Here is a 72,089-nt window from a genome sequence, read left to right as displayed (position 1 = left end):
TGTTTCTTCAGCATCACTAACTTAGCTCCTTACGCAAAAATATTTGCAATGCTGAACATTTCTTATGGCACTATCTTCTCAAGTGAATTAAACCCTTCCACTCAGTATATCAAAATTCGACAAAGCATCTGGGAAGCTTGTCATAAATTAAAAGCTGTCTGCAGTGTGAAGGCAGTTGCATGAGTGACAAGGATACCTTTTTGAGATCTTCGCACATTTGATGATGTGAGAATGATCTAAGTCTGAACAAAACCTCGTTGTCAGGAGAGGAGAGGAGCACCGTGTGCTAACATGGAGATATCAATACTTATTTTTATGAAAAGAAGCATCAAGTAATCTGGTCACGGTACTTTCAGTCAACGCTGTTTGTAATGGCATCTAAAAAAAAATCTCAAGAGCTAAGCTCCCCAATGCTGCCTTTAATGCACTAAAGCTGATGGAACTAAACATTGAGAACAAAGTTTATAAAAGGCAGATGATACAACATTGCCTGTTCTATGCTGCCATCCAGGACAATTTCTATCCCCAAGAATGATGTTTTATACAATTCACGCTTGAAAAAGCATTCAACAGAGTCACTTTTCAAGAAGCAAATACTGCAGATGCTGGAAATCCAAAATAAAAACAGGAAATGATGGAAACGGGAAATGGCCTCTTAGTCTCTCTATTCTTACAAGAGGTCAAACAGTTACAAATCAAACAAACACTCTACACTGTAACTTACGACTCAACATGATTTTACTAACTAAACTACAATCAAAATGCACAATGCATGCAAACCTTATGCTTCACCAATAATCACAATTGTCTCAACACTTACAGCTTTCAACAGAAGTGGATATTATTCCATTAGAGCTGGCTAGGTTCTGTCGTCTTCTTTAGAGTTCTTTCTGTTCACTAAGCTTCCACCCAGGGTGTTCCATGCGCGAAGTTGATCCTCAAGGTTACGCCAAAGAAGTGACCTCGGAGTTCTAATATTTATACACATCTATACGTATATTCCGTGGAAGAGGTGTTCTGCTCCGAGAGAGCAAAAATGATCTACTTCTTCTGATCGCATTGCAGACATTGCTTCAATACACGCTGTATGCTTAGACCTTGTGGTTTTCAGACCTCGGTCAACACAAACCTCAATGAGGTCTTGTGGTTAAGGTGTTGCATTCTGTCTCGTTGCAGATGAGCCTTGATGGACTCTTGTTGTTAAGGTGTCTACTTGTGCAGTTGAGAGATTCTGGGCTGGATTCTCCCAAAGTGGGGCTAGGTCCCTACGTCGGCGTAAAAACGCTGGTGTTTCCTCAAACAAATATAAGCTACTTCACTCACCTTCAGCGGGTTAGTAGGGACCCGGACTGATTCACGCAGCTTTGGCTGCGGATCCGGGCCCCCGCATTTCCAGTCTGGAGTCCGCGCATACGCCTCTCGCGGCCGGTCCGAGGCTGCTGGAAAATGTAGGCACCCCTCCGATCGGCCGCACGCAGGAAGATCCGTCCAGCCTGATCTGTCCCCTGGATGCCCTTAAGGCCTCTCTCCCCGGTGCCCGATACCCCCCCCCCCCCCCCCCAACCAGGCCGGCCGTGGAGTGAATCCACAGCCACCACGCGAGGTTCCCAAATGGCAATAGGTGGTCAGTTCCACGCTGTCAGGAACCCGGCCGGTCGGGAGCGGAGGATCGCTGGGCGGGCCTCTGGTAATGGGCCCCCAGCTGCGCGGAGTAAGCGGCGGAATCGCCAATTCTCGGGTCCTGGGGAATCGCCGGACTGGCGCCGGGCCCGACTTCGGCGCGAAAGTTCATTTTCCGCCCCTCGCCAAATGCAGGGCTGCGGAGAATCCAGCCCTCTGTTTTTGCAATTTGCACATCTTCTCTAAATAGGTAATTGCAAAGGTGACGAAATCTCCCAGTAAATAAGTCATTTAGCATGAGTTTGACCTTATTGCTCAACAGCCTTCATGGTGAGAAAAATAGAGCTGTCAATGTTTTAGATCTGTGACCTTTCATCAGAAGTGGGAAAGGTCAAAAATGTATCTCACTCACCAACAGGGGGGAAAATTCAGGGGAATCTTTTACTTTCAGTGTCATGAAAGGCAAAGAGAGACTAGGTGGAAAGTGGTGGTAATGAGACAGACGTTACCTGCCAGATGTTGAGCATTTTAAAAAGAAATTTCATCAAGAAGCACAATGGAGGTAATGGAAGTCTTTTCCCAGAGATGGGAGCAGTATTGTAACTCTGGAATGGACTCGTGTTTAACGACGCGAATAGGGTGATTCTCAGTAAAAGTGGCCTTTGGCACAGCTTCCAGCTGCAGAGTTTCATCCGAGGTCAGAAGAGATTGTGAAATCAAAATCAGGCAGAAGAAAGGCAAGCCGACGTTAGTAATTTTTAGACTTCTGACAGATATGGGGAAACCATTGCCATGCACTTCTTTCAGTCTCCGCCTGCTCTGCTGATGTAACTTTGGCAGACATGTGACAGCATTCATGATTATTCTGATGTCCCAGTGATGCAAGACGACAGCCCAGCTCTTCAAGGGAAACTAAATCCTGGAGAACATCACTAAAACGTTAATTGGGCATTTATTCCATGACTGTTTCAGGAGCTTGCTGAGTCATTCTAGCACAGAAGGAGGTCCTTCGGCCTATCATGTCTGCGCAGGCCATCAAGCACCTTCTTATCCCATTTTCCAGCACTTGGCGCACAGCCTTGTATGCTATGGTGTTTCAAGTGCTGACCTGAATGCTTCTTAAATATTGTGAGGGTTCCCGCCTCTCCCAGTCTGTGAGCTTTTACCACCCTCTGGGTCAAAACAGGTTTGCCTCAAATCCCCTCTAAATTTCCTGCCCATTATCTTAAATCTAACCCCTCTGGTTATTGATCCAGCAACTAAGGCGAAAGGTGTCTTCCTATCTATCCTGTCCTTTATCATTTTGTACACCTCAATCAGGTTCCCCCTCAGCTTCCTTTGCTCTCGGGAGAACAACTCCAACTTAACCAGCGATTCTTCATAGCTAAAACACTCCAGCCCAGACAACATCCTGGTGAATCAGCTCTACGTCCTTTCTCGTGCAATCATATCCTTCCTATAATGTGGTGACCAGAACTGCGCGCAGCACTCTAGTTCTGCCGAACAAGCATTGATACAGCTCCAGCATAACCTCCTTGGTTTTACTTTCAATCTGCGGACGGGCCTATGCCATGGGGGCACTCTTTCCCTCTGCGTCGGCCTGTGTAAACCTCTGCCATGGCCGGTGCGGAGAAGAAAACACACCTGCGCATGCGCAGGAATCATGCCAGCGGTTCTGGGAACACGCTGACACACCTGAGCATGTGCCAACTCACGCCGGCCGGCCGAGGCTCTTCGGCGCCCGTTGGCGCGGCGCCAATCACTCCAGCGCCGGCCTAGCACCCGAAGGTGCAGATGATTCCGCACCTTCCGGGCGGCCTGACGCCGGAGTGGTTGACGCCACTCTTTGGCGCCGGTACAGCCCACCCGCCGGATACCGGAGAATCCTGTGCAATGTGGCGTATTGGACAAATGTGAATTTGAAGATGTCAAATGACAACACTGGGGGCTGGATTTTCCAATCCAGAGGCTGTGTCCCCATGCCGGCGTAAAACGGCCACCGATCCTCTGTTTGGTTCTGGGATAGCAGCAAAGCTGCGTAGAGCACTCTAGCTGCCGTTACGGCCCCGGGAATTTCCGGGTCTGTGGCCGCACATGCGCATGGCGGCTGCCTGCAGCGGCCACGTCGTGCAAAATGGCGGTGGCTGCTCGCAGACCCAGCGTGCAAAATAGTGTCCCCGCTTTAGTCTGCTCGCGCCCTGGACCATCCCCCAACAGAGCCCCTAGCCCATGACAAAGTCCCCCCTGCCCGCGAATCGGCCCTTCCCCGATTGTGACGTCACTGGACTGAGTCCACAGCCGACATGTCGAGTTCCCGACAGACGATAGCACATGCGACAGATGCATTTGGGAACTCTACTCCATGCAGGCAACGTCCTGAGGTCGGCAGTACGGTCTGCAATGTAGTTTACGAGTACGCCGCTTTGGAGGGGGTGGAGGATCGTGAAAACAGCGGCGCCCCCAATTTGATCGGAAACGGGTATTCTCTGGCCAATTGGCAAACGCGATTTCTGCGTCAGCGACCAGACAATCCCGCCCGGGTGTGTAATCAATGCACCACCCCTTTTTTGGAAACAGCATTTTCAAATTGTATAAGTCTCACGTGGTTAGGAAGCCATTTTATTGCCTGCTTTAAAAAAAAAGCAAGAAGTTGTTCAGCAGACAGGGATTCATCAGAAAGCCATTGAGCCACCTCCACGTCATCTAAGCAACCAAGGTAACAAACTGCAATACCTTGGAAGTGGGAGAAGAACTGCCCCCCAACTTGTCCCACCTTTGAGTTCACCTGAGAACCAACCTCCTGAACACGTAAATACAAATCGCCTCACGGCTACTTTATGGAGAATCCTCTGCTCGACAAGACCTTTAAACCATCAACTTATCTCTGAAACTACAGGTCTGCAACAAAAGCGACTGAGACAGTCATAATCATAAATGCATTGGTTTACCTTAACTAATTTTGTATGTTTGATAGTGTGTGTAAGCTGAGTGCTTGAGACTTTTAATCAAATTTTGAGGCAGGCATGTTCTAATAAATAATCTCCTTTATTTTTCAAATTTACAGAAAGTTTGCTGCTGGAAATAATTTAACTGGGATTCACACTGAGGGTAAAAAAATACATTATCTTACATACAAACATATTAATCATAGGTAGCAAAACGAAAATGCATAAACTACATGCCCGTGACGCTACAACCAAAGCTTATGGGCTTGCAGTGTATTTCCATCATTGTCTCCTTTTATTTCAAATCTCCTGATTTTTTAACCTATATTTTAATGTATGATTAGAATTCTGAGTTTTCCATGAAAATCCGAGTTCACAAAACTGCTATCTCTCAATATAAGTGACCCATCGATCGTGCAGTTGTATAAAGTCAGATTAAGGGCAGGTTGGTAGGATATCTGGTGCTTTATACTCCCTGAAGAATGAGTAACACCACTGATCAGGAACGCTGCCCTGTTGAAAAGTGCATTAGCCCGATGCCGAGTTTTATTAACCGCTCTCGTCTCTTTTTGTTTTATTTGCCGACCATTTCACAGTTGATGCTGCAACAAGAAATGTTGAACCCCACAGGACAGCAGCTGGGAAGGTTAATGGAGCACAAACCTCCTTCAAGGTTGCGATGGCTGGCAGGGGAATTGATGTATGGATAAATTATTCCGCCAGCAATCGCTTTTACCGTGGGGTTCAGTTTGCTACTCACGATCGTGACCATCCCTCTCGTAGTGCCATCCCACAGTGCAACCTGTCTACAATTCTGGGGAGCCTCGAGCTATTTTTCAGCACAAAGATACCTTGTTAGGCAGCAAAGCATTTTAATGACAAGCTCATCCCATTTATTGCTTCAGTGATACTGGTGGGAGTGCGCAGCACGCGGAATAATTAGTGCAGAATGAAGCTATCACAACAACGACCAAAGAGAAAAGGCCATGTTTACACTCTGCAATGGTCCACCATTTCTTGAATATTCACAATAGGAGCTCCCTATTGAGAATCTCACCCCAATGGCCTATTTCCATTCAGATGTGCATCTATAAAATTGACGAGTATTTTGTTGACTGCTGAAAGTGGGATGTGCCTGAATAATTTTCTCTCTGAACTGAATCTTTTAAACAACAGTGAAAAAGTGACATTGAATTTGGACGCTTTCTTTTTTTTAACCTTCTACTAAAAGCCTGCCCACTATTGTCAATTTTGAAAGAGATTATTAGAGAGAGAGACACCTTGATCAATTCTTTGTCCTAAATTGCACTCGCTGGTAAAGGTTTCTATGAAAAGTTACTGTTTCCTTTCTGATGCAATCTACCATGTTGTGTGGCAAATTAAATTCGTTAAAGCTGGGAAATAGTTCCCGCGTCTGTCAGCATTCGATAGATCAAAGGTTCATCTTTGAGGTTGAAACCTTTGAGCAGAATTAAGTGAAAGCCCTTGAACGGTAGCACAGTGTTTAGTAGTGCTGCCTCACAGTGGCAGGGTCCTGGGTTCAATTCCAGCCTTGGGTGACTGTCTGTGCAGAGTCTGTACATTCTCTTCTGTGTCTGTGTGAGTTTCCCCCGGGTGCTCCGATTTCCTCCCACAGCCCAAAGATGTGCATGTGCGGTGGATTGGCCATGCTTAATTGCCCCTTCATGTCCAAAGGTTAGGTGAGGTAATGGGGATAGGACAAGTGAGTGGACCTGGATAGGCTGCTCTTTCGGGGGTGAGGTGCAGACTTCATGGGCCCAATCGTCTTCTGCTGCACAGGAGGGATTTGAAGGAACTGAGCAAAAGAGAGGGCAGGAGAGATGAGAACCATAGGTTTTGAGTAAAGAGCATGAACTATTATTGGGGAGAGGTTTAATTTGTCAAAAGAACTGAAATTCCCTGCATGATGTGCAATGATCATAATGTTTACGTTGGACAGTGAAGAGACAAAAAAGCGAGTAAATAAGAATATAACAAACCTGAGACACTTTGGCCCTCAAACCTGCTCTGCCATTTAGTAAGAACCTACTGATCTCAGTCCTGAATATTTTCAATGCTGGAGTAGAAAATCCCAAGGATTCACCACCTGTTGAGTCAAGAAACATTTTCTTACTTCAGGCCCAAAATAACCAGCCCTTATCGTGACTCATGCTCCCCACTTCTAGACTCTCCAAACAGAGGAAGAAAAGTCTCAGGAAAATGTGGCTCCAAATGGAATGGAATTTGATACAATGTCAATGGGAGACTGATGTACTATCAATTCGACTCAAGACACATTTAGGATCTGGACTGTGGCTTTAATCAGCTAGTTGTTAGCCCGGTGGTCGACTACAGAGAATGGACGACCGCCAGGGACTCTGGGTACTTATACCCCACCTCGGAGGTGGGGCCTACTTGTCTCTCGACCAATTGGAGAGCAGTCACATGACTAGTCCCAACCAATCAGGCGAGAGGCACATGACCAGCCAGAGCCAATGGGAAGCCAGTGCTCTGCACCAATGGCAGTGCTCATATCCATACCACCACAGAGACTTCAACATCAAAAGCAGGGACACCACGACTGTCTGGTGATGTTGAGACCGCTTGTGGATTGTCCAAGGAAGAAACATGATCTGGCACAAAAGTTAAATCGATTGCTTTTTAAATTGCTTTTTGAGCTTCCCACCCCCCTCTGGCAAAAAGGTTGATTGTGGCCTACACCCACCCCCCAACACTATTCCCAACTCATGTAAGCTGCACGGCAGCCATTTAATACTCTGAGGAGCATTAAGTAACTCAGGGAGGAGGTTCCATCTCTGAGAACTGTGGGACAATCAAATGGTTGGCAGCTCTCATGTTCCAACATCACTGGTCACTGCAGTAGACCCCAGTTACAATCACTGATTGGAGAACTAAGTTGGTGGGATGGCATGTCTAAGAAGCTCCATCAGAGGGGGAGATGTGGGTCGGTGCTGGTGTGTGCAAGTCAGACGGGTGGAGAAATTGAGGGGTTGCAGGAGTGCTACCTTGGGGATGAGGAACAACCCCCCCCCCTCCCTACCAGTCACCAAGGAGTTGGATCTAGTGGGCTTCAAACTGGGTTCCCTACTCTGTCCGCTCTGGGCAAGATTGTGGCAAGGCAGGAAGATGCCCTTAAGTGACTATTAATTGGTCACTTAAGGTCCTCAATTTGCCCAATAGCAGGTGGGCCATTTGACACCTCCATCGACAAATTTAAAATGGCAGTGGGGTCGGCCATGGGTGGGTATGTGCCAGGAAAGGTGCCCGTGGCATCATGCCCAAACTGACAGCACCAACCTGCCTGCCAACCATGTAGATTATGAGTATTAAAGAAGAGAGTTGATTTATATACCACTTTTCTTGAGCTTACTATGAACCAAAGCACTGTACAAACAGTGAATTACTATGAAGTGGGGCTAATCTTCTGATGCAGGAAATGTAGCAGCCAGTTAGCATATAGCAAACTCTGACAAAAGCAAGGTCATAAATGTTTTACTTAGCCAAGTAATATACATTGCCCAGGGCAGAGAGAAGAACTCTCTCTGCTGTACTTCGAAGTAATGCTGCAGGATTATTCATGCCCAGTTGAGAGGGCGGAGTCCTTGGGAAAACTGGACCAATACCCCTTCATGGCTCGCAAATTGCAAACCAACACATGTAATAGTAATAATATTTCTTATTGTCACAAGTAGGCTTACATTAACACTGCAATGAAGTTACTGTGAAAATCCCCGAGTCGCCACACTCCGGCACCTGTTCGGGTACACCGAGGGAAAATTCAGAATATCCAGTTCACCGAGGAAACCTGAGCACCCGGAGAAAATCCACGCAGACACGGGGAGGACGTGTAGACTTTGCACAGACAGTGACCCAAGCCGTAGTTCATGTGTAATTTTTGTCTTTTTACACCATGTTTGGTTTTGTAATGTAGTTTGCAAGCAGGATGGATTCGTGATGAGTGTGGAAGTTGAGCTGGGCTGTTTGAATGCCCTCCTGTCTTCTCCAACATGGGATCTCAACTTCTAAAGGCCTCCTAAATCCAACCCTCACCTCCTTTAACTCCCACTGGCCCACCATGCAAGTAGATGCTCCTTAGACCATCAATGCCACACCACATATGACATCTACCCATTGTATCCTCCATAACCAGTCACCCAGCATGCACTCTGCACATTTCTCATTTCCAATGCAATGTCAATGCACTATTTCACATGCGCAACTGGCCGAGTTCCCAATGGCATGGTTCTAAGCACCGATTGGCTGTTGTGAATGTTGGGTGGCAGCAGCGGACTCAGTCCACAGCCGCCCTGGTGGGGGAGATCGGTACCGGGGGTGGGGGGGGGGCCTCATGGATGGCCAGGCAAGCAATCGGGCTGCACTGACCCACGAACGCGCGTGATCTCTGGGGGGGGGGGGGGGAGGATGGGGGGGGGGGGTGTTGGGGGGGGGGGGGGACCTACTTTTTCCATCATGGTTAGCGGTGTGAGTCTGCCATGTCGCACATGGCGGCCGCCACAGACCACCGTGTGCATGTGCAGACTCCTGAATGGAAGTGTGGGGCCAGAGCTCCAAGAAGCACTCCAGGGTCCTGCCAGCCCCTTGCAGATGGGAGAATCAGTCAAGACTTTCTTAAGGAAAGTTCAGAGTGAAACACCAGCGTTTGTACGCTGGCAATGGGATATAGCCCCATTATTAGAGAATTCAGCCCCATATCTTTGATCCTAAGAAGAAAATGCTTTCTGTCATGAGGAAATCATGTTAGCTTACATTAACAAATCAGAAACCACATGAAAGGAATAATCTGATATGACAACTTCTTAAAACTATCCGTCATGCTCAGAGAGAAATAGCACAGTTACTATTCTGAAACCCTTTAGCACTTCAAACTTAGCCAAGCACTCATAATGGCCACAGCTGCCTAAACAATAGAATTCTCTCTGGAAAGGGAAGAGCAGATGGTTCTTCATTTACATTTCAAAGCAGAGTGCCATTCACTCAATGTAAGGGATCAGGTGGTAAGATATTTTTTCAAGCATAGATTTGTTTTTCAACTGTTAAAGTCAGGTCTTAGCCAGATCCATTTCAATCACAGTAGAAAAGATGACACCACAGGCTGACTGGGCATTTTGTAGTATTGTTCACTGTATTATGGCGCTCCTTCTATTGGAAAAGCATGATAATGCATGTGAACAAATTCACAAGGCCGGTTAACTTAAGTTCTTTGTAAGAGCCAACATATCATTGAAGGGCAGATCCCTATGATGAATCACACCTGTTTTATGACACAGCGTCTAATAATGACTTCTAAAGAGATGAAAACACATTCTGGTTGTAATGGAATGTCCATGACTTCTCAGTAGACTTTCCATTTTCTTCCAAACACCGCAAACTAGGAATACTTTCAAGACACTTCCAAAACTCAACCCCAGCAGATGAAAATGGTGTGTGTAAGAAAAAAAATCCAATTTCCTGTCCCCCGCTCACCCCTTTAAAACGGGGTTCCCGATTGCAGTGGGGGCGGGTGTGAATTTTGCATGCTACACATTCCTACCAGTAAAAGGGCCAGGAGAAAATGCTGTGGGGCTGCAGGGAAAAATTACATTTCCTCCAAGAGAAAACAAGATTTGGCCATGTGTGCATTGAAGTGGCCAAGTGTAAAATACGGCGTGATTTGATGCTGGCACCACAACATCATCATGCCAGTCTCCCAAGTTCTGGAAGGCATGCAGGCATGAAAACCGAAGCTCATCCACCATTTTGAAATTGCTAAATAACAAGCTATTCAGCTTGTTAATGACCTAATCTTCTACAATTTTTCATTGCCTGCTGCATTTGTCAAGCACCAGGCATGAAAAAGTTTTGGGGTGATTCACAATGTGGTAAAAGGGTCGAAGAAAAGGTGTGCCAACAAGAACATGGCTGAATGAAGTAGCTGAAGCCATTTGAGTTGAAGTGACATTTGCAGAGAATTCTAAAGCAAGATCTTTGAAGGTGAAAATTGGAGATCCTCATGAGGAAGACGGAGTTTCAGTGAGATTGGTTGACTCTCAATGTGAAGAATGTCTTGGAGGATTGTGGCAGTGTCAAGGTGTTTTTTTATTTATTATTTTTTTAGCTTTTTGGAACTTGCCTCAAGAAATAAAGAAAGATTGAGATAGAGTAGGGTGCCATTAGATCTATAGCTAATTGGCCACCTTCCTGCCTGATGGCCACTAATTGGACATCCAACACTTCGACGGGCTGAGACAGCAGGGGCTGGAGTGAGCAGACCACTCAGTTTACTTTCTGTCTTCTTTCCCCCACCAAGAAATGGTGACCAAAATGAATTCCATGGACTTCTCAACAACTCCCCATTGGTCAAATTGAGAGTCAACCAATCTCACTGAAACTCCATCTTCCTCATGAGGATTTCCAATTTTCACCTTCAAAGATCTGGCTTTAGAAATCTCTCCAAATGTCACTCCAACGTGAGGGCTTCAACAATGGCTAACATTGAATATTCTCAATCTCTCCTTCCGAGATTCTATCTCCCTATCTTCCAGAGTACACTCAAGCATCAACCGACAAGTACAATTCCAGATCTTTGGCCAAGCCAAGCCGAGGACCATTGCTCCAAAGGGTCACCTTTCCCCAATTTACTTAAATGTTACCTAAAGTCTGCTCCCCGCTGTCCCTTCTCTAATTTAGAGCCCTTTCCTCTGCTCCTTTATTTTTTTCTTAACTTAACTGGGACCTGTTTCTTCACCATTTCTTTGGACTTCTTCTTGGGATCTTTCCCTGTCCCCCACCCTTATTCCTCGCTCTCTGAAACTCTTCTCTTTGAATTAAAAGCGACTAACTGACTGACTCAAGCTGACTGTTCACTGATACTTGGACTGACCTATCAACACACTGCAAAGGGGTTCTAACTTTGTTACAAGCATTGAAACATCCTGGATGGTATTCTCCATCCCGCCAGTCCCGTTCTCCAGTGTGCCATTCCCCCACCGGCAGTGGGAACCTACATTCCGGCAGCAGGCCAATGCCGTCAGGAAAACCCTGGGTGTGGGTGCGCTATTGGCGATGTGGAGGATCCCTCCGACAGAGAATCCTGCAGCCTGCACTTTAAATATCACCATCTCCACAGACTGCAAGCTTACTGAACACAAAATGACACAGAAAGAATGAATTTCATAAACGACGGTTCTAATCAGCTCACTGGGAAGTTTAGTGTTCCTGATCCTCTTTCTTGCCTCCCCTAACAATAACTTGCATTTAAATAGCACCTTTTTATACAACATCTCAAAGGGTTGAGAACCTTTGGAATTTTCCCAACATCGAGGGTCTTCACTGAATATATTTAAGGTTGAGATGTAGAGGTTTTCGTTCTCTCCGGGAACAAGGGAAATGTGGAGTGAGCGGGTAACTGAAGTTGAAGCCCAGGACCAGCCATGATCATACAGAATGGCAGAGCAAGCTCCATGAGATTTAGCGTCAACTTGTGCCCCCGTTTCTTATGTTCTTGCTTTCTTCGCAAAAAATCCAATAAGCTGTGCAAGAGCGTTATCAGACAAAATTTGATTCCAGGATATTATTATATGTTAGTGTGAATCAGCAATTGAAAGTGTCATTCGTTAAGAGCGCTATAATGGTAGAAGTAAGTTTGTTCCTGAACATACAGCATGGGGTTGTCTTGGAGGGTAATATTCTATTTAATTTTCAGATTTACAGCATAATCCCCGACAGGGATGGAATCGGAAACTAAACCACAAAGGTCTTGTCCAGAATAGGTGCAAAACAATACAAACCCACAGGTCATACACAAAGGGTGGGCGTTTCTGACCGTTCCTGTTGGCGGAATCTTCTGGTCCCGTCAACAGTGACCGCCCGCCATGGGCTCCCTGGCAGCGGACAATGGGGAATCCCAAACGGTGACCAGAAGATCGTACCTCCAGCCAATGGCGGGCTGCCTCCACCGCCGCAGAACACTCCCTGGTGGCGGGGAAGGGGAGATGGCTGAGGGGGGGGGGGGGAAATCCCACCCCTAAGGTCTGAAGGTTTGATCTACTGTGAGGTGGGTAAGGCCTAAGTCGAGCATTTAGAATTTACAGAACAGGAACAGGACATTCGGCCTACTTGGTCCACGCTGGTCCTTTGCATCATATTCTTCCTACCCTGCTTCATCTCATCTTATCTACATATTCTTCTGTTCCTTTCTCCCTCATGTACTTTTCTAGCATCCTCTCAAATTCTTCCATGTTATTCATCACAACAATTCCATGTGGTCACACGTTCCACACATTCCAACCACTCTCTGGTTAAAGAGGCTCCTTCCAAATCCTTTGGCAGACTTATTGGTGAACGTCTTATACTTACAACCTCCATTGCATCTTAAAAGGGGTTAACCAGGCCCAGGGCGAGTCTTCATCTGACCCAGTGACACGGTTGACCAAAAACAAGTGTTCTTCACTCAGAAACAGAATCGAGATGGTCTTGGTTATTTTGAAAATATTTACAAGAAGACACATGAGGTTGTTGGAGTAAAGTGAGATTTGCGACCACTGGCACTTTGTCGGAGAACTTGCTGATTGTAAAATAATGCACCTAAAAGATTATTAGTGCCTGGCCTCTGTTGACTTCTATATTTTGATGTGAACCACAAGTTGTTTCTTTTCTTGACCGAATGACCACACAACTGGTGTATTAGTTCAAAGACAGTTTATTAATAACACAAGACTTATTTCAATATGCAATAATACACGCGGCCATGCACTAAACTAGACCTAATAGCTAAGATGACCTTTACTTAACTTCGGGGTGACTGGCTCTGTGCGAGAGATAAGGCCTTTATCTGTGTCCACGTGGGTCGGTTGGAAGTCTTCAGGTTCATCTCGGCTGGGCTCGTCCTTCAGGTAGCGATCGCGGGTCCTTGAACTTGGCTAGTTGATATGCTGCAATCGGTCGCACGCAGGCTGATCCAAAAGAGACCGACCCCTAGTGCGCAGGGCTTCTTATCCTTCTTCTCTTTTGCGCCCTTGTGGGCGGTCCTAACTCTAGATCCAATAGATTGACAGGGTTTCGATCACCCTCATTTATCCTGGCCAATTAGGGGGCGGATACCTCGGTGGCTGGGCGGGTCCTAGCTATCATTGTCCTAGGCATGTAGGCCTTTCCAAATAAGGGGAAGTGGCACCGGTTAGTCTGCTGCTGTTGTAATTCCTTGATTCAAACTCTATTGTCCTGGGGGAAATGGTAATTGACTCTTAATGGATACAAGTTTCAGTCAGGCTTCTTTGTACAATACAGAGAGGCTGTGTCCAAGCTGACCACAATTCCCTTGGTCCTTTGCAGGTGGCCATTTTAGATGCCTCATCTCATGGAACTGTTCATCAGTCCACCCAGTAGAAGATTGGGGTAGTACACATCATAAAATCATAGAATTTACATTGCAAAATGAGGCCATTCGACCCATCGTGTCTGCACCAGCTTGGAAAGAGCACCCTACTTAGGACCACACCTCCACCCTATCCCCGTAACCCCATCTATCCTTTTTGGACACAAAGGGACATTTAGCATTTAGGAAATTTAGGTGAACCAATTCACCTAACCTGCACATCCTTGGACTGTGGGAGGAAACCCAAACCAACACGGGGAGAACGTGCAGACTCCACACAGACAGTGACCCAACCTGGACCCTGGAGCTGTGAAGCAATAGTGCTAACCACCATGCCACCCCTAAAGGGGGGTTTCCAAAGTCCCAGATGACCATAGGCTACTTTCCCCTTCGACAGGAGAGCTGACTGGTGGTGATTTAACCTGAGAATCATCACCTCTCAGGCGAGGGGCAAGGTTGAAGAGGCAGAGCCTTCATGAATATCCTCAGCAGGTGCAGGAATTGAATCTGCATTGCTGGCCTTGTTCTGCAACACAAACCAGCTGTCCAGCCAACTGAGCTAAACTTACCCACACATGCAAATACCTGCAGAGCATTCTGATATTCAGCTCATAGAGCAAAGAGACAATCCCCTGAAAGAATCAGTTGGCAAAGGGATTTTTAGTGTATCTTAATATGAATACTGTCACAAATGCACAGCACATGCAGAGTATGCAAAAAACCCTTGGGCAAGTTATATTCAGTGAGCAATAACAATGTGGAAGACATCATGTCCATTCCTAATCCTATTAGTTGTGGTTTCACTCTGAGTGACTGGATAACTAAAAAGAATTGGAAGCCAGGCTGGGTTTCCCCACTTACTATCTGGAGTGCGACCTATAACCGATCATTAAATTCGATATCATTTAACTCAAATCAGGGGACATCTGTTTTGTACTGTATTGTAGTGGGTGCGTTTCTTTATCTATCTGTCAGGCCAGCACTGGAGCTGCAGAATCCATTGCTGAATCTTTTAGGTAATATCAAGAAGAAAATAACGGCTTCCTGGATCTGAGAATAAATAAACGACATCGACCAACAAGTAAATTCAAGGTCACAGGAATCACGGACCTTCAATCATTGCCATGTGTAAGATAACCTGCAACATTTGCTGTCCACAGTTCACCATCAATTACTCTGCATGCAGAGGATCCTTACTTTTCCCTCCTAATTAACTCTGCGATTGATCAATGCCTGGCTTAGCACAGAGTGCATGTTTTCGTACAGCAACAAAAAATATGTTGATAAGATCACGGCAGACTGGGTTCACAATACTGCGTAAAGAGATAGATTTCAGCCAGTCGGCACTTTTGCTGAAATTGTTGGAAGTGTTGGGAAGAGAGGCAGCTAAAAATAAACATATTTCATTCGGATCACTCTAACCTTTAATTTAGATATCTAATTACAATGAGCCGGATTTTCAGTGAGGCAGGATAACTTGGGAGCTCTATAAAAATGGCCACCAGGTCGCAATTCCAGGATTCCTGACCCTGTTCCTAGGGTTTCTCATTTTCAGGAGCACCTTTCAATGGTGCAGATTGGTTCTGGTCACAAGCTCGCACCCTGTCCTGTCGCACTGGCCGGATCCATTGCAGGGATCGGCATGTCCCTGTCCTCTGCAATTTTCATGGAGTCGAGCCACCTTTTGAAAGACGTCACGGCACTTCAGAGGGGTTAGGGACCCGAGTCTGCATAAGGGAAGGCTTTGGAAGGTAAGTTCACAGGCTCCCCTCATGTCACCCCCAGGCAAAGGTATGCTCCCCTTTCACCCTCATAGCCACCTCTGAGGTGAGGTTAGTTGAGAAAACTGGGCCTATACCATCTAGGCGTTTGAAGAATGAGGGGTGATCTAATTGAAGCTTAAGGCAGGGCAGGAAAGATCTAAATGGGACATTTCCCCTGGCTGGTGGGTCTAGAACCAAAGGGTGCTGTCTCAGAATAGGGGACAGGCCATTTAAGACTGAGGTGAGGAGGAATTTCTTCAGAGTATTGTGAATCTTTGGAATTCTCTACTCTAGAGGATTGTGGAAACTCAATCATTGAGTATGTCCATGACAGATATCGACAGATTTCTGGATACTAAAGACATCAAGGAATTTGGGGTCAGTGCTGGAAAGAGACATTCAGGTCAATGATCAGCCATGATATAAATGAATGGTGGAGTAGGCCCAATGGGACAACTGGCCAACTCCTGCTCCTAAGTTTCTATGTTCCTTTCTGCTTTCCATGCCATGGTATAATCCCTACCCACCCCCCCCCCCCCCCCCCCCCCCCCCCCCCCCCCCCAACACACTCACTTTGGTCCCTTGTGCACTCTATGGCAAGCTGTGCCCCCACTCAGCCCCTATGGTCCTCATGCCCCCCCCCCCCCCTATTCAAAGGGATGGCACTTTCATTACCATTCAACCACTATACAATGTATAGAATCAATGAATTAACATCTTGGGTTATCATTGATCAGAAACTGAATTGGACTAGCCATATTAATACTGTGGCTACCAGGGCATCAAAGGTTAGGAATTCGATGGAGAGTAACTCACCTCCTGACTCTCCCCCAAAGCCTGTCCACTATCTACAGTCCATAAGTCAGGAGTGTAATGGAATACCCTCCACTTCTCTGGATGAGTGCAGCTTCAACAACACTCAAGAAGCTCTACACTATCCAGGACAAAGCAGCCGGTTTGATTGCTCCCCCTTCCACAAACATTCAATCCCTCCACCACCAACCTACAGTGGCAGCTGTGTGTACCATCTACAAGATGCACTGCAGTAACTCACCACTGTTCCTTAGACAACACCTTCCAAATCCACGGCCACTACCATCGAGAGCAGCAGATACCTGGGAATCCCATCACCTGGAGATTCCCCTCCAAGTCACCCACCACCCGGGCATGGAAATATATTGGCGTTCCTTCACTGTCACTGGGGTAACGTCCTGAAACTCCTTCCCTAACAGCACAGTGGGTGTATCTACACCTCAAGGACTGCAGCAGTTCAAGAAGGCAACTCACCCCTACCTTCTGAAGGGTATTGGGGATGGGCAATCAATGCTGGCCTAACCAGCAACGCTCACACTCCGGAAATGAATTTTTAAAAATCCTACAGTGGCAGTAAAGTGTGCAAACAAAATGTGAAAAACACATTCATTCATTGATAACTTCCTTCAAAATATTCCTCTTTCCTTCAGCCCAATAAATGTGTCAATCATCCAAACCCTTTGAAGTATCAATGACAGAAAATGCAAACATTGGAAGCCTCTTTATCTTACTAAAAGAACATTCTAAAATTCACAGCACAGGTCAGAAAGCCAGAGATATCAATCAAGCAGTGTTTTCCCAGGGGTTCAGGTTCGGCTCTCAGCCAAGCCCATTAACTATTCTTGATTCTCTCCAGGCAGTCTGCTCGAGGGCGGGACCAAACCATGAAATTTAAACCCAAACATGCTGCGTGATTTGTTGACTCACATTTCCAATTCATTGAATTTCGGGGAGAGTTATTTAAAAAAGCTAAACCCTGGTAATTGTGGGCCGATTCTTATTACCCTGGACTTTGTACATCATGAAGTTTGATTTGGATCCTTTAAATGAAGCCCCACCTAGGTCTTTATTTAATTAAACAAGGTAGCTCCCACAGCGCAAGGAAACTTTGTGGTTTGTGAGAAAACTGATTAAAATAGCAAGTTTCGTATCAAATTGAGAACTTCTTGGGTTCAACTATATGGGTTCCCTGTTTTCAGCGGGAAGTGGGGCTGGATACATAACACATGTTGGACATCTAATCCAGCTCTTTCCTGCCCACCTGCAACCTGTTCCCGTAGTATTACACATGGGCAGCCCACCCTCATCTACCAAGGTGCTTAACTGCCCAGAGAAGCATTAATGAAGGTCCTCAATCCACCTTCACTGCCGTAAACACTGGGCTTTTGAAAGAGCTGCTTTGAAATTGCACAAAGGTAGTGGGGCGCAGTAATTGTGGGGTGTTCTGTGCTCAATGGAAGCACATGTCTAAGATGTTCCCCTACCCGTTCATTTCGCATCACCGGTCCTCCAAAATCTGCCCATACCCCACCCTGCCATGCACCCCACCCCCAACCCATCCCTCCCACCACCCAATGCTCTCCGGTCACCATCGCTCTTCTTCCTGTACCTCTTTGTCATCCCATCAGTGGCTACTACTGAGTTTCGGCGCTGGAGGATCACTAATTCTGCCAGGCAATTAGATTGGCCGGTAGCTCTGATGGCAGGGCTTCTTCCCACTCAGGGGAAGGTGGCTGACCGGTGTTATCACCACTGGGCAGACTTTTTAAAAGTCCAGCCCCTCAGGATCGATTCTCTTCCCAATGCGGTGGGGGGAGGAGGGGGGCATAGCAGCCAGTACGGGGAAGGATGTGGCACAGCAGTATTGTCACTGGACTAGTAATCCAGACACCAGGGCTATGCCCTGAGTTCAAATCCCACCATGGCAGGTGGTGAAACCTGACTTCAATTTTTACATTTGATAAGGTTCCCCATTGTAGGCTCATTCAGAAAGTCAGGGGGCATGGGATACAGGGAAATTTGGCTGTCTGGATACAGAATTGGTTGGCCAAAAGAAGACAGCGAGTGGTAGTGGATGGAAAGTATTCCACCTGGAGGTCAGTGACCAGTGGTGTCCCGCAGGGATCTGGTCTGGGACATCTGCTCGTTGTGGTTTTTATAAATGACTTGGATGAGGAAGTGGAAGGGTGGGTTAGTAAGTTTGCAGATGATACGAAGGTTGGTGGAGTTGTAGATAGTGTTGAGGGTTGTTGCAGGTTACAACAGGACATTGACAGGATGCAGAGCTGGGCTGAGAAGTGGCAGATGGAGTTCAACCGAGATAAATGTGAAGTGATTCATTTTGGAAGGTTGAATTCGAATGCTCATTAAAGGTTAAAGACAAGATTCTTGGAAGTGTAGAGGAACAGAAGGACCTTGGGGTCCACGTACATAAATCCCTCAAAGTTGCCACCCAGGTTGATAGGGTCGTTAAGAAGGCGTATGGTGTGTTGGCTTTCATTAACAGGGGGATTGAGTTTAAGAGCAGTGAGGTTTTGCTGCAGCTTTATAAAACCATGGTTAGACTACACTTGGAATATTGTGTCCAGTTCTGGCCGTCTCATTATCGGAAAGTTGTGGATGCTTTGGAGAGGGTGCAGAGGAGATTTACCAGGATGCTGCCTGGACTAGAGGGCATGTCTTATGACGAAAGGTTGAGGCAGCTAGGGATTTTCTCACTAGAGCGAAGAAGGAAGAGAGGTGACTTGATAGAGGTGTAAAAGATGATGAAAGGCATGGATAGAGTGGATAGCTAGAGACTTTTCCTCAGGGTGGAAATGGCTGCCATGAGGTGGCATATTTAAAGGTGATTGGAGGAAGGTATAGAACAAACAAAGAACAAAGAAAAGTACAGCACAGGAACAGGCCCTCCAAGCCCGTGCCGACCATGCTGCCCGTCTAAACTAAAATCTTCTACACTTCCTGGGTTCATATCCCTCTATTCCCATCCTATTCATTTATTTATCAAGATGCCCCTTAAATGTCATTATCATGGGGGGGGGGGGGGAAGGAAAAAAAAATGTCACTATCATCCCTGCTTCCACCACCTCCTCCGGCAGCGAGTTCCAGGCACCCAGTAGCCCCTATGTAAAAATCTTGACTCATACATCTCCTCTAAACCTTGCCCCTCATACCTTAAACGTATGCCCCCTAGTAATTGACCCCTCTTCCCTGGGGAAAAGCCTCTGACTCTCAACTCTGTCTATGCCCCTCATAATTTTGTAGACCACTATCAGGTCGCCCCTCAACCTCCGTCATTCCAGTGTGAACAAACCAAGTTTATTCAACCACTCCTCATAGCTAATGCCCTCCATACCAGGCAACATCCTGGTAAATCTCTTCTGCACCCTCTCTAAAGCCTCCACATCCTTCAGGTTGTGTGGCGACCAGAATTGAACACTATACTCCAAGTGTGGTCTAAATAAGGTTCTATACAGCTGCAACATGCCTTGCCAATTCTTATACTCAATGCCCTGACCAATGAAGGCAAGCATGTCATATGCCTTCTTGACTACCTTCTCCACCTGTGTTGCCCCTTTCAGTGACCTGTGGACCTGTCCACTTAGATCTCTCTGACTTTCAATACTCTTGAGGGTTCTACCATTCACTATATATTCCCGACCTGTATTAGACCTTCCAAAATGCATTACCTCACATTTGTCCGGATTATACCCCATCTGCCATCTCGCCGCCCAAGTCTCCAAACAACCTAAATCCTGCTGTATCCTCTGACAGTCCTCATCGCTCTCCGCAATTCCACCAACCTTTGCGTCGTCCGCAAACTTACTAATCAGACCAGTTACATTTTCCTCCAACTCATTTATATGTACTACGAACAGCAAAGGTCCCAGCACTGATCCCTGCGGAACACCACTGGTCACAGCCCTCCAATTAGAAAAGCACCCTTCCATTGCTACTCTCTGCCTTCTATGACCTAGCCAGTTCTGTATCCACCTTGCCAGCTCATCCCTGATCCCGTGTGACTTCACCTTTTGTACCAGTCTACCATGACGGACCTTGTCAAAGGCCTTACTGAAGTCCCTATAGACAACATCCACTGCCCTACCTGCATCAATCATTTTTGTGACCTCTTTGTAAAACTCTATCAAGTTAGTGAGACACGATCTCCCCTTCACAAAACCATGATGCCTCTCACTATTACATCCATTTGCTTCCAAATGGGAGTAGATCCTGTCTCGAAGAATTCTCTCCAGTAATTTCCCTACCACTGACGTAAAGCTCAACGGCCTGTAGTTCCCTGGATTATCCTTGCTACCCTTCTTAAACAAAGGAACAACATTGGCTATTCTCCAGTCCTCCGGGACATCACCTGAAGACAGTGAGGATCCAAAGATTTCTGTCAAGGCCTCAGCAATTTCCTCTCTCGCCTCCTTCAGAATTCTGGTGCAGATCCCATCCGGCCCTGGGGACTTATCTACCTTAATATTTTTCAAGACTTCCAACACTTCGTCTTTTTGGATCTCAATGTGACCCAGGCTATCTGCACACCCTTCTCCAGACTCAACATCAACCAATTCCTTCTCTTTGCTGAATACTGATGCAAAGTATTCATTTCGCACCTCACCCATTTCCTCTGGCTCCACACATAGATTCCCTTGCCTTTCCTTCAGTGGGCCAACCCTTTCCCTGGCTACCCTCTTGCTTTTTATGTATATGTAAAAAGCCTTGGGATTTTCCTTAACCCTCTTTGCCAATGACTTTTCGTGACCTCTTCTAGCCCCCCTGACTCCTTGCTTCAGTTCCTTCCTACTTTCCTTATATTCCACACAGGCTTCATCTGTTACCAGCCTTCTAACCCTGACAAATGCCTCCTTTTTCTTTTTGACGACACCTACAATATCTCTTGTTATCCATGATTCTCAAAATTTGCCCTATTTATCCTTCTTCCGCACAGGAACATGCCAGTCCTGAATTCGTTTCAACTGACATTTGAAAGCTTCCCACATGTCAGATGTTGATTTACCCTCAAACATCCTCCCCCAATCTAGGTTCTTCAGTTACCGCCTAATATTGTTATAATTAGCCTTCCCCCAATTTAGCGCATTCACCCTAGGACCACTCTTATCCTTGTCCACCAACACTTTAAAACTTACTGAATTATGGTCACTGTTCCCGAAATGCTCCCCTACTGAAACTTCTACCACCTGGCCTGGCTCATTCCCCAATACCAGGTCCAGTACAGACCCTTCCCTAGTTGGACTGTCTACATATTGTTTTAAGAAGCCCTCCTGGATGCTCCTTACAAACTTTGCCCCGTCCAAGCCCCTAGCACTAAGTGAGTCCCAGTCAATATTGGGGAATTTGAAGTCTCCCATCACAACAACCCTGTTGTTTTTACTCATTTCCGAAATCTGTCTACCTATCTGCTCCTCTATCTCCTGCTGGCTGTTGGGAGGCCTGTAGTAAACCCCCAACATTGTGACTCACCCTTCTTATTCCTAATCTCTATCCATGTAGCCTCGCTGCCCTCTGAGTTGTTCTCCCGCAGTACAGCTGTGATATTCTCCCTAACCAGTAGCGCAACTCCACCACCCCTTTTATATCCCCCTCTATCCTGCCTGAAACATCTAAATCCTGGAACGTTTAGCTGCCAATCCTGGCCTTCCCTCAACCAGGTCTCTGTAATGGCAACAACATCATAGTTCCAAGTACTAATCCAAGCTCTGAGTCATCTGCCTTACCCGTAATACTTCTTGCATTAAAACATATGCACTTCAGGCCACCAGAACTGCTGTTTTCAGGAACATCTCCCTGTCCGCTCTTCTTCAGAGCCATACTGGCCCTATTTCGTAGTTCTCCCTCAATGCTTTCACCTTCTGACCTATTGCTCCGGTACCCACCCCTCTGCCATACTAGTTTGAACCCTCCCATGTGACACTAGCAAACCTCACAGCCAGGATAAACACACAGGCACTCGCAGCTGCTCTCACAAACTGAAACTAAAAACTTCAAAATGGCCGAGCTGAAGCCTAGCTCCACCCACACTGACATCACTGCATTTCTTAAAGGTACATTGCTTAAACATCCATTTCTTAAAAGTACACTCACATGACAGACTTCATGCCCCTTCCTGCCTGTGTCGTTGGTACCAATATGTACAACGATCTCTGCCTTTTTGCCCTTCCCCTTCAGGATGCCCTCTACCTGTTCAGAGACATAGAACATAGAACAATACAGCACAGAACAGGCCCTTCGGCCCTCGATGTTGTGCCGAGCAATGATCACCCTACTCAAACCCACATATCCACCCTATACCCGTAACCCAACAACCCCCCCCCCCCCCCCTTAACCTTTAGGACACTATGGGCAATTTAGCATGGCCAATCCACCTAACCCACACATCTTTGGACTGTGGGAGGAAACCGGAGCACCCGGAGGAAACCCATGCACACACGGGGAGGACGTGCAGACTCCGCACAGACAGTGACCCAGCCGGGAATCGAACCTGGGACCCTGGAGCTGTGAAGCATTTATGCTAACCACCATGATACCGTGCTGCCCGTAAACACCCTGGACCCTGGCACCAGGGAGGCAATATACCATCCTGGAGTCTCTTTCACGTCCACAGAAGCTCCTATCTGTGCCCCTGACTATAGAGTCCCCTATGACTATTGCTCTTCTGCGCTTTGACCCTCCCTGCTGAACATCAGAGCCAGACGTGGTCCCACTGCTCTAGCTGCTGCTGTTTTTCCCTAATAGGCTATCCCCCCCAACAGTATCCAAAGGGGTATACCTGTTCGAGAGAGGGACAGGTAATTCCTGCACTGACTGCCTGCCCCTTCTGGTGGTCACCCATTTCTCTGCCTGCACCTTAGTTGTGACCACATTTATATAACTGCTATCTATGACGCTTTCCACCACCTGCATGCTCCTAAGTGCATCCAACTGCTGCTCCAACCGAACCATGCGGTCTGTGAGGAGCTCCAGTTGGGTGCACTTTCTGCAGATGAAGCCTTCCGGGATGCTGGAAGCCTCCCGGACCTGCCACATCTCACAGTCAGAGCACTGCACCCCTCTAATTGACATTGCATCAATTAATTAGTAAATTCAGTTTTTTTTTAAATGTTTTAAAAAGTTACTGTTAACTATGTGTTTTCTAGCACTAGAATTCTACTATAAATGTGAAAGCAAAATACAGTACTCTCCGATCTCTGGCTTAGATACCCCTTTAAATTATAATTAAGTAATTATGTTTAATTTGTTTAACAATGCTTATTTTTTAAATTTAGTGTAGATTCCCAACCAGCCAATCAGGTCACAGATTTACTGTGATGTCACTTCAGTTCCCTCCCTCCCCCCCACACAATTTGAAAAGGTAATAAAAATAAAAATGAATAAAAATCACTTACCTTCCCAGGTTCTCAGATGCTCTCTGGTTCTCTCCCTGCTGATTAAAAGTTACAGGGCAGAAGAAAGAGAGAGAACAAAAGAGTAGGGAAAAAGCACCTTCTTCCACTCTGCATCGAATGACCTCACTGCACCAAATTACCAAGTTCCAATTCCCACTCTGGATATGTATCACCCCAGCTGTGTCTCCTTCACTTGCGCAAAGCGAAAGAGTGCGAAAGAGGGAAAGAGATGCCAGGGGTAGGTTTTTTACACAGAGACTGGTGGGTGCGTGGAATGCACTGCAGCGTCATGAGGGACATTTAAGCGACTCTTGGACAAGCACATGGACAGCATAAAATTGAAAGGGTGTAGGTTAGGTTGATCTCAGATTAGGATGAGTGATCGGCACAACATTGTGGGCCGAAGGGCCTGTACTGTGCTGTACTGTTCTATGTTCTCTATGTTCTATGAAATGTAGGACAAAGGAGAAAGTCAATGTGAACTGTTAGTTGGGTCCAGGAGAGAAAGGCTGGCAGCGTGATTGAACAGATGGAGAATTGCGTGTTTCTACATCACTGTGGCAACCAGATAAACCATTTGAAAACAATGTGACAGGCATATATTAGTGGCAGACCATGACAATAACAAGCATCTTCAAAATCCCCCAAATCTTTGCTGCAATTTTATGCCACAGGAATATTGAGAGTGCCTATAATTTAAATTGTGACAAAAAATTTCCCAGCAAGACCCCAATGTGCCAAAGGTCTGTCAGGTCATTATGTGTGAAGATTATTGCTGCAGGGAGGCAGAATATTTTTCAGGTTAACATATAAAAAAGTCTCTGTAACCCTTCGCTTGGAAAACGAATCAGAGAGAGATTAACATCCAGGCATGAAATAATTTACATGTCTGCTGCTTCTTCTGCGATCTTCTTCAAAATGTACCAAAGTCCTTTATAAGGATGATGTAGTTGTGAAACGTATTTGTGTCGCAATGTAGGGCAATGGATGTGAAGTGAGATCCCACAACGGGGCAATGTGATAACTAACCCGATAATCTATTTCTAGATATAGATAATAATTTTAATTAGTGTCACAAGTAGGCTGACATGAATACTGCAATGAGGTTACTATGAAAACCCCTAGTCGCCACACTCTGGCGCCGGTTTAGGAGAATTCAGGATGTCCAATTCACCAAAGAAGCACGTCTTTCGGGACTTGTGGGAGGAAACTGGAGTTCCCGGAGGAAACCCACACAGACACGGGGTGAAAGTGCAGACTTCGCACAGGCAGAGATCCAGTCGGGAATCAAACTTTGGGTCCCTGGTGCTGTGAAGCAATAGTGCTAACCACTGTAATACTGTGCCACCCTGTATAGATAGATAGATAGATATATTTCTGATTTTAAAACGGGTTAAAGGGATATGGGATCAGGTAAGGAGGTGGGTTTGAGACGAGGAGGAGACTAGTCATGATCTGATAGAATGGTGGATCAGGCCCGAAGGGCTGAATTGTCTACTCCTCCTAATTCGTATCTTCCGATGTAATGTCGTGTTGAAGACCAAATATTGGCACAGACACTGAAAGAGGTCCACTGCTCCTCTTCAAATAGTGTTTTAAGTTCTTTTCTGACTTGAGGGAGGTAGGCGATGGCACAATTTAATATTTCACCTGAAAGACAGTAATAGCTTTGAAGTGCCAGCTGAGGTTGCATGTTCAAACCTCTGGAGTTGGATTTGGACCCATGACCTTCTGATTCAGAGGCAAGTCTTATCGCTGCTCTGAGTTTGACACTTAACCACTTGTGGAAAACCTTGCTTTGTGGAGGTAATGGTGGCTGTGGAAGTTGGGGTCCTGGGTCAGATAGTTGCTTCTTATATTGTTAACATATGGGCTTTATTAGATGAGGACTGCAATAACAAATGAAGTATCTCAAAGTTTTCTACATTTTGGTAAAAGGACAGTTGCAATAGAAACTTCTGCATTCTTCCTGCATTCATAGAAATCCTCCCAAATTACTTTCTGCAACATTTTGATCAGTATCATATGTACATACAAATCAGGATTTGGCCCCTCGAGTCTGCTCCGCCATACAATAAGATCATGGCTGATCTATCCATGGTCCACACTCTTGTGTTGCCCCTGACTGTAAAAGGGGAAGTCTTTCAGGAGCCGGTCAAAGGCTTTTGCTGTGTCAACCATGGGAATCAACCAATTATAATGCAGGCCAATAATCTTTACTTTAACGGTCACCTTCAGTGGTCACTGAACCAAATGTGACTGTTGAATCTTCAAACAAGTGATAAAAGCGGTGTCAGCCGCTAAATCCATCTATATTATCAACTTCAAACACCGTCCATGACAGTGATTAAACGAGCCTGCCAATTGCAAGTGTAAGCTCCATTTACTTAGTCTGGTAATCTGTCATTATAACTGGTGCCCAAAGCTTCTTGAGCAGCCGGCTGCTTAAAGAGCCATTTAGAACAAAGCAGGCGAGTTCAGGCATCCTTAACATTTTCTGGACCGATATTTCTCACAGGTTTTTAAAAAAAAATCCTCCGTCAAAACTTTGAAACCGATCAAAGGCAGCTTTGTTGTCTTTGGTTCTCCTTTTATAGTTCCAGGGCTGATGAATTTCAAATGACAGAGGAACACAGAATGATCTGGTGAAGGTGACCCGAGTATGAAACTAGAACAGCAACTCGGTTGATCTGAATTTGGCATTTTGGGTTTAGCTGTGAACATTCAGCTCCGGTGCATTTCCAGATACTTGTGGGTAGGGCCTCACTATCCCTACTCTAATCATCAAAGCACTGCTTGTGAATTGCTGAAACAAATTAACGTTAAATTGTTTCAATTGTTCTCATGTGGGAATACGTTGGGGAACAAGGATTTGATGTCTGATAAAGGAAAAGAAAATAGTGAGAGCAACAGATCAAGATTGATCTGATCATGGCTCGGTGGTAACAGTCTTACCTCTAAGTCAGTGAATGCAGGTTCAAGCCCCTCTCCAGGAACCTGAGTACCAACTCAATGGTTGCACTCCAACACAATGCAAAGGGAGTGCTGTACTGTTGGAGGTACCATCATTTGGGTGAGACATTAAACTGAAGTCCGACTGCCCCATCAATTAGACAGCATGGATTCTCCTATGAAGTTGAGATTAAAAATTAAAATCAGAGTTAATCTGCTGGGTGAAGATTCAGAAGTTTATAAACATGCCTGGGCACAATTTTGTGCTCAAAGAAATTAAAATCCTGTGGCATAGGGTATGATATTTCCTCTAACACAAGGCAGTTCCAGAAAAAAGCAGGAGCTGGCCTCAACACTATCCCAGCAAGACATTGATGAATTGTAAGGGACAACAATCTACCAACTGATAACATCCAGGGCGCCCCTAAATCAACTGAATCCTGAAAATGGAGAAAAGGATCTGTGCCTTTCAGTGTCCTATTTACTTGAAGGATATTGACTAAAATGAAGGATGCTGCCTAAAACAAAAGATGTTGCCCAGCATGTGTGCTCAACCTGCTTCCTGCAAATGCTACCTCAAATATTGATGGAGAGCTCAAATGGCTCTCTGTAATATTGTTTAAACTTGGATTCTCTAATAGATGATACTTTCTTTGTCTGGGACTATAAGTGCTACGATTATCTTCAAAGGTGAATTGCATGTTTAGTTCTTTAATACATTTTTATAAATGTCTGTGAGGCCCGTCTTTCTTAATCTTTAGTTAGAGCGTTCATTCAAGGGGTATATCTGATATACAATAGTCCCAAAAAGGGAATAGCATTATAATAGCACAGATGATACCATGATGCAGGGTTTAAAGAACTCCAAAGTGTATCATGGAGTTCACCTGACCCACAATTTTTAATAGATTATGGTATGGGGAACACACGGCCCACTCTACAGGTGTGGTACAGCAGAAATGGAAAAATATTTTTTAAAGCAAAATAATGTTTATTCTATGGACTCAAGTTAACCTTTTTAAAACATACAGTGAACATCGTAGCAACCACTAATTCAAATACAACCCCCAAAGACTACAACACAAAGTAATCCTTTAAGCTTTCCTTTTAACATCCATAAGACTTAAAAACATAACCTTTAACAGAAGCACATCAGGTTAAAGTCACTACTGAGAGCAGTTATCAGTTTTAAATCCCCAAAGGATCGATTTACTGTTTTTAGATTACAGAGAGAGAGACTAATACCCCTTCTGGCTGTGACTGCAGCTATCCAGCTTTCTAAACAAAACTAAAACACCCCCTGCAGCAAACGAAAGTAAAAGGGCTGACAGACATCCCAGCTCCACCACTCTCTGACATCACTGCAGTAATAAACACCTATTTCTTAAAGGTACTCTCACTACAGATATTTATATACACACAAATTTATTAACACCCATTTCTTAAAGGTACTCTCACATAACAAGAGGAACCTAGAAACGACAGGGCAGTCAGTTTAACTTTGGTGGTGGGAAAGCTTTTGGAAATGACAACATTTGACAAAATTAATCGGCTCTTGGACTGGCGTGGATTAACTAAGGAAAGCCAGATATAATTTTTTTAAAGGCAAAATATATTTAACTAATTCCTCAATTTTTTTGATGATGTAATCGAGAAAGGTAATGAAGACAATATGGGTGATATGGTGTACATGGACTTTTAAAAGACATTCGATAAAGTTCCACATAAAAGACTTGTTATTAAAGCTAAAGCTATTGGAATAAAAGGGCTAGTGGCATTATGGTTCACAGGGAACAGCGAGTAATGGTGGATGGTTGCTTATCTCTAATTTTTAGTTTTGGATCTGTGCTCATTTCCATATGCAGTCCAGTCCCAGTCAAATTAGAACAAATATTATGAGAAGGCCCAGGCTATGTGATCACTGGTGAAGTGGTAATTCTCTCTGAAGTTGACCCACAAAGATCTAGTTATCTCTTTCTGATGTTATTTTCATTTACTCATCAACAATTGGTGATTTCTGATGCCCAGAAACAACGGTGTTGTTGCTCAGGCTATGCAGCCAATTAGATTGAAGAGTTTTCACAGACAGAAAACCTGAAAGTACGAAGCAGTTATGATTGGTCAATTTTAATAATCTTACAGAAAGTGAGATCAAGATTTGGATATTCACAAGGGATGAATCCAGAAACTGAAATATCAAAAATAAATTTAAATGAAATGTTTTTGATTCTTGTAAAAATTTGTGAGGTTGTTATATCAGAGATATTTGACATCTTGCAAATATAAAAATAATTGCTCAGGGCGAGAGAAGCAATTATCAATTCATACGTTGTTAGAAACTCAGTAACGTTTTCCAGTGGAGAATCACTGACAGAAATTTCAGAATCCTCATGTTTAATTGTGCATGTGTGAGCTCCAGATGATGCTGTCAGTTTCACAGGACAATGATGACGAAGTTGACAGTTTCACTGTCAGTACAAGCATAAAATTCAGTCTATGAATTAATTGGCTTGCATAGTATAATGAAAGTTATAGAAAGAATTAGAAGTCCAAAGATATAGGAGCAGAATTAGGCCATTTGGCCCGTTGAGTCTGCTCCACCATTTGATCATGGCTGATTTCACCCTGGCCTTAACTCCACCACCCTGCCCTTTCTCCTTAACCCTTCAACCTTGCCAAATAGAAATCTATCTAACTCCTCCTTAAGTTTACTCACTGCTGAGCATCCACTGCACTCTGGGGCAGCGAACTCCACAGATTTACAACACTTTGAGTTAAAGTAGTTTCTCCTCAACTCTGTTTTAAATTTGCTACCTCTTATCCTCTCATTCTAGAATTCCCCACGAGAGGAAGCATCCGCTCCACGTCTACTTTATCCATACATTTTTTCATCTTGTACACCTCAATTTGATCTCCCCTCATTCATCTAAACTCTCGAGAGTACAGGCCTAAACTGTTCAATCTCTCTTCATGCGACAAACCCCTCATGTCTGGAATCAACCTAGTGAACCTCCTCTGAACTGCCTCAAATGCCACCACATCTTTCTTCAAATAAGGGGACCAAAACTGTGCACAATACTCCAATGCCTTGTATAATTGCAACAACACTTCCTTATTTATACTCCATTCCTTTAGCTACAAATGCCAACATTCTATTCACTTCCTATATTATCTGCTGTAATTGTATGTTAGTCTTTTGTGACTAATGAATGAGGATCCCCATATTTCTCTGCAACGGAGCACCTCAAAGTCTCCCCCATTTACATAATAAATTGCCTTCCTATTTTCCGCCGAAAATGCATGACTTCACACTTATCCACGTTAAACTCCATCTGCCATATTATGGCCCACTCTCCTAACCTATCTGTATCCATTTGTAGAATCATAGAATCGCTACAGTGCAGAAGGAGGTCATTCGGCCCAACGAGTCTTCACCAACCCTCCAAAAGAGCACCCTACCTATGCCCTGTCCACGTAACCCCATCTAACCTCTTTATCCTTGAACACCAAGGCGTAATTTAGCATGGCCAATCCACCTAACCTGCACATCTTTGGACTGTGGGAGGAAACTGAAGCACCCGGAGGAAACCCACGCAGACACGGGCATAAAGTGCAAACTCCACACAGACATTGACCCAAGGCCCAAATTGAACACAGGTGCCTGGCGCTGTAAGGCAGCAGTTCAAACCACTGTGCCACCATGCCGCCCAGAGGTAAGGCTCTTATTTACCCATTGCAACTTACAGCCTGACCTATTTTTATGTCATCTGCAAATTTGGTTCTAGAACCTTCTATTTCAATTGAGGAGGCCGGGTGCACATCAGCTTTTCACAAATCACCCATTCTTCTGCGAACCTGGCATTGAATTTTCTTGCTAAGGCAAACCCCAAATCCAAATCCAGAAGCTGCCAGAATCAAGTGCACTCGGGGGATTGTTTTCCACTGGAGAGTTCTGCGAGCCTTTCTATTTTGTGAGCTGTTCAATTTGAATTCCATTCATGATGCTTCAGTTTAGTGCTGCTTTAACATCATTAAATGAGGCAATCTAACATTGCAGCATTATTAGAAAGTAACAGCAGGTAGTTGATAAAAGGTGCAATGAGGTTGTTTTCCTCATTAGGTTCTTAAAGAGGCTGATACCCTCGTTAACTATATAGGAATGTAACAGGTTTGAAAACTGACCAAGTTAATGCTGTGTCTTTCTCCTTTCTGTTACACTTTTTGATTTTTCTTCCTCTCTCACTCTGGGGTATTTTCCCCGTGTCTACGTGGGTTTCTTCCAGGTGCTGCTGTTTCCTCCCACAGTACAAAGATGTGCAGATTAGGCAGATTGGCCATGATAAATTACTCTTAGTGTCCAAAAAAGGTTAGGTGGGGTTACTGGGTTACGGGGATAGGGTGGGGGTGTGGGCTTAAGTGGGATGCTCTTTGCAAGAGCCAGTGTAAACTCGATGGGCCAAATGGCCTCCTTATGCACTGTAAATTCTGTGATAAGACTTTATCCAGTTGCTCACGCGCAAAACAATAGTAACAACTTTCATTTATATACCATTTTTTAAACTTAATTCTTAGGGAGAACAACACATCAGTGCTCTGAAGGTCTTCATAATATCCTTTGAAGTTGAAGTAACAGTTAGTATATAATATGTCCCAAGTTGATGTAGGAAAGGCTGGGTACAGTCTCTTCTTGTCTGTTAACTCTTCTGAACTCCTACAAATTTCCCCTTACGCACAGACTATTCTTTGAACTTTAATCAGTGGTAACAGTTCATAAAATAGAAGAGAGCCACGGTTTTGGTGCAGCTGCTGAGCTAGTTAACAGAAGAGCTGGTAGTGGTCAAGTGTGAATTAGACAAAACAAAGAATATTGATGGAACTTTTTTGATGGAAGATTCATGATTGATTGCACATGAGAAGAAACACATTGATCCTTTTTTTTCCCAAACAGACAAATTTTCTCCCCTATCTTCAAGTATAACTAAATACTTTTGACACTTACTGTGAAAAGCCCCTAGTCGCCACATTCCGGCACCTGTCCGGGGAGGCTGGTATGGGAATCGAACTGTGCTGCTGGCCTGCTTGGTCTGCTTTAAAAGCCAGCGATTAAGCCGAGTGAGCTAAACCAGCCCCTCACCTCTTGACATCACCAGGACTCATTAGTATATTGTCCAACAGGTTGGCATAATGCATAGAAATGGAGGGTAGCAGGCAGGATTGAGGGATTCCCTTCAAAGCTGCACAACCTTCTGAGCAGGCTTGCACTTCTCAAAGGGGAAGTCAGGAAGAGTCAGTCACCACACACTGGAAACTTGACATTGTGAGATAATGTGAAATCAAAGTGATTCAGCAGCCTCTTTTACACCTCCCATGATGTTGAGTTTCCATTGTCTCGCTCATACTGAGGGTCTGCCTCAGAAGAAGAAGATTATCAGTATCATACTTTGACCCCCTATGGGCAGGACAGTAGCACAGTGGGTAGCACTGTTGCTTCACAGCTCCAGGGTCCCAGGTTCGATTCCCGACTTGGGTCACTGTCTGTGCGGAGTCTGCAAGTTCTCTCCATGTCTGTGTGGGTTTCCTCTGGGCACTCCGGTTTCCTCCCACAAGTCCTGAAAGACGTGCTGTTAGGTAATTTGGATATTCTGAATTCTCCCTCTGTGTAGCCGAACAGGCATCGGAATGTGGCGACGAGGGGCTTTTCACAGTAACTTCATTGCAGTGTTAATGTAAGCCTACTTGTGACAATAAAGATTACTTTGCTTTAACTCTCTTATAAGGAAAGGTATCCCAAGTCTCTCTCATTGGCTCCAATTTCTCATCCTTGGTATCACTCTGATAATTATACATTCTTCAGTCTGTAGCCGGGAGTTTCTGGCCCCATTGTGGCGGGTATTTTGGCGACCCGCTATTGGCCAGTGTGTTCCCCAGCGAGGTAGCTGGCAAGCCATGGAAAACACCATTCTTCGGCAGGCCCAGAAGATGCCAGCACAAGCTAATCAAGGGCCGCCTCAGCTCACATAAAATACACTTTGAGTGGTCTGGAAAACCCTGGTTATATGGGTTTAATATTCTTTCTGTAATCACACACCCAAACTTTTGTCTGACCATCACTTTGCATCAATATATGTCGCTCTTGCACTCTCAGCCTTTTTCAGGAATGCCAAATGCTAACTCATATTTTATATGATTTTGGTTTCAGGACCAGAATGTTAAGTTTGTATTCCATTCAATTCTAGTTCCCCTCCCGCACCTATTTTTGCACTAAGGAAGACTTTTTGTCCGTTTCCAAAGCTAATAATTCCAGTCGCTAGTCTGTTGCCAGGGGCTTATGGCTTGAGGGGCGCCATTCTTCATCAAGCGTGGAATTTCTCCCACACTTAACGCCTGCGTGTTTGGAAGGATTTGCAGGTTGACACACGCAACCTGTTTGTCCGCATTATGAACTCACCTTCCTTGGCCATCTGGCTCAGAGGTAGGGATGCTATAGCTGCAGCACAAGACATCCCTAAGTTCAATATTGCAGTGATAACAAACCATTTATTGTGATCATTTTAGAAACAATAAATAGGAGCTAAGCATTACTGAACTCAGGAAGATTTATTAAATTCAAACTGGCACCGATACAATGTGGCCCAACAATATCAATGCTTGCAGGCATTTTCCAAATCCAAATAGGCCCCATTATTTGTACAAAACATACTTTTCACAGAATGATTTTGTCCCCAATTGCCATTTTTCAGGTTTTACAGGTTAAAAGATTGCATTTTTCAAATGATTTATATGATAACTGATGCTTTGCAAAAAGCCAAAGCGGTTTACTTCCCAGAAGAACTTGCGTATCCCATGAGCTCAACCAAGAGATCAAAATAAGTTTGATGGGACTTGTTAAAAACATCTTTGTATAGCAGTATGTACAGAATACTGAGCAGTGTGCTGAGCATCAATGAACGATTGTATTTAGTTCATTGAATCATAGAATGGTTCCAACACAGGAGGAGGCCATTTGCCCCATTATATGTGTGCATGCCCTCTGAAAGAGCAACTCATCGAAGGCTAATCCTCTGCCTTTCCCCTGTCCCCCTGCATTTTATTTCCTTTTCAGGCAATGATCCAATTTCCTTTTGAAAGCTTCGATGAACCTGTCTCCACCATACCTTCAGGCAACACATTGCAGATCTAAATCACTCACTGCGTGGAGAACATTTTCCTTGTGTCATTGTTGCTTCTGCTGCCAATTATCATAAATTTGTGTCCTCTGGTTCTCAATTCTATCAGCAATAGGAACAGTTTCTGCCCACTAATTCTGGCCGGATCCCTCAGTATTTTTAATACCTCTATCAGATCTCACCCTGGGCTAGTGCGTGATCGATTCCTGCCCTATTTGACCCAGAGTTACAACACAGGTGAAATTAGATTTTATTTAAAATTCCCAAGGTCCTTGGTTGAGCCCAATAAACTACAGTCACCAGGTTTGTAACTTTAAAACACAGAAAATGTAACTGATTATTTCCTACCCATTTTCTGCACCCTCTCTAATGCCTTCACATCCTTCCTGAAGTGTGGTGCCTAAAACTGGATGCAATATGTCAATTAAGGTTGAATCAGTATTTATTCATGGTCAGCATTACTTTATTGCTTGTTGTACTTTATAGCCCTATTGATAAAAAGCAGGAAGCCGGTGGGACTGGATTCACTGGTGTACGGGTGGGACCTTAACAAGACTGGGACTAATATCCTTGCAAGAAGATTTGCTAATGCTGTTGAGAAGGGTTTAAACTAGCTTGGCACAGGGATGACAACCTTATGGGTAGCTCAAATTTGAAGGAACTATAGCTGGTAACAGGAAATAGAAAAATAATTGGTTAAATTAGAAGGCAAGCAAAACAAGGTCAAACATCAACTAACCTTAGAACCCTGCACAGGCCGACACAGGGACGCTGGGTGGCATTTTATCGGCAGAAGCCAACTATGTGGAGTTTGCACGTTCTCCCTGTGTCTGTGTGGATTCCCTCCAGGTGCTCCGGTTTCCTCCTACAGTCAAAAGGTGTGCAGGTGAGGTCGCTGAGAACGCAGTCCAATTGACAATGGTGGCTTGCCTCCCAGAGCTGCTGGCCCAATCAGAGATGGCCAGCAGTTTGGTAGCCTCAGCAGCGCGACTGTTAGTGGTTGCCAATGCTGACGCTACCGCAAGAAGGAGAAGATGCTTCAATGGTGAGGCACCCTTGAAGATAAGATCAACCTTCTTATTTACCACATCAGCACTGCAGTCAGGAGGGCAACCGTTGCCTCTGTACCCCACTGTAGGCCATGGATTGGTCACAAAGAAAGGGCCTCCCACTCCCCCCAGGTTTTGCCTGCTGGTCTCCTCACACAGCGGTGGCCCCTTCCAACCCTGGTGAAATGCCAGTGGTTTAGTTGTCCATCTCCGGTTGATGGGCAACTGCGATTTCCATTCCTGACAATATCGCATGGTGATTGTTCTAATGGTATTGGTTATAGAACATATCTGGTGAAGAAGCCTTCGTAGTCTTATGTATGTTAACAGCAAGTCATTCTTAACCACTTGTAACTACATACATAAACACAGTAAAGGCTACAGGCAAGGAACTATCTCCATGCCTAAGTCTGAATAGGTCCCTGGCCTACACCACACTGACTTTAGTCATGTGCCTTTTTACATCACTGTGTGAGTGGTACTGTACTCAGTCCACATTCACCCTGTATGGACAAAACTCTTATTCTACACTCCCATCCCCTCTTTCCCCCCCCCCCCCCCCCATTATCTTATATTGTTGTAAGCCGTATGTATTTATCTTATTATCACCTCAATACTATTCCAACATTATTGGTATTACTCCATGCATATCATAGAATTTACAGTGCAGAAGGAGGCCATTCAGCCCATCGAGTCTGCAGCAGCTCTTGGAAAGAGCACCCTACCCAAGGTCAACACCACCCTATCCCCATAACCCAGTAACTCCACCCAACACTAAGGACAATTTTGGACTCAAGGCAATTTATCATGGCCAATCCACCTAACCTGCACATCTTTAGACTGTGGGAGGAAATCGGAGCACCCGGAGGAAACCCACGCACACACGGGGAGGACGTGCAGACTCCGCACAGACAGTGACCCAAGACGGAATCGAACCTGGGACCCTGGAGCTGTGAAGCAATTGTGCTATCCACAATGCTACCATGCTGGTATAGGCAACTAAAATTGATAAAGCACTTGAGGAATACAAGGAAAGTAGAAAAGAGCTCAAGCAGTGAGTTAGGAGGGCAAAAGGGGGTCACAAATTGTCCTTGGCAGACAGGATTAAGGAGAATCCCAAGGCATTTTATATGTATATTAGGAACAAGAGGGTAGCTAGAGAAAGAGTTGGCCCACTAAAGGACAAAGGAGGGAAATTATGCATAGAACCAGATGAAGTAGGTGAGGTCCTTAATGAATGTGTCTCAGAGGGATGTGTAAACATTTTAGAACAGGTCGTTATTATGAGAGAGGAAGTGTTAGGTGTGTTAAAAAACATTAAGGTAGACAAATCTCCAGGGCCAGATGGCATCTATCCCAGATTCCTGAGGGAGGTAAGAGATGAAATCTCTGGGCCTCTGACAGAAATCTTTGTGTCTTCAGTGGCCACAGGTGAGATCCCAGAGGATTGGATGATAGCCAGTGTTGTACCATTATTTAAGAAGGTTTGCAAGGATAATTCCTGGTAATTATAGGCCAGTGAGGTTGACATCAGTGATAATTAAATTATTGGAAAAGATTCTCAGAGATAGGATCTATGCATATTTGGAAGTGAATGGTCTTATTAGCGACAGATAGCTTGGTTTTGTACGAGGGAGGTCATGTCTCACTAATTTGATTGAGTTTTTTGAGGCGGTGACAAAAATGATTGATGAGGGAAGGGCTGTGGATGTTGTCTACATGGACTTTAGTAAAGCATTGATAACGTCCCTCATGACAGGCTGGTGCAAAAGAATAGATCACATGGGGTCAGGGGTGAACTAGCTGGATGGATCCAGGACTGGCTTGGCCATAGAAGTCAGAGGGCAGCAGTGGAAGGCTGTTATTCTGAATGGAGGTCTGGAACTGGTGGTGTTCTGCAGGGATCGTTCTGGGACCTTGCTCTTTGTAATATATATATAAATGACTTAAAAGAAAATGTAGCGGGTCTGATTATCAAGTTTGCGGATGATACTAAGATTGCAGGAGTTGCTGATAGTGATGAAGGTTGTTAGAGAATACTACAGGATATAGATAGGCTGCAAAATTGGGCAGAGAAATGGCAGATGGAATTTAACCCGGACAAATACGAGGAGATGCATTTTGGTAGATCCATTTCAGATGGCAGCTAGAAATTAAATGGCGGAACCATAAGCAGCATTGAGACACAGAGAGATCTGGGCGTGCAGGTCCACAGATTTTGGAAAGTGGCAGCACAGGTGGAAATGGTAAAGAAAGCATGGGGCATGCTTGCCCTCATAGGATGGACTTTTGAATAAAAAAGCTCAAATTATGTTACAATTATATAAAACATTGGTTGGGCCACATTTGGAATATTGTGTCCAATTCTGGTTACCGCACTACCAGAAGGACATGGAGGCTTTGGAGAGAGTACAGAAAAGGTTTACCAGGATGTTGCCTAGTATGGAGGGTATTAGCTATGAGGAGAGATTGAATAAACTGTGATTGCTCTCCCTAGAGAGACAGAGGCTGAGGGGCGACCTGACAGAAATTTATAAAATTATTAGGGGTATAGATAGTGTGAACAGTTGGAGGATTTTTCCCAGGGCGGAAATGACAATCACAAGGTGAGGGGGGAAAGGTTCAGTGGAGATGTGTGGGGGAAGTTTTTTACACAGAGGGTGGTGGTGGCCTGGAATACACTGCCAAGTGAGGTGGTTGAGGCAGATACATTAGCAACCTTTAAGACTCACCTGGATAGGCACATGAACAGATGGGGTATAGAAGGATACAGATGGTTGGTCTAGATAAGACACGTGATCCACACAGGCTTGGAGAGCCGAAGGACCTCTTCCTGTGCTGTATTGTGCTTTGTTATTTGTTATTTGTTCTATATATGCCATTATTTAAACTTTCTCAGTACCCCATCCCCCCAACTTCAAGTTCTTACAGTTAGAGAGTTAGATGGTCAGGAAACTTTCTAATCTTCCCATATCTCGCTCGGTGTTCTGTCAGAAGAGTGGCTCTGTTGTTAATACTTCTTTTTTCTTGGATTGGGGGTTCGACTGGCATCTGGGTATAGAATAAAATTCCATGACCCTCTGAAAGAGCATTGTACCTAAGCCCACTTCTCCACCCTATGACCCCACATATCGTTTATGGTCAATCCACCTAACCTGCACCGCATTGGACACTAAGGGGCACTTTAATATGGCCAATCCACCTAACATGCAGATCTTTGGACTGTGGGAAGAAACTGGAGCACCCAGAAGGGACCCACACAGACTTAGGGAGAACGTACAAACTCCACATCATCCTGCAAGGTCGGAGGTGAACCAGGATCCCTGGTTCTGTGAGGCAGCAGTGCTAATCACTCTGCCACCGCATCACCTTGTGCTTTCATTCTTTGTTTCCATTGCTTAATGTTGACCCATGGCAGGTTAGTTTGTCTGCTATGTTGATCCATGGTTGCTGTTACTCTTGATCTTTTCTTGCAGGTTCGGCAAACATGCTACTCGTCGCCTTGGAGCCGTTTATTCTTTGTTCTTCGTCTGGGCCATCTCAAAGCCATCAGAGACTGAGAAAGAGTGTCTCTATGGCAAGAAGAAGGTTTAGTGGTACGCTTACCTCTGCATTTTGTTGTTGATGGTGAGAGGCTAGTACCATCTTCCAGCCTTCCTTGTGGCTGTGGTATGCTGGTTGGAAGTTGCAGTGTGTGCACAGTGCTTGCTGTGTCGACCGGCAGTACTATCATCATCGTTGGAAGTAACGGTTTCTCAGACTGATCATTTTCTGGTACTGTTTCCACCGGTAGTGCAATGGTAATTTTGTGGATGATTAGTGGGACTGCCTAATGGGGGCTTTCTGGAATGATAATGGATAAACCTGCTTCACAAAGTGAGAGGAGATATCGAACGTGATATCCAAGTCTGAATACTCTTTTGTATTTGAATACTCAAAACCATCATGTTATGGTTGGCTAACGACAGTGATAGTTTTGACATCCTCTACCATCTGGAGGAGATCCAGGGTGATGCAGGAGGGAGAAAGATTGGTTACGGATGATATACATCAGCTCAAAGGTGTGTTCGTTGCCAAGTGTTGTATTCTCTCCACTGATCAGACTTTCCTTGTAAAAGTATAATTGTTCTGTGTTATCTTTCAAGCTCACATTCTCTAACTGCTCATCTCCGAATTGTTTTTCAAAGATCTAGCGGTCTTTAGTGAGAACTTTTACCTTCATTTCTTGATCTTGATTTTCATCCCTTTGTAAAGTTCTTTCAGAATGTGATGTTTTTCCAAGATTCCTGACAAATGCACAACTGTTTCCTTCAGCCGGGTAGTGTCATTCTTCTACCTCTCGATTTCCTCCCAGAATAGTTAGCATTCTTGAGTCTTCCCTGGAAACTAGTTCATCAATTCTTTCAGAGTAGCATTCAATTTATTTTGTCACATTTTGTAATGTTCCCATGGAACAAGTTCAGACCTGAGGGATTCGCGTAGTGTGTGAAGTCCTACAGTGGGTTTTCCTTTTTCTTGTGAAGCTCAAGTACTTCGTCTTGAATTTTCTTGTAACTTACCATTCTCAATGAGTTTGTTCTGCTGTGCCATGCTATTGCTCAAGTATTCTTTATTCCACTGTGTTGCCGAAGGGTAATGGACAGTTTTTGAATCTGATCCTGAACAACGAGCTTCTGTTTAAATTGTTTATTTTCTTGTTCAGCCCTTGTGATCTCATGTTGCATTTCAATGTGTAGCTTTGTCATTGCTGATAACTCCAATGTAACTTTTTTAGAAGTAGCATTAAACATTTTCAGACTACTTTTTCTCCAGGGCACATATTGGTTCATCAAAGAGTCTTTCAAGGCATTGGTCTTTGTCAGTATCTTTCTTGTCTGCTGCCATGCCTGGCTGTACTTCAGGTTGAGTTCTTCCAACTCAGCTTTGAAGTGAACATTCCACGATTGTCTGCCTCTTTTTTTCTGGTTCTACCTGCCACAAAGCTTTGTCCTCATTGTTTACTGCAATCTGCTGGTACGGTTCTGCAAACATGTCCATGCCTTTTAAAAATAAATCTTTTGGGACTTCTGTCTTGGGCTTCCCATAATGATACATTACTGGGGTTCTGGAAAGTTCTGTGCCTCGCTGATGCTCTTGTGTGGTCTCTCCATATGTTGCCTTTTGCCTTTTATTCACTTCCCTGGTGATTTTAAGCTCTGAATTCTTCTCAGCTTGAAGATTAAGATATTCACATTATAGATTGTTAATAGTTCTTCAAGAGTGGTTGCAGATGCATAAATGCCTTGTACTTGAACAATGTGATTAACAAGATCATCAAACCAAGAATAATATTGTCTTCCTCTGATTTCTTTTTCGAGACCTAATGTAAGGTATAATGTAAAGTCACTTCTCAGGGATGCCAAACATCCTGTTGAATTTGGTCCAAACCCATCTGGCAAATTAAATATTTGATTCATGGTTGTTTACCATTTCTCCTGCAGTCACTGCTTTAAATGTTATCGCCCTTTTAAGAATGGATGTGCAGTAATCGTTTTTTTTCTTCCTGTTTTTTATGTGCTAGAACTTTAAATGTCATTATCGCTTTAAGAATGGCTGAGCAAGAACTATTTTTATTTTCTCAAAACAGCTCTGCAGTTGCTGCTTTCATTTTCTCTCCCTGCTTTGTAGGCCTTGACAGGGTCCTACTGTGACCGCACGTTTAAAAAAATATATATCAGCTGTTTAACTTTGCAAAAGTAAACTGTTAGGGGCGGCATGGTGGCACAGTGGTTAGCATTGCTGCCTCACAGTGCTGTGACCTGGGTTCAATTCTGGCCTCGTGTGGAGTTTGCACATTCTCTCCGTGTCTGCGTGTGTTTCCTCTGGTTTCCTCCCACAGTCCAAAGATGTGCAAGCTCAGTGCCGTGCTAAATTGCCCTTTAGCGTCCAGGGATGTGCAGGTTAGGTTAAGGGGTTATTGGGATTGCGTGAGGAAGTGCGCTCCAGTTGAGTGTTCTGTCAGAGGGTCGGTGCCGACTCAATGGGCTGAATGGCCTCCTTCTGCACTGTAGGAATTTTATGATTCTAATGGTGTTTGGCAGCAATTTGCTACTCTGAGCTTTGGGGTTCGATTTCAAGGTGACCTTTGCTCTGCTTTATTTAAAAATATTTTTTTTTACAATGGGTATTATTTCAGCTCTCCAGATTTCAAGATGGCATCGCCGGCCGAATCGGAGTCAAAGGGGAATTCCTGCGCTTGCCGGATTTGGTGGGTTTGTTAAAAAGATGGCGACTCAATTCTGGCTCAATTTCTTTTAACGATGATTGCTCCACCATTCAATAAGAGCACGGCTGATCTGATTGTGACCTCAACATCACATCCTGTCTACCCCAATATCCTTTGATTCTCTTGATGGCGTGGAAATCTATCTACCTCGGCCTAGTTAGAATATTCAATGACCTTGCCTCTGCCACTCTCTGAGGAAGAGCACTCACTGACTCATGACTTCGTTTAGCTCAATTGGTGGACTGTTGAAATGAAAAAATTAAAATCGCTTATTGTCACGAGTAGGCTTCAATGAAGTTACTGTGAAAAGCCCCTAGTCGCCACATTCCGGCACCTGTCCGGGGAGGCTGGTACGGGGATCGAACCGTGCTGCTGGCCTGCTTGGTCTGCTTTAAAAGCCAGCGATTTAGCCGAGTGAGCTAAACCAACCCCTGTTGGTTCACAATGCAGAGTGAGGTCAGCAGTGCGGGTTCAATTCCCAGATGAGGTTTATTATTTATTGATAAAATCTGCCACAAGTACCAAAGCACAGTGAAAAGTATTATGCCACGTACAGACCTGACAGATCACTCCATGCGTATATGCATAAGTACAACATACAAAAAAGATTACAACAGTAAAAAGGAAAAATGCATAAAACTATCAATATAATATATAGATGGGCCATTCAGGAGTCTAGTAGTAGCAGGAAAAAAACTATTTTCTAATCCGTTAGAACGAGTTCTCAAGCTTTTGTATCGTCTGCCCAATGGAAGAAGTTGGAAAAAGAGTAATCAGGATTGGATGGGTCTTTGATTATGTTGCCTGCTTTCCAAAGGCAGTGAGAAATATAGACAGAATCAATAGATGGAAGACAGGCTTGCCTGATGGACTGAGCTATGTTCACAACTCTCTGTAATTTCTTACGATCTTGGGCAGAACAGTTGCCACACCAAGTTGTGATCGAACCAGATAGAATGCTTTCTATGGTACATCTGTAGAAATTGGTAAGAGTCATTGTGGATGTGCTGGATTTTCTTAATTTCCTGAGGAAGTAAAGGTGTTGTTGCGCTTTCTTAATCATAACGTTGACATGGGTGGACCAAGAAAAATTGTTATGGTAATATTAACACCTAGGAACGTGAAACTGTCAAACTTCTCCATCGCAACATCATTGATATAAACAGGGACATGCACTGCACCTCCCTTCCTAAAGTCGGTGATCTGTTCTTTTATTTTGCTGACACTAATGGAAAGATTGCTGCCAGTGCACCATGCTACTAAGCTCTCTATCTCTGTCTCCTATACTCCGACTCATTGTTGCTTGAAATCAGACCCACTACGGTCATATCATCAGCAAAGATATAGGTGGAGTTGGGGCCAAATTTTGCCACACAATTATGTGTGTATAAAGAGTATAGCAGAGTTATGAGTACGCAGCCTTGCAGGGCCTCGATGTTAAGGACTATCGTGGAGATGTTGATACCTATCCTCACTGATTGCGGTCTGTGGGTTATTCATGAAGTCCTGGCTTTGCAACCTCGAACCTCGCCTGACGTGTGATGATCCTCAGGTTAAATTACTGCCAGTCACCCTCAAAGGGGAAAGCAGCCTATGATCATCCTTATTACATTTGGTATTGCCATTTTCACCTCTCGTCGATCTTCAAACTTGGCCCTCTGATTTTGTGCTGTGTGACATCAACCCATTCTATAATTATTTATCTCCAGCAAGGCTAAATGGGAGTTTCTGGATCTGAATAACCGTTGGCCACATTTCTAAATAACTGTCTGTTACGAAAAAACATACCAGCCCGGATTTGTTCGAAGCAAAGGTTTCAATATGTGTTTTGAGCTAAACGTGTTAGCATAGTCTAACTGCAGATTGGTTAGCAGTGGTTAGTATCATAATATCCACTCATGTATATAATGAGATGCAGACAGGCAGTGATTGACACATAGGATGACCAATGAACACACAGCAGAGAACAACCAATCACCAGACAAGACACCACCGCTATAAAGCTCACAGGGCGTTAAGACTCCCGCTCTTTTCAGGACCCAGACACTGAGACAGTCAGAGTGCACAAGTCAGTGGACATTATTGCCATGTGGTAGCTAGTCAGTCTGGTCGAACCAGTAAGAGGTTGTCAGTAGGATTAGTAGAGTGTCAACCCACAGCTGAATATGTACAGCCGTTCATAGTTTAAATAAAACCGTGTTGGATCATCGGTGTTAGATGTTTGTTTCTAGCTTCCCTGCATCCAGTTGCAGTCAATGTCAAACCAACCCGCCTAACACATCATGGTACCAGAGTGCTATTGATCCTGCCGAACCTACCTTGAGTAAATCTGCAGCAACCAGAAAGCAGCCATCCAGTGACATGGAAAACATCCAGCCTCCTCCGCAGCTCCGCATCTCCGGCAACCTCGCCGCCAATTAGAAGATCTTCAAGCAAAAGTTCCTTCTGTATATCGAGGCCTCCGACCTTGAGGCAGCATCAGGTGCAAGGAAGATCGCGCTATTTCTCTTGACCGTGGGGGATCACGCCATCCATATCTACAACTCGCTTACGTTTGCCGATGGCGAAGACAAGACCAAGTTTCAAACGGTCCTGCTGAAATTTGACAGCCACTGCGACATTGAAGTGAATGAGAGCTTTGAACGGTACATCTTCCAATAGAGACTTCAAAGTAAGGATGAACCTTTTCAGTCCTTCCTGACCCAGCTCCGCATCCTGGCGCAGCCATGCAATTACGGCTCAGCAGCTGATTCCATGATCCAGGATCAGATCGTATTCGGGGTCCACTCAATTCCCTTCGGCAGCAGCTCCTTAAAATAAAACAGCTAACTCCCTCCGTCGCTATTGAGACGTCTGTGGTCCATGAGTATGCCAAGAATCGTTACTCCCACATCAGGGCAACAGAAAATGCAAAACTGGCCTCCCACGACGCAGAGCGGGTGCAGGCCATTGAAAAAATGCTAGGCCTGAGCATCGAGGACAGTGGCCGTTTTGCGCGCTTTTCACAGGTCCCGACGCATGTGCACCACATCCGGGTGGACAATGAGGGCGACAACCCTAATGCGCAGGTGCGTACGTCGGCCGACCGCACTGCACGGAACGCCCTGACATCAGCGTTATGACGTGTCCGAATTGTGGCTCCGCCCAGTTAAAGCGGCAATGTCCAACCAAAGGACGGCGATGCCTACAGTGTGGGAAGCCTGGCCACTACGCGGCCTGCTGCAGATCCACTCCACCGATTATCAGCCAGAGGTCCCAGATACGGTGCATAAGTATCCGTTCGGTACAACAAGACATGCAGGATACTGATCCCGACAGCCCAACAGATCCCGATGCTGATTGCCTCGAATCTCCATATCAGGTGGGCATCATAACCACACACGAGCTGGTCCCCACTGAACCGCAACCCGCCTTTCGATCCTGAGTGTGGATCCCGGTGATGAGTGGTGTGCTATCCTCACAGTGAACCAGGCTCGCATCTGATTTAAACTGGACACCGGCGCGTCTGCAAACCTCATATCACAGTCAGATCTCGACAGCATCCGTGACCAACCAAGCATTCTTCCACCAGCATGCCAACTCCTTGACTACAATGGCAATGCCATAGCTGCCAGTGGATCGTGTCGGGTAGGGGTATCTCACAAGGAATTCAAGGCAACCTTACGATTCAAGATCATTCGGCCTGACAGGGCGTTCCTGCTCGGTGCTCACGCCTGCAAGCTTCTGAATCTGGTTCAACGAGTCCACACCATGTCCTCGACACCGGCGACCACCTCGATCGATGTGAATCTCCAGGCCGAGATAGACAACATCCTCACGCAATACCACAACGTGTTTGATGGAATGGGCATGCTCCCACATCGCTACAAAATTCTGCTAAAGCCGAACGCCACCCCAATGATCCATGCACCACGCCGGGTGCCGGCTCCTCTCGAGGATCGCCTAAAAAACCAGCTGCAAGACCTCCAAGGCCAGGGCATCATCTCAAAGGTCACGGAACCAACAGACTGGATTAGGTCCATGGTATGCATCAAAAAACCCTCTGGTGAACTCCGCATTTGCATGGATCCCAAAGACCTGAACCGCAATATTTTGCGGGAGCACTACCCGATCCCGAAGCGTGAAGAGCTGACCAGTGAGATGGCTCATGCCAGATTCTTCCCAAAGCTGGACGCCTCCCAGGGTTTCTGGCAAATTCAGCTGGACGTGTCCAGTCGGAAGCTGTGCACATTTAACACTCCGTTCGGCCGCTATTGCTACAACCACATGCCCTTCGGTATCGTATCAGCTTCCAAAGTATTTCATCGCATCATAGAGCAAATGATGGAGGGCATTGAGGGGGTGCAAGTATATGACGTCATCGTCTGGCCCACAACGCCCAAGGGTCACATTGCCCGCCTCCGACAGATTTTTCAGCGGAGTCACTAAAACGGCCTCCAGCTCAACAGGGGCAAATGCTCGTTTGGTCAATCCACTATCAAATTCCTGGGTGACCACATTTCACAACACGGGGTGCAACCTGACGCTGACAAGGTGTTGGTAATCAAGGCCATGAAGACCCCGGATGACAAGAAGGTGGTCCTCCGCTTCCTCGGGATAGTAAATTTTTTCGGGAAATTGATTCCCAATTTGGCAGCCCACACCACGGCCCTCCAGCATCTCGTAAAGAAGTCAACAGTGTTCCAATGGCTGCCCGCACATGAAAAGGAGTGGCTCGAGGTAAAGGCGAAGCTCACCACAGCCCCAGTACTGGCATTCTTTGACCCATACAGGGACACCAAGACATCTACTGACGCTAGCCAGGACGGTATTGGGGCGGTGCTCCTCCAGCGAGACGACTCCTCGTCCTGGGCTCCAGTGGCATATGCCTCCAGGGCCATGACACCGACCGAGCAACGGTATGCCCAGATCGAGAAGGAATGCTTGGGAACAGTCAAGTTTCATGACTACGTATATGGCCTGCCGAAGTTCACAGTGGCAACAGACCATAGGCCACATATATCCACATATTCCAGAAGGATCTAAATGACATGACGCCTCTGTTACAGCGCATTCTTCTTCGTCTCTGCCGTTATGACTTCGAACTTGTCTACACATCGGGCAAGGAGCTGATCACCGCAGATGCCCTATCCAGGTCCATCACCACGCCGTGTGAACAGGGCGACATAGAGGCACAGGTGCAGTTGTGTGCCAGCAACTTACCAGCCACTGATGAACGAGTGGTCCAAATACGTGAAGAAACTGCCAAGGATCCTCTACTGCAGCGGGTGATGCAACACCTCGACCATGGCTGGCAAAAGGGGCAGTGTCCCCAGTTCTTTAACGTAAAGGACGAGTTAACGGTCAATGAGGGAGTCATCCCTCAAAGCATGCGTGCTATGGTGCTCGGGCAGTTCCATGAGGGTCACCTTGGGGTCAACAAATGCCGACACAGAGCTCGGGAGGCGGTTTATTGACCGGGTATCAACCAGGACATTGCTCACAAGGTCCTCAACTACCCAACCTGCCAGAAGTTTCAAATGGCTCAGCCCAGAGAAACATTGCAATAGCACGAGATTGTGACCTCTCCGGGTCTAAAGTGGGGGTAGACCTCTTTCACGCCAATGGGCGTGATTACATGCTCTTGGTCGAATACTTCTCCAGCTACCCGGAGGTGGTGAAATTGTTGGACCTCACGTCTCGGTCCGTCATCAAAGCCTGCAATGAGAGGTTAGCCAGACACAGGATACCACTCACAGTAATGAGTGACAACGGTCTGTGTTTTTGCAGCCAGGAGTGGTCTGATTTTGCATGATCCTACAACTTCAAACATATCACTTCCAGCCACCATTACCCGCAATAGAACGGGAAGGCCGAGAAATGGGTCCATATCGTCAAGCGGTTGTTGTACAAGGCGGTAGACTCAGCCTCCGATTTCAACTTGGCGCTGCTGGCCTACAGGGCAGCCCCTCTGTCGACTGGTTTGTCTCCGGTGCAGATGCTCATGAACCGCAACCTGAGGACGACCGTTCCAGCCATTCCCATTCCAGACACTGACCACCTCACGGTGCTGCAAAAAGTGCATCGGTCCAGGGACCAGCAGAAGATCGCGTATGATACTCATGTCATGGATCTGCCTGCGCTGGCTCCCGCAGATGTTATTCACGTCCAGTTGCCTGAGGGAGGTTGGTCGGCCCCAGCTGTTGTTATTAGGAAGGCCGCCCCAATTGGCCGATGGCTCTATTCTCCGGCGCAACAGGAGGGCGTTGCGGAGAGTTCCCTGCCCACCGCCTAACCGCATGGCTTCGCCGGCTATCGTGCCTCCTCCTGACGTTTCCTGCCACGAGGACACTGACCTGCCATCGATCCCGCCTGTCCACGACACCGCCGCAATGCCAGCAATCCCGCCTGCCCAAGTGCCGGCGTCTCCTGCCCCACCTCTGCGGCGATCGACCAGAATTCGGCGCCCGCCTCAAAGACTGAATCTGTAGACTTTATTTTTGTAAAATTTGCTCTGTATCTACACGATAGACACCTTCCCATGTATATATGTTTGTTAACTTACCATGTGTACATAGTCAGGCATGTATATACCTTCACGTTTCATAACTTATTTTTTAAAAAAAGGGGGAGATGTCATAATATCCACTCATGTATATAATGAAATGCAGACAGGCAGTGATTGACACATAGGATGACCAATGACCACACAACACAGAACAACCAATCACCAGACAAGACACCAGCACTATTAAGCTCATTGGGCATTAAGACTCCTGCTCTTTTCATGCCCCAGACACTGAGACAGTCAGAGTGTGCAAGTCAGTGGACATTATTGCCATGTGGTAGCTAGTACGTCTGGTCAAACCAGTAAGAGGTCGTCAGTCGGATTAGTAGAGTGTCAACCCACAGCTGAACATGTATAGCTGTTCATAGTTTAAATAAAACCGTGTTGGATCATCTCCGGTGTTCGATGTTCGTTTCTAGCTTCGCTGCATCCAGTTGCAGTCAACGTCAAACCAACCCGCCTAACACATCAGTTAGCACTGCTGCCTCCCAGTGCCAGGCACCCGGTTCCAGTTCCGGCCTCGGGTGACTATCTGTGTGGAGTTTGCACTTTCTCCCCGTGTCTGCGTGGGCTTCCTCCGGGTGCACTGGTTTCCATCAACAGTCCAAAGATATGCAGGTTAGCTGGATTGGCTATGCTAAATTGCCCCTTAGTGTCCAAAGGGTTAGGTGCGGTTACGGGGCTAGGGCAGGGGTTTGGGTCTAGGTAAATTGTTCTTTCAAGGCTCAGTGCAGACTTGATGGGCCAAGTGGCCTCCTTCTGCACTGTAGGGATTCTATGATTCTATTGATTTTATTCCAACTCTTCATGTGAATGACTGAATTTGATGAAACCAAAAGAAGACAACAGTGCTTCAGTTATTGCCAGAGCTGCATTCAATTGATTTGGCATATCACCTCATGTCAGCCTCATAGTGTTTACAGCCCTTCAGAAGTCTTGATTTAAAATTAAGGTGAACAGTTCTGTCAAATCTTATGAGAAACACAAGATTCGAGCACCTCGGAGTCATCAGAGCCAGCGCAGGACAAGGTTAAGATGATCGGTTCCACAACGTCAGCTTATAGTCTGTCAAGTGATTGAAAACCAGCAGCCTCCCTGAATACACAGTTCAACGAGGAAGCTGACAACATTTTTTATTCCTCAATCGCACATGTGAGCGTCCGCCGTCCAAATATTTATAAATAATTGTTTTCAAAAATTCATTAAAATTATTGCTGTGGATAAAGAAAGTTTTACCTCAGGAAAGAGGAACTCACGAGGGGAAGAGTTTTATGCCCCCTCAATTATTAATGGCAATCGGTTAGGAGATTCGTTTCTACGGGTGCATTTTTCTATTTAAGTATTCGGGTTGGAAGACAAGCGAACAGCCTCTTGGGCACTGCACATATGGAATGAAGACCATGCATCGTCTTCAGGATGCCAGAGGGCAGTGGATAATGCGCAGGCATAATTCAACCTCCAACTGAAAGTCAGACATTCTGTCCTTGCTAATGGATCCAGCTGCACTGAGCCCCCACATGGTGTGACGCAGTGGGAGGCGAGCGGGAGAATAATGTTGCAGTTGAAGCAGAGTCAAAGGCGGCGGGGCTGAACAGAGGCAGGGGGTTGTTGGGGTGGGGGAGGCATTGGCGAGGCGGGCCCATTGTGTTATTGAGCAGGATGTATGGGAGTAATTTGGTCCTCATTGAAAAATCGTACATGCTGTCCTTATAATTAAAAATCTCCAATCGCATTTCACATACAGAGAGTGTTTTTGAATTTTACCACATTGGCAGGCAATTGGCAAACTGCCTGTCCATTTTGGAAGCAGCTTAATCTTATTTGCTTCGAGACACAATGGGGCAGGTTTCTCCGTTTCTGAGACTGAGTGTTGATGCCAACGCAGAATCCGTGGACATTGACGACTGAAAAACCATCGACGCACTTCGACTGGTTCCGCTACATTGAGGGGCTAGCACCGGTGCCATGTGGAACACAATCGATTCCAATGCAAATCGGTGGGGAATTCGCCGAATCCGTGATCTACACTTGGGATGCTGACAAGCTGCAGCCGCACATTCACATTACACTCCCAGGCACTAGTTGTGCTGGAGCGCGCCCATACAGCTGATGGGTCAGCTGAGGCCAGAGAGCACCTGTGGGTTGTGGTGAGGGGTGCCCTGGGGGATTCAAAGTGGGCTGTTAGCGATGTGCGCAACTGCATGGCTGCCTTGCCGGCTGTGGCAATGGTGTTCTGTGCCCGTCCACCCCGACCCCACAGCTCACCTCCTGCCACCCCACAGACATTCTTTTAGCGCAGACTAAAGAGTGATCTTTAGTGATCACTCGCTAATGAGTATGATTACCCAGCTAAGAAACTCCATGTTACTGCTCATAGGTTCTTTGGGTCCTTGCATGGCTGATGAGCCATATCCTATAGCCACATCTTTGATAGCACACTTGGCACATATTTTCCGAAGGTGGGATCGGTCCTTGTACTCTAGATTACAGGCATTCCTTTCTCAGGTTCCTTTTCCTGGCCTCCTATTGCCATTGGGTATACTCAAAAAATTGTGTCCCTTCAATCTGGAGGTCTGTATTGAACAAGGGTCCCCCAGGCATTGACTCCCTGCTGCATTTCTTGAAGTAAACCGCTATGATATCTGCGAAGCGCTTCCTTTGTCCTCCTCTTGTTCGGGAGCCTTCTTTGAGCTGCGCGAAGAAGATTTGCTTTGGCAGTCGTGACTCTGACATCCGAAGCACATGGCCGACCCAGTGGAGTTGGTTTCAGATGATCATGGCCTTAATGTTGGTGCACTTGACTCTTTCAAGGACGCTGATGCTAGTTCATGTCCTCTTAGCTGATGCAGAAAATGTCTCAGTCAGCGTTGTTCGTACATCTGCAGTCCTAGAGGTGGCGTCTGTACATAGCCCACGTTTCTGAGCCGTATCGAAGAGTTGGGAAGACAATTGCCTTGTACACGAGGAATTTAGTTTCAGCACAAATGAAATGAAAATGAAAATCGCTTATTGTCACGAGTAGGCTTCAATGAAGTTACTGTGAAAAGCCCCTAGTCGCCACATTCCGGCGCCTGTCCGGGGAGGCTGGTACGGGAATCGAACCGTGCTGCTGGCCGGCTTGGTCTTCTTTAAAAGCCAGCGATTTAGCCTTGTGAGCTAAACCAGCCCCTGTGTTGCAGCCCAAATGTTGCAGCCATCAAAGACTCTCATCCTTAGGTGTCCGAAGAAGGTGCTCACGGATTGGATACAATGCTGGATCTGCGCATCGATGTCAGTCATGGCAGCCATTTATTGACTTCTTCGCAGAGGAGTAAGCGCCAGCAGGGGGAGGGCAGGGGGTGGGGCTAGGGTAGAGTAGAGTACGGGGATATTGAGGCTGGTCCATGAGTGAACAGAGCCATGGTTTGCATTATGTTTAATGTGGAATTTGTGTCTTGACCTTTTTTTGTTTGTACTGTACAATGTCATTTTTTCTATATGTCTAAAATACCACAATAAAATTGTTTGTAAAAAATATATATATATGAGAGGTTGATCCCCAGGTAGGGAAAATGTTCCACGATTGGTCGGGTTTCTCCGTTGATCTTGACAGGGAGGAAGACCGGATCTTCCCCTGGGTAAAGGACTTGTGTCTCATTGACGTTTAGGATGAGTCTGATTCTTCAATATGCTTCCATGAAGGTGTCCAGCATGGCTTGGAGATTCTCTTTGAGAGAGTGAAGATGGTCATGTCATTCAACATACTGAAGTTCCACGAGCGATGTCAGTGTCCTTTCTTCTTGGGTTTCAACCTGTTGAGGTTGAATGTTTTCATCCGTCCTACAGATGATGCCCACTCCACTGGAGAGCTTGTACTTGTGAAGGTGAATGATGGTGATGATGAAGATTGAGAAAAGGGTGGGAGTGATGATTCATCCGTGTTTGTACCAGGCTTAACCTCAAGGGTTTCTGTCCTATTTCTGTTGGTGAGGACCGTCGCTGACATCTTGTCGTGGAGGATTGGGAGGAAGCTGATTCATTTCTCCCGGACTGCCAACTTTTGACAGGATGTTCCATAACACTTCGTGATTGACTGAGTCTAAAGCTTTGGTCAGATTGATGAAGGCCATGTAGAATAGCTGATGTTGCTCCTGGCATTTCTCTTGAAGTTGTCGATCAGTGAAAATCATGTCTGCTGTTCCACAGTTTTGTTGGAAGCCACACTGGCTTTCCGGAAGGATTTCTCAGACACTGGGAGAAGATAGCTAGTGAGGATTGAGACGATGATCTTCCCGGCATTGGTGAGTAGCAAGATTTCTTGGTAATTCCCACAGTCTGCTTTGTCTCCTTTCTTGAAGATGATGCCAATGATGGTATCCCTGAGATTGGCAGGAATTTGCAGCACCTTAGCTTTCTTAGTCCCTAATTGGTTGTTGATTTCCCCAATTCTTCTTTGTACCTCTCCCTTTATTGATTGATGAGCACTCCTCTCTGCCTTCTTGTTTATGTCGTTTTGTTAGATGCGGAGAGCTTTCTTCTTCTTGTCGATGAGCCTTGGATGGAATGGCCGTTATCGTTGAACCAGTTTTGGGATGCGATTCAGCGGCCTTGTCGCGACCTGGTAGTGACAGGATAAGGCTGTTGCAAGAGAAAATGACTGGTGTGGCCTCAATGGGGAGTCCCTCCCCGAGGCCAAAAAAACAGCAAAGTGCCGTTGAATAGCAGGGTCTTTGTCGGCACTGCAGCCGCCTAGAAACACCCCATTAAATGTGGCCAAAACTGGACATAGATATTTTTTGTTTCAATCGCGTCCTTGGTGTCTCTTGGTTTTCTACTTGATTGTTTCTTCACAGCTTGAGATGATGGCTGTCTTCAGCTCTTTCCAGTTTTCCTCCACTCCATTAGAATGTACACTTGCCGATGGAGGAGACGCTGTTGGATGTTCCCTAGCATATGTGGCTCTTGAACCTGCTTAATGTTACTCTTTTTTCCGAGCTGTTTCTTCATCTTCCTGCTGCTTCTGATAAAGTTTGATTGACATAGAGGACCAGATGAGCCAGTGGTCTATCCAGCAGTCATCTACACTGGTCATTGCTTTGCTGTTCAGGGCATCCTTTTGGTCTCAGGATCAGACGATGACGAAGTTGATAATGTGCCAGTGTTTTGATCGTGGATGTCTGCAGGAAGTCTTGAACTTGTCTTTTTGGCAGAATAGTGCGTCAGTAATGACAAGTTGGTGTTGCGCGCATTTGATGAGCAGGAGAATTCCATTGCAGTTGCAATTCTCAACTCCCTCCTTTCTGGTGGTTGCCTTCTAGATTTGGGAGTCCTTTACAACCCTGGCACTGAAGTCCCCAAGGAGGATGATCTGATCTTCCTTAGGAATGTTAGTGATTATGGTGTCCAGGGTGGAATAGAAGCCTTCTTTGGACTCATTGTTTGCATCAACGGTTGGTGTGTAGGCACTCATGAACATTGCCTGCTGGTTCTTGGTAAGTTGTAGACAAAGGGTCATGAGGCGTTCATTGATGCCAACTGGGAGCTCAGAGAGTTGGTTGACAGGTTCGTTCCTGATGGAGAAGCTAATTTCATGCGTCCTGGACTGATCCTCGGTTTTTCCTCTCCAGGTTTATGTGTAACCATTGCTATCTTCCCTCAGCTGCCCTCTGCCTGATCGTCGGGTCTTCTGCAGGGCAGTGATGTCAACGTCGAAGTGCCTAAGCTCATGAGCTACAAGGGCAGTTCTCTGTTCCAGTCAATTGTTTTGTTCATTATCCATGACGGTTTATAAAATCCAGATTCCAAAATTGAGATTAACTTTGATTTTCTGACCACAGATTCAGCAATCTGCTGGGTGCGGTTTCCCAACCAGGTTGGAGACAGAACAGACTATTTTCAGGGCACCTTGTCTAGCTCTCTCCCCATACGGGGTGAGCAGATTGGATTCTGAAGAGGGCTGCTCAAGTCGTGCAGAAAGATGTCAAAATGCTCTCCTGTTCCTATTCCAAGAGTGAGATGACTGAATCATACTCCAGCGCATACGCACCGGTCCAAAGCAAAGGATGTCCAGATCTCACAAGGGTCATGGGGCGCTCATAGATGCCAGCAGGGAGCTCAGAGACTCGGTTGACAAGTTTGTCACCTCTTGTGAATCACCACAAGGCTTATCTATATGGGGGGGTTGGGGGGGGGAATGGGGGGGTGGGGGGATGTGGGGGAATGGGGGGATGGGGGGGTGGAGGGGGGGTGCGGGGGTGGGGGGGTGGAGGGGGGTGGGGTGGAGGGGGGGGTGGGGTGGGGGGTGGGGTGGAGGGGGGGTGTGGGGGGTGTGGGGGGTGTGGGGAGTGGGGGGTGGAGGGGGTGGAGGGGGTGGTGTGGGGTGTGGGGGGTGGGGGGGGTGTGGGGGATGGGCATTGTTTTCCTCTAGGTAGAGCTCACAGGGCTAGGGACCCAGGTTCAATTCTAGCCTTGGGCGGATGTCTCTGTGGAATTTTCACTTTCTCCCCCTGGGTCCCAGGTTCGATTCCCCGCTGGGTCACTGTCTGTGCGGAGTCTGCACGTTCTCCCCATGTCTGCATGTTTCCTCCAGGTGCCCCGGTTTCCTCCCACATTCCAAACATGTGCAGGTCTAGTGGATTGGCCAAGATAAAATTGCGCCTTGGTGTCCAGGGATGTGCAGGTTAGGTGGGGATAAGGTGGGGGAGTCGACCTACAGAGGGTGCTCTTCCAGGGGGTTATTATAGACTCGATAGGCCAAACGGCCTCCTTCTGCACTGTCGGGATTCCTCGGGATTCGGCACCCCAGGGAGGCAGCTGATACCTTCAGGAGAAGGGAGACAGACCAAGGAGGAAACAATGGTGACTTGTCAGTTAAATGTCCTTCAGCTGGTCAGTGCCACAACATTTAATTTGAAATGAGAAAACCTTTGCAGCGTAAGCTTCGGCATGATGCTTCAAGTTACTGGAGGTCATCTCACAGGATGGTGCACAGTTTATGCAAATCGGAAATAAATCAAAATTTAAGCAATAAACAAAATAACTGGAGGGTCCTGGGAACAGCTGCATTAATTCAAGCTTGAACCTTGTATTAAATCACAAGATGACACAGTAGTAAATAACCAGGGTCCTAAACCCATCAACACAGATGGAGTGATTAGTCCACGCACGCACACAGTCGCCTCCTCCAGCATCACCCAGGGAACATTAACTTCATTATTGTGTGCGGCCCAATTACCAGCACAACACCACAATACAAGATGAACACTTGGGAGCGCCTGATTCCAGGCTCTTTGCCAACCAATTATAACCAAACTAATTGACTAACAGCAGCAAAATAAGACGATAAAATTCTTGGGGGAAGCATGCATTGGACGTGGCAGCCAGCCAACCAGCTGGTTTAACAAACTAGTCTATAATTGCTGCAATAGGACATAGATCAGAAATGAGCTGAAGTACTGAAGTAACATTTTCTTCCTTTTTTAAGTATTGTGTGACGCCAGGATTTGCAGCTTGCCTGGCTTGTTGCACTCAAATGCCTCCATTCCTTTTATCTTTCCCTTTCTTTCCTCTAATTTTCAGGGGGGGGGGGGGAGGGGGGAATTCTGCTGCTTTCTGGGTGACTGGTTTGTGAGCAGCTTCGACATAAGGACAGAAAAATAACATTTTATTTTCCATCTCATCGATCATAAAAATACATTAGCTCTACGTGTCGCACATAACTAATTACTCCCCCTCAGAATTGAAGCGCGCTATTGGAACGTCAGCAGCTACCATTTTGCAAAATAAACGGGTAATCTTGAAACAGAGCAGGTTGAAACAGTACTGTTGCTGCCTGACTTCTCTGGCTGGTTAACCATGACCATTCTATAATTTCCTGCCTCTAACATCATGAGGGAGGATTTGGTGAAGATGAACGTAACTTTTATTGAGGTCCCATACTGTGATGCTGACACACTTGTTGCTTATCTACCGGGAGCCGCTCCCCTAACTCCGGGCCTGATTGATTGACAGGAGGGAGGGACAACAAGTTCAATTCCTACACTGCCAGAATGCCGGTAAGTGGAAACACGTTCAAATTCTGAGAGCACTTTAGATTTAGATTTAGATTTAGATTTATTGTCATGTGTACTGTGGTACGGTGAAAAGTATTGTTCTGCGTACAGTCCAGGCAGATCGTTCCATACATTAACAACTTAGGACATACTGTGATGATCGTTTGTCCTTTCAGGGCAGCACGGTAGCACAAGTAAATAGCACCGTGGCTTCACAGCGCCAGTGTCCCAGGTTCAATTCCCTGCTGGGTCACCATCTGTGCGGAGTCTGCACGTTCTCCCCGTGTCTGCGTGGGTTTCCTCCGGGTGCTCCAGTTTCCTCCCACAGTCCAAAGACGTGCAGGTTTGGTGGATTGGCCATGATAAATTGCCCTTAGTGACCAAAAAGGTGAGGAGGGTTTATTGGGTTACGGGGATAGGGTGGAAGTGAGGGCTTAAGTGGGTCGGTGCAGACTCAATGGGCCGAATGGCCTCCTTCTGCACTGTATGTTCTATGTTCTATATGCAGAAGCAATTGTGTAAATACTGATATATACGACCTCCAACCAGCAGGTGGCAGTAGAGAACAACCATGTGACACTGTTACCTCAGGGAGTCTGGAGTTAATCATCGTAGTGGATGGTCGCATTTGTAGTCGCTCTCAGATAATTTATAATAGTTAGTAGATTTTGATAATTTTCTTATGGTTATCTGACTGACATTATTGTTTAACAATAAGCACTTAACTGGTCACAAACTAGACGTTCTCTAGTGCACTTATCCTGACCAGCCAAGCACCAGAATGTAACACATACGATAAATACACAATGTAAATACATAGGCATAGGGCAGGATTCTCCCCTACCCGGCGGGGCGGGAGGTCCCGGTGGGATGGAGTGGCGTGAGCCACTCCGGCGTCCACACCTTTAGGGGCACGGCCCACGCCGGAGTGGTTGGCGTGCCGCCGGCCGGCAGGAAAGGCCTTTGGTGCCATGCCAGCCGGGGCCAAAGGGACTCCGCCGGTCAACGGAAGTCCGCGCATGCGGGGGAGCGTCAGCGGCTGCTGATGTCATCCCCGCGCATGCGCAGGGGGGGGTCAGCTCCGCGTCGTACGTCGTGGAGGCTGACACAGAAGGGAAAGAGTGCCCCCATGGAACAGGCCCGCCCGCGGATCGGTGGGCCCCGATCACGGGCCAGGCCACCGTGGGGGCACCCCCCGGGTCCAGATAGCCCCGAGGACCCCGGAGTCCGCCCACACCACCTGGTCCCGCTGGTAAGGGAGGTGGTTTATTTCACGCCGGCGGGACTGGCATTACAGCAGTGGAACTTCGCCCCATCGCGGGCCAGAGAATCACCAGTTGGGCCGCCGGCCGGCGCGTCGCGATTCCCGCCCCCGCCGAATCCCCGGTGCCGGAGAATTTGGCGGCCGACGGTGGCGGGATTCACGCCACCCCCTGGCGATTCTCCGACCCAGCAGGTGGTCTGAGAATCCAGCCCATAGACATCGGGTGAAGTGTACTGCACAGTAGAGAAGATGCATGGAGAGATAGGTTCAGTGCATAAGAGGATCATTCAGGAATCCGGTAACAGTGGGGAAGAAGCTGTTTTTCAATCTGTTAGTACGTGTTCTCAGACTTTTGTATCTTCTGCCCGATGGAAGAGGTTGAAAGAGAGAAGAATCCAGGTGGGAAAGGTCTTTGATTATGCTGCCTGCTTTCCCAAGGCAGCGGGAGGTGTAGACAGACTCAGTAGATGGGAGGCAGGCATGCGTGAGTGACTGAGCTGTGTTCACAACTCTCTGTAGTTTCTTACAGTCTTGAGCCGAGTAGTTGCCATATGTGGCTGTGATGCAGCCAGATGGGATATTTTCTATGTTGCATCTGTAAAAATTGTTAAGAATCAATGTGGACATGCTGAATTGCCTTAATTTCCTGAGGAGGTATAGGCGCCGTTGTACTTTCTTGGCCCTAGTGTCTGAAGGGTGTGTCCAGATATGAGACCTCTTAAAATGGCTAGCTAGGATAGCACTAGAATAGTTCCACATAAGTTAGTTTATTAAATATTGAGATTAATCATAAAACATATACCCAGTAATCATTATTAACAATCAAACCTGTATTTTGGGACATAGCAGTGATAATCATGTAAGCTACAAGCAGTGGCCACAATGCATGATGGGATTTAAGATAGCTAACATGCCCATGTTTTTGACGGGATTGTGTAGTCAGCAGATTACGCAGTCAATTTAGTAAACAGGCTTTATCATTGGACCCAATATCCTGCTTCAAATAATCCTTGGAGTAAAGAGAAAGCCAGTTCTGGGATTCCGCCCCTGGATAAACAATGAGGTGGGCAGGGACTGACTGCGATACAAGATTGGCAATGTCCGCAAAACAGCTTTAGAATGGACACAAGATTCTGGTAGACAACAGATGATCGGTCATCATTTTGTTTTAAGTAATTTTATTGGATAATATAGAAGTGACAGCTCCAAGGATTGGATCAAGTCCAACTGGGGTGGGCTATTGATTTTTGGAAAATGCTATAATAAGTGTGTTATTATCAGTGATCAGTAGATTAAACATAGAACATAGAACGATACAGCGCAGTACAGGCCCTTCGGCCCTCGATGTTGCACCGACATGGAAAAAAAAAACTAAAGGCCATCTAACCTACACTATGCCCTTATCATCCATATGCTTATCCAATAAATTTTTAAATGCTCTCAATGTTGGCGAGTTTACTACTGTTGCAGGTAGGGCATTCCACGGCCTCACCACTCTTTGCGTAAAAAACCCACCTCTGACCTCTGTCCTATATCTATTACCCCTCAATTTAAGGCTATGTCCCCTCGTGCTAGCCACCTCCATCCGCGGGAGAAGGCTCTCGCTGTCCACCCTATCTAACCCTCTGATCATTTTGTATGCCTCTATTAAGTCACCTCTTAACCTTCTTCTCTCTAACGAAAACAACCTCAAGTCCATTAGCCTTTCCTCATAAGATTTTCCCTCCATACCAGGCAACATCCTGGTAAATCTCCTCTGCACCCGTTCCAAAGCTTCCACGTCCTTCCTATAATGAGGCGACCAGAACTGTACGCAATACTCCAAATGCGGCCGTACCAGAGTTTGGTACAGCTGCATCATGACCTCATGGCTCCGGAACTCAATCCCTCTACCAATAAAGGCCAACACACCATAGGCCTTCTTCACAACCCTATCAACCTGGGTGGCAACTTTCAGGGATCTATGTACATGGACACCGAGATCCCTCTGCTCATCCACACTACCAAGAATTTTACCATTAGCCAAATATTCCGCATTCCTGTTATTCTTTCCAAAGTGAATCACCTCACACTTCTCCACATTAAACTCCATTTGCCACCTCTCAGCCCAGCTCTGCAGCTTATCTATGTCCCTCTGTAACCTGCAACATCCTTCCGCACTGTCTACAACTCCACCGACTTTAGTGTCGTCTGCAAATTTACTCACCCATCCTTCTGCGCCCTCCTCTAGGTCATTTATAAAAATGACAAACAGCAACGGCCCCAGAACAGATCCTTGTGGTACGCCACTCGTAACTGAACTCCATTCTGAACATTTCCCATCAACTACCACTCTCTGTCTTCTTTCAACTAGCCAATTTCTGATCCACATCTCTAAATCACCCTCAATCCCCAGCCTCCGTATTTTCTGCAATAGCCGACCGTGGGGAACCTTATCAAACGCTTTACTGAAATCCATATACACCACATCAACTGCTCTACCCTCGTCTACCTGTTCAGTCACCTTCTCAAAGAACTCGATAAGGTTTGTGAGGCATGACCTACCCTTCACAAAACCATGCTGACTATCCCTAATCATATTATTCCTATCTAGATGATTATAAATCGTATCTTTTATAATCCTCTCCAAGACTTTACCCACCACAGACGTTAGGCTCACCGGCCTATAGTTACCGGGGTTATCTCTACTCCCCTTCTTGAACAAAGGGACCACATTTGCTATCCTCCAGTCCTCTGGCACTATTCCTGTAGCCAATGATGACCTAAAAATCAAAGCCAAAGGCTCAGCAATCTCTTCCCTGGCTTCCCAGAGAATCCTAGGATAAATCCCATCCGGCCCCGGGGACGTATCTATTTTCACCTTGTCCAGAATTGCCAACACTTCTTCCCTACGCACCTCAATGCCATCTATTCTAATAGCCTGGGTCTCAGCATTCTCCTCCACAATATTATCTTTTTCTTGAGTGAATACTGACGAAAAGTATTCATTTAGTATCTCGCTTATCTCCTCAGCCTCCACACACAACTTCCCACCACTGTCCTTGACTGGCCCTACTCTTACCCTAGTCATTCTTTTATTCCTGACATACCTATAGAAAGCTTTTGGGTTTTCCTTGATCCTACCTGCCAAAGACTTCTCATGTCCCCTCCTTGCTCGTCTCAGCTCTCTCTTTAGATCCTTCCTCGCTTCCTTGTAACTATCAAGCGCCCCAACTGAAACTTCACGCCTCATCTTCACATAGGCCTCCTTCTTCCTCTTAACAAGAGATTCCACTTCTTTGGTAAACCACGGTTCCCTCGCTCGACCCCTTCCTCCCTGCCTGACTGGTACGTACTTATCAAGAACATGCAATAGCTGTTCCTTGAACAAGCTCCACATATCCAGTGTGCCCAACCCTTGCAGCCTACTTCTCCAACCAACACATCCTAAGTCATGTCTAATGGCATCATAATTGCCCTTCCCCCAGCTATAACTCTTGCTCTGCGGGGTATACTTATCCCTTTCCATCACTAACGTAAAGGTCACCGAATTGTGGTCACTGTCTCCAAAGTGTTCACGTACCTCCAGATCTAACACCTGGCCTGGTTCATTACCCAAAACCAAATCCAAAGTGGCCTCACCTCTTGTTGGCCTGTCAACATATTGTGTCAGAAAACCCTCCTGCACACATTGTACAAAGAACGACCCATCCAATGTACTCGAATTATATCTTTTCCAGTCAATATTAGGAAAGTTAAAGTCTCCCATAACAACTACCCTGTTACTTTCGCTCTTTTCCAGAATCATCTTCGCCATCCTTTCCTCTACATCTCTAGAACTATTAGGTGGCCTATAGAAAACTCCCAACAGGGTGACCTCTCCTTTCCTTTTGGTTGATTTTGGAATGTATTCAGGTCGATCTCTCGTGTACACAAGACCAAGCTTGGGATAATAAAGTTGTCTTAACCAGATTGTGTGTCTGCTCTGTTTATTAAGCTAAGCCATAACACTGCGGGAGAAACCCCACGTAAAGACTGGCTCAGTACTCAGGCCTTGAAAAAAGCTCCTACAATGTTGACATGGGTGGACCAGGGCAGATTATTGGTGATGCATTTGAAGCGGTCAACCATCTCCACTTCATCACAATTGATGCAGAACAAGGCTCTGAGTGTGGGCTATGTCTTCTTTTCTGGTAATTATGACTCCAGGGAGCAGAGGAGGGGGTGGTGTGTCGGATACTTATGGGAGTACAACAGCAGGGCGGCAACCATCAACAACTGCCTTAATATGCCACCCATAGAGCCCCTCATCCTCTCCCCAAACAGGTCAGGTCATCCTGAACAGAATGGGGGCAGAGAAAATATTTGCTGACCAGTTGGCACAAAACCCCAGAAGAATTACCAGCCCAGCATTTTCTACAATAATTGACCTATCCACAACACCAGTGTCTTATCTCACTGGCAGCAAGCTGAAAATCTACCTCATGAGGTTTTCCCATTTATTCTCATTCCCCTTGTGTGCAATGCATGCTGAGTGTGACATCCTGCAAAATGGCTCAATAACCGTCAATGATCCTCTTGTGTATCCAGCCCCCATGACAAACCTACGCAGCTTTATCTTGTTTGGAACAAGGTGATTCGTAAATATAAATAAATATCAATATTAATATTCAATTCCAGAATCCTTCCCGGAAAAAGAATTGACCAACGTGCCTTCACAAGGAGTAGTTATTTGACACATTCTGGACTTGCCAATGGATCTTCGATTTGCTTTCATCTACATTCCATTTGGAATGTTTCTCATCTCCCTCCCAGATAAAATCAAATGTATCTCAATCTCAATCTGCAGAATTGAAATGAAGAACTTTATGGTTTATGATTATTGGGAACAAAAGGCAGGACCTGTCGAGTGTTTCAGGGTATGGCTGGAATTTTAAGTTCCTGCTCAGGAATGGGTTGGCGTGCTTTAGGAGTAACATTGGGAGGCATGGCAGCAGCACCGAGTGATTGCCTTGCCAACCCCTGCTTGACAGCCGAGGCATTTTACCCATAGTGGGTGAGGTGTCGGGCAGCTTGCATACTGATGGGTGAATTAATGACCAATCAAGGGCCTCCACTGTTGGGACGTTACCGTGAATGGGCAACAAGTATCCAGCTTCATGGCTGGGCTGGGGTGGGTGCCTGTTGGTCATGATGGCTGTGCTTATCGGAGCTCCTCCCAACTCAAGGCGTCACCAATTATCACTGTCAATCACCCCCTAGTTGGCCCTGTCAATCAACCCCAGCCTACCCCTGAAATCCATCACCGGGCCTGGCTGCCAGTTCCCAGCGAGACCTCAGAGGTAAGTTCAATCTCCTTGGCTTCTGTAGGGTCTATTGCAGTCCCTGGTGGCCACCGTACGCACTCCTAACTTGATCCACTGGCAGCTTTCAGAGGCAGGACCTCTCTCTCTGATGGAAGTGGAAGTCTTACCTCAAGCCAGATAAATGCCCAGCAGCCTTTAAATGGTTCTGGGACGAACCAGCGCAGGTGGCTCACCCAAAGGTTTATGCTGGGGACGGGAGCATGACCCTGCCACCGCTTAAACGTCAACCCCATGTGTGGTTCACAGTGACCTGAAACATTTATTTAATGTTTTATGTACACCAAGTTCTCCTGAGGGGGCGAATGCAACGGTAACACCTTGTCTGGATCTGCTGGTATAACAAGTTACATTTATGTCACTCTTTGACCATATAGTAAAACATCCATTTTACAAGCACTTCACTGGGGCATAATCGCAAAATGATGTTACCGAGCCCCATAAAGAGACATTCAGGCTGACAATTAAACATTTGGTCAAAGAGTCCGGTTTTCAGGAACGCCTTGAATGAGGAAAGAACCACGAGGATAAAGTATCAGTTCTTCATCAAAAATTTAAATTCTGTAAAGGTGTGACAAATTAGGCCTTTGAAATAAATCTTCACATCTACTTAATTGTCCACTATCTGTATTCTATAGAAACAATTTAAGTACAATGCTTTCAGAATTGATCAATTATCTTGTATGTAGCTGCAGCTTAACCTGTTGCAGGCAAATCACAGACTTTCACTCTCTCAGTCACATATCTCATTTATGTCTTTCTATCAGTTAAGGATGGAGAGATGCCAGGAAATGATCTGAGATCTATCACATTCACTCTGCTGCAAATCACAAAGCACCTGAAAACGATTTAGCTGTGACAGCAGAACAGTGACATCGGGCTTGGCATACTCGTGACTCGACTGTCTGGAGGTCAAGCTGATTAATTGTCTCTTGTTACCATCACCTCATTAGCTGCAGAATAAAACTCTCCGTGAAATTTTCAGGGCCCATTCGCCATGGGCACAGATCCTGTTATGGCTGTTAACTCTCACGAGACAGCTGTTGTGATCTGCATGCACACAAGGGGTTAATGCAAATACACTACAACTAAGTAATCACAAAAGGGAACACTAGAGATGTATAAATAAACAGACAAAAGCCAGGATCACTCTCTTCACAGGAACAGCAGCTAGTGACAAGACACAGACAGCTCAGCACAAGTGTACCTCTTAATCAACCATGTTCATGTAACATCTAGTTTAAGCTCTGGAGAGACAACAAATTTACTCAATAAAGCATTTACTTCAACTGGAAGACTACGAGCATTATTCGGGCATAAGAAATAATATATGGTACCAGGACTTCAGGAAAGCTTAAAGACAAAAAGACAGAAACAAAAGTACCAACTGTTCGACAGTGGAAGACCTTGCAGCACATGGATCCTTGACAACCGACCAATTTGATGGAACATGGTCGAGCTCCACGGCAGCTGAAAACAATCGGTAACTTATGTGACAACTGGAAATTTTTTAAACAAATGTTCCAAATATATATGGTAGCTAATGATTTGAACACAGCCCCTGAAGACAAAAAAAATGGCACTGCTACTAGCAATAGCAGGACATCAAGCTAGAGAGATCCATAACTCCTTTAATTACTTGGAAAGTGAAGACAGAACCAAATTGAAAGTGATACTGCTTTAAGGGACTCAATACTCAGAGACCAAATTGCACAGGGAATAAGTGATGCGGAACTCAGACAATCATTGTTAAAACAGAAAGGTTTAACGCTGGAAATCACGATTGAAAAATGGATATCGCAAGAAAAAAATAATAATCAGTACCTTGAGCTTTCATAAACAAAGAATGCCAAAAAAGTTCTCCACAAGGCTGAGAAACTTAAAATTGTGTCTCTGTGTTCAAACCAGCTTTTTAATCGCAGCACCTCTGATTCAGGACTGTCCACACATGCGCACATCAACAAAAGACGCAAACTGGCAAAATTCCATTCTGCGCATGCGCGGGAAACCAAAGCCGCGCATGTGCAGTTGAGAAAAGACGTATTTGGCGAAGATCATTCTGCGCATTCACAAGTCACGTGCATGCGCAGTTGGAGAAAGATTGCACACTGTTCGAGAATCGGACTGCGCATGCGCACGCCGCGCATACGCAGTTGAAGAGAAAGCGCACAACGCCCGGTGACTGATTTGCGCATGCCCAATTGATTAGTATATGACATCATGAGTGTCATGATGTCAGAAGACACAGCCCACGCCCACCTAAAGGGGAAATGCCCGAAAATCACAAATAAGGCTGTTAAAGGTATAAAACCCAAAACCTTTACCTCAAAAGGCACAATATTGCCTGAAATTTAACCACAAGTTGAAAATAACTTCTGCAGCACCCTGGAACAAGCAGCTTGCAGCATTGAAAGTAATAAAAATAATCGCTTTTTGTCACGTAGGCTTCAATGAAGTTACTGTGAAAAAGTGAAGAGCACATTAACAAATCCAAAACTAAAGAAGATGATTTATTTATCAAAGAATACTACTCAGACATGGCTGAGTTATTCGGATGTGACCATCATAGCATTAGTAACACTGTTACAAATCTCAACACGGCTCTACTCATGGTAGATGAATCCAATGCCATGAGACAATGGCAGTTCGTTGATATAGATCGTTGATACATTGGATGACAGCAACCTGTTGAATAGCCAAGAAGAAAACGACGCTACACAGAGAGTACTGACTGATTCCGTTGAGAGAGCACCATTGAGAGATCGACTCCACAGAGAGTAAACTGCATGACTCCGCACAGAGTGATGAAAGATTCCACAGAGAGCGAGGGAAACCTCCACAGAGAGCTCATTGCCAGACTCCAAATTGGAAGCAATTAAAGACCAGAGCGATGACCATGCACGAAGAAGACTATGACGATCTATCCATCTTATTTAAGCAAATAGAAGCAGACTGTTAAAGTCTACCCAGCTCATTTGAACAACAAAAAGACGAATACGAAGGTCTATCTACCTTTTTTAATGAACAACAAGAAGACAACGAATGTCTAACCACACTATGTATGAATAGTGACATAATGATCACAATCAGCATACATGATGTGCAAGATCACAGCGAGACTGACAGATCTCAGCACATCTGCACAGAAACGCTCAACATTCAAAGTAAAACTACTCGAGTCCAGTGAGACCGCATCAACTAAAACCTCATCTACTCTTGAAAACCTACAAGAAACTGAAATCTTGACAACGCTGACTCCAGAAGAGGAACACAAAGAGATCAAAGATGATTCAAATAAACCAGAAATGACTCAAGAAGTGGAGCACCAAGAGATCAAAGAGGAATCAAATCAACCTCAAATGACTGATGTCACCAGGATCAGTGCAACATCAGATCATTTTCACAAACCTCAAATTGAAACACTCAATGAAACATCAGATACCACAAAGGACATTGATACCAATACCTTTGAGAATGACTCAAATTATCCACAGGGAACAGCCATTGAGCACAACAAGAACAACAACAGAAATTACAACACGAAGCACAATAAAAGCAACAAGAAGCACAACAAAAACAACAACAAGAACAACAACAAAAGCAACATAAAAGACAACAATAGCTACAACAAGCACAACAAAAACACAACAACAAAGACAACAGAAACAACAAAACCAACAACAATGAAACAATGAGCTGTACAACATGGCACAACTCTGCACATGATGGACCATGTAACAGCACAGTCTAAAACAATGGTAAGAGTACAAACAACAACGACAATAATCTCTCTTTCAATGTCAACAAAACAAAGGAGATTGTCATCGACTTCAGGAAGCGTAGTGGAGAACATGCCCCTTTCTACATCAATGGGAACAAAGTAGAAAGGGTCGAAAGTTTTTAGGTGGCCAGATCACCAACAATCTGTCCTACTCCCCCCATGCTGACGCTATAGTTAAGAAAGCCCACCAATGGCTCTACTTTCTCAGAAGACTAAGGAAATCTGGCATGTCACCTACAACTCTCACCAACTTCTACAGATGCACCATAGAATGCATTCCTTCTGGTTGTATCAGAGCTTGGTACGGATCCTGACCTGCCCAAGACCGCAGGAAACTACAAAAGGTCATGAATGTAGCCCAGTCCATCATGCAAACAAGCCTCCCATCCATTGATTCTGTCCACAATTCCCGCTGCCTCAGAAAGGCAGCCAGCATAATTAAAGACCCCACGCAACCTGGACATACTCTCTTCCACCTTCTTCTGTCAGGAAAAAGATACCAAAGTTTGAAGTCACGTACCAACCGGCTCAAGAACAGCTTCTTCCCTACTGCCATCAGACTTTTGAATGGACCTACCTCGTATTAAGTTGATCTTTTCTCCACACCTTACTATAACTGTAACGTTATATTCTGCAGTCTCTCCTTCCTTCCCTATGTATGATATGCATTGTTTGTACAGCATGCAAGAAACGATACTTTTCACTGTATACTAATGCATGGGCAGCACGGTAGCATAGTGGATAGCACAAATGCTTCACAGCTCCAGGGTCCCAGGTTCGATTCCGGCTTGGGTCACTGTCTGTGCGGAGTCTGCACATTCTCCCCGTGTGTGCGTGGGTTTCCTCCGGGTGCTCCGGTTTCCTCCCACAGTCCAAAGATGTGCAGGGTAGGTGGACTGGCCATGATAAATTGCCCTTAGTGTCCAAAATTGCCCTTAGTGTTGGGTGGGATTACTGGGTTATGGGGATAGGGTAGAGGTGTTGACCTTGGGTAGGGTGCTCTTTCCAAGAGCCGGTGCAGACTCGATGGGCCGAATGGCCTCCTTCTGCACTGTAAATTCTATGATCTATGATGTGACAATAATAAATCAAATCAAAATAACATAACATAGCATGACAACGAATCGCACAAATTCATATTTGCTCCACACCAAACAAGCAAACCAGTTTTCAAAGCAGATGACATACAGAATCAATACTGCATGCACAGTAAAAAGTCCAGGTCAGACAACAAAGATGACATTCAGAATCGATATCGCAAGCACAGGAAAAGATCCAGGTCCGACAACAAAAGTGATTCGACCATTCCAAAACCTCATGATGTCTTGTTGGTTACTTAAACACAAGAACACTGATGAAGTTCACACAGACATTTAAATGTCAACATCACCATTTCAACAGCAGAAGAAGAAAGAAACTCAACTGACTAAATTTAAAGTTTAGACTGGAAAGAATGTTTATAAAGATTGGACTCATAAATATTAATTGACTTTGTATAATTATCAATATTATCACAATGTGTACATATCATCATTATCTACCTGTTTTGTACAATTTTCCTTAATACCGTACAGAAAATATGTAACAAGAAAAAAGGGGGGATGTAGTGATCTGCACATCTGCACGTACACAAGGGATCAATGCAAATACACTACAACTAAGTAATCACTAGAGGTAGCACTAGAGATGTACAAATAGACAGACGGAAGCCAGGATCAGCCTCTTCACAGGAACAGCAGCTAGTGACCAGACACAGACAGGCAGCTCAGCACAGGTGCACTTCTTAATCAATCGTGTTCATATAACGTCTAGTTTAAGCTCTGGAGAGCGAACAAACTTACTCAATAAAGCATTTACTTCAACTGGAAGACTACAAGCATTATTTGGGCAGAGAAATAATATAAGACCCATGCCAAGTTGGCAGTGCCAGAGGACAGTGCCAGGGAGGCAGTGACAGTGAGGCAGTGACAGGAGGCAGGGACATGGGCGTGTCCCCTAAGAAACACCATTCGGGTGCTTCCATTATGTTGGAGAGGGGTGATCATGCTGGGGGGGGGGGGAGAATTTGTGCCTACATGGCAGTGGGGGGTGGGCAGATACATGGAATCATGGGAAGTGCCCTGATGCTAGTGAGGATGGGGTGGGTCGGGTCACCCTGATGCTGTGTGGTGTGGTTGGGGTGACCCGACCATTGAGTGGTGGGGGGGGGGGGGGGGGGGGGGGTGAGGTTTGGAGACGTTCCCCTTGTCTGATGGGGTTCTCCCGATGTCCATGGAAGGATGGGATGAGTCCACTTTGAGGTTGGGGTGTCAGCTTTTGACGGCGAGTTTAGGCTCCTCCCTCCCAGCTTGCTGTGTAATTCTTTCTCGCACTATGAAAATGCACAGCGTGCCGTTTGATCGGACTCGAAAAGGCAGCCGTAAAACCAACGAGTTTCACACTGCTTTTCCCGCCAGTTCCAGCATTCTGTACAACTTTTGGAAAATTCCGCTCTCTTGCCACAGGTGGCTAATTGAATTGCCGCAGTGCTGGACAGATAGGTAACTTATCCTGACCACTGGTTTGAGCCAGTGACCCAAATGTCAGGGTGGAATTTCGTGCTCATTGCACTTTATTTTATTGGTTCTCATCCAGAAACAGCGTTGGCAAATTCCTGGTCTCTAAGGTTCAGCGGGCAGCAGCTTAAATTATGAAGTAAAAGGCAAAGCTTAACTTGTATTATTTTAAGTTTGGGAGATTGAGGAGTGATTTGATTGAGATGTTTGTCAGGCTACAGTAAGGACAGGGCAGATAAAAAAATTTCCCCCTAGTAGAGATCCAGAACACCACGGCATCATTGTAAAATTATTTTCTGCCCCTTTGCTCTGGCGGGATTTTATAGTTCCCCCGACAGCACCCATCCCCCCCCCCCACCCCCCTGCCACCCCGCCATGAAATACATGACGGTGAGGGGTGCGTTAAATGGGGAACCCCAGTGACAATGGCAGGACCAGAAGCTCCCACACCAGTAACTGGCAGATCGCTCTCCGCAGAACATGCCATGGATGATGGAGGGGGAGGGGGATGTAAGCTATTTCAGAGGATACTCAGCTGGGAAGCAGGTTTTGACATAGAGAGTGGAATTTTGTGGTGCTCACGGTGGGAGGTTTTGGCCAATGGCTGGAGAGCTAGCAAAATCTTCACATTGGCTCATTTCGAGTGGGCCGGTTGCACCTTTTGCGCCCAATAGACCAGTAGTGGGCCTCTCCCCAGATGGGCGGCATAATGGTACAATGGTTAGTACTGCTGCCTCACAGCGCCAGAGACCAGGTTCGATTCCAACATCAGGTGACAGTCTATGTGGAGTTTGCACATTCTCCTCAATGTCTTCATGGGTTTCCTCCTGGTCCAAAGATGTACCAGTGAGGTAGATTGGCCATGCTTAATTTCCCCTTAGTGTCCAAAGGTTGGGGTCTTGATGGAGTGCTCTCTCAGGGCATCAGTGCAGACTCAATGGGCTCCTTCTGCACTTGTGGCAATTTTATGAAGGAGCCTGGGGCAGAAGCCCTGCCCCACCAGCCACACTCCTGCCCAATGAAGTGCACCCCTGCCAGCAAACTGGTCACAAGGGAATCCCTAGCGAGGGCGAGGCACAGATTGCGACACCTTGTGAGGTTCCGTCGAATCTCACGCGACGTTTCAAGCCTCACAAATCTCATGAGAGGCCTCTCGGGAGATTCAACAGCCTTGTCCCGACATCAAGTCGGGAGCAACAAGACTGCTGTATTGCGCCAATAGTAATCACGAGGTGTCTTGAAAAGGTAAGTCCAAGACGTTTATTTCTGGAAACAAGATAAAGCTGCACGACGGTGGGTAGCACAGCCCGTCCCAGCCGGGGGACTTCCAAAAATGCCAGTTCACTTCTGGGCCGGCTTTTATCAGGTGAAGTTGTCGAGCCCCGCTGTTATTCTCCACCCCTCAGCGAGGGGAGCTAGTACTCCACGAGCCCCATGGAGAGATCAATCAGGTCATCCCAGTGGGGGTTGCAACAGGTGCCACGTGAAATCAATGTTGGCAAATTCCTGGGGCTTGATTCTCTGCCGGTGAGATGCTCCATTTTGCCGGCAGCCCGGGAGTTTCCCGAGGGCATGGGGCTACCCGACTATGGGAAACCCCCATTGACTAGCCGGCATAATGGAGCATCCTGCCGGCGGGGAAAAAGAGAAATGTGGCACGGTGGGACAGAGAACCCAACCCCAGATTTCTAAGATTTAGTTAAGCACAAGGTTAAATTATGAGATTGCAAAACTTGATTTGTATTCACTTGAGCTGAGAAGGGGTTAGGTGATCTAAGGTGTTTAAAATGATAGAGGTTGATGTGTTGGGTAAGCTGGGTCTATGTGGACTGCGTTTGATGCAGTGTAGCGAGAGACAGGCTTCCAACACTTGATGAGATGCAACACGATTTTATTTAACATCTAACTATATTACACGCTTAACTGTGGGTTGACACTATGCTGACTTGACTGGAGACCTGAGGCTAGCCTGACTAACTGACTACCACATGGTGTTTGCACTGGCTGCTCCTCATGACCTCTGACGGTCTCAGAGGCTGGATCCCAAGAGAGCGGGAAAGCTGGTGCCCTCTGGCTTTATAGTGGTCGTGTCCTATCTGGTGATTGGCTGCTGTGTTCTGTGTGCTTACTGGTCATCCTGTGTGTCAATCACTGCCTGTGTGCACTCCATCATATACATGGATGTAAATTATGACAGAGGTCTGCAGGAAAATAGATGAATAGAAACTATTTTCTCCGTTTTATTTTGCAATAATTCTGGGGTATGCACTATTGAATGTTGAAAAAATGTTAACATGGAGGGGGGGGGACATGAAAGATTTCACAGGTTTGAAGCACCTTAACTCAGTATTCAATTTATGTTTTCCTTTAAGCAGTTATTGAAATAACAACTTGTTCTGTGTTGCGTGCTGCTTTTAATGAGGTGACGTCTGAAAGTAATAGTCGTTTTCTTGGTAAAATTACTGCGAATGTCAATTAAATTAATTCCACCGGAACGCCACAGTCGTGTGTACAATGCCAGTATCAGCTACCCTGAGGTTTCCAAATTTAAATTACATTTTCATCAAAGAAAAGATTTGAATGAAGCTACATGACCAGAAGATGAGCTGACTTCGCTCCGTAGTTGAGTTGAATTTCTCGGAATGGAGACAATTCTTTACTCGAGTGATTTATTACAGAACTTTACTTTCCTATTGCCTGGTGCTGGCTGATTTGACAGCGATGAGGTGCTGGGATGCACTTTCAATGGGAACATTTTGCTTTCTCCTCTGGGTTTGAATGCAGTGCTGGTGAGTGAGATTGAGACTCATCTTCTTGGCTGTTGTGCATATTTTCAGTGATGAGCGTTATCGCACTCTAGCACTAATAGTGTTCTATTCCATTTTCAAAGTGCAGTACATGAGAGGAAGTTATCCCCAGTGTCATGGTCATTGCTTATCTTTCAACCAACATCACTAAAACAGATGATATGGGAATTGTCGCGTTGTTGTTTCTTGGGGGCTTGCTGTGCGCAGGTTTTATCACCCTTCCTACATTACATCAGAGGCTGCACTGCAAAAAGTGCACCATTGGCTGTGAAGCACTTTGGAAAATCCAGTTTCAAAGGTGCCATATGAATGGAAGATATTCTTCTCTTATTGGCAGACTCAACTCAGGCAGCCATGGGACTGCAAAGGGGGCAAATGCTGCCCTCG

This window comes from Scyliorhinus canicula, chromosome 21 (genome assembly GCF_902713615.1).
Source record: "Scyliorhinus canicula chromosome 21, sScyCan1.1, whole genome shotgun sequence".
NCBI classification, from domain to species: domain Eukaryota; kingdom Metazoa; phylum Chordata; class Chondrichthyes; order Carcharhiniformes; family Scyliorhinidae; genus Scyliorhinus; species Scyliorhinus canicula.
This window is presented reverse-complemented; position numbering follows the sequence as displayed.